Here is a 72,089-nt window from a genome sequence, read left to right as displayed (position 1 = left end):
ATCTCATTGTGATGTAAGGTGTGAAATTCATTTATTTCATTTAAATTGTTTTTACAGTTTGGATTATGACTTGTTTTTGGTATGAAGATTTGATATTGTTGACTGAAGTGGTACAGGCAAGCCCCAATTCCCAAAAATAGGTTCCCAAATCTTCTTTCCACAGCACCAACCCCTCTTGTTTCTGCCTCCCCCATCCCTTTTCCCAGAGTTTTGAGGAAGGACTCAATGGGCTGATGGCAGCCCACCCCATTGAGTAACCCAACAAGACAGCCCCAGAAGAGAAGATGAAGTGGCTGTACATCTCCCTGCTTGGGTTAACCTTACCCTCTAGACTGGCAACTATGGAGCCACAGGACTGATTGCAGCCCATTCCCCGGATTACAGAAACACTGGGCCCCTGACCGAGAACACCCCAACCTGACGTGGGCAATCCCCTGGGTTGGTATTGGAGCCTGTCCTTGATTTACTGTGCCCAGACCCCAAACTGACTGTTGCATCCATGGACTTTGGTGAGGACTTCTCCCCTAAGTCTTCAGGATATGGCTTGTTGTCTGCTGCAAATGTAGCGTGTTTTCCACATTAGCTGCTGGTGTATAGAACATAGAACATGGGACAATACAGCACCGAACATGCCTTTCGGCCCTCGATGATGGGCCGACCGAATTAATCTGAGCCCATCCCCCTACACTACCCCCTACATCATCATTCATATGCTTATCCAAGGACTGTTTAAATGCCTCTAATGTGACTGAGTTAACTACATTGGCAGGCAGGGCATTCCATGCCCTAACTACTCTCTGAGTAAAGAACCTACCTCTGACATCTATTTTAAATCTATGGTGGAGATGAGATTGGTGTAACACATTGCTTTAAACAAAATGAACCACTCCCTTGACTGAGGATTGTCAACCAGCAAGACAAGTTGCCTTGGTGTGTGACTGCACTAATTTGCACAGCAAGGCGACTGTGTGCAGGCAGATAAGTGCTAAGTGATCGAGCACTAAGAGAGCAAGCACGCAGTCCCAAGATGCAGGCTGGTCTAACCCGTGAGCTGAGTGCATGTCTCTGTGTTTAAAGTATCCCTGTAGCAGCCTGCAGTTCTAAGTTCCCTGTTATAGGAAGGATATCATTAAACTGGAGAGGGTTCAGAAAATATTTATCAGGACATAAATAGACAAGGTCTTTTCCCTGCACTGGGGAAGTCCAGAACTAGAGCACATAGGTTTAGGGTGAGAGGGGAAAGATATAAATGAGACCTAAGGGGCAACATTTTCATGCAGAGGTGTATGGAATGAGCTGCCAGAGGAAGTGGTGGAGTCTGGTACAATTACAGCATTTAAAAGGCATCTGGATGGGTATATGATTAGGAAGGGTTTGGAGGGATATGGGCCAAGTGCTGGCAAATGAGACTAGATCAGGTGAGGCTATCTAGTTGGCATGGATGAGTTGGACCAAAGAGTCTGTTTCCGTGCTGTACATCTCTAGGACTCTATGACTACATTACGTTGCTGATAATAGAGGGTTTGAGATATAAAAGTGGAGTGGAAAGGCTGGGGCTTTTTTCACTGGAATTTAGAAAGTTGAATGGCGACCTTATTGAGGTTTATAAAATCATGAGTGGCATAGATAAGATGAATGACAAAGGTCTTTTCCCTCGGGTGTGGGAGTTTAAAACTAGAGGTCATATTTTTAAGGTGAGGGGAGAAAGATTTAAAAAGGATATGAGGGGCAACCTTTTTTCATAGACAGTGATTTGTGTGTGGAATGAACTGCCAGAGAAAGTGGTGGATACAGTTACAATGTTTAAAAAACATTTGGATAAGTTCAGGAATGGGGAAGACCTGCAAGCCGGTGAGACTAATTTACTTTGGGGAGATGGTTGGCATGGACTGGTTGGACTAAAGGGTCTGTTTCCATGCTGTATGACTTCATGACTCCATGACTTTTGAATCTAATTGATGATGCTCCCTGTGCTTCCAGGGTGCCCTGCCGATATATTGGAGAGTTGCCAAAAGGATCATGAGAGTTTGGCTAATATCAGATTCCAGTGTCTGTGGATCTAGGATATGCATAGCCAGTGTCCAACAATCGTGCCCCAAGCTGTTTGGTCCTGAGCACCAGTGAGCTGAAGTCATCAGGTATCTGAAATGATTTCTCTGTGGCACTTGCTCAGTGCATTTGGTGCGTTCGGAAGCTGAATATGAATGAGGAAAGTCGGGGTGTTAATAAGCCATTTAACAAGCAATAATCCCTTTAACTGACAGCTCACCACTGCCTAGTGAGAAACTCACTACACCACTGCTCAGATGCATAAAAGATGCAGTGAGTTGCTCACTACTTTGAGACAGGTCTTGCTGTGCCTCTCACATGGTTCCCATAGCTCATGTGGTCCAGGTCCCTGTAAAATACCACACATGGTGAACTCACTTGTATCAATGGAGTTTTTGGATTGAAAATTTGGCATATAATGGGAAATTTGTATTTTTACTCAATTTGAAACATTTTGACTAAGAAAGAGTAAGTGTCAAAGGTTACCAATCTTTATGACACCACTTGGTTCTTGATTCTATGAAAGTAATGTTTAACTTCTTAACTTTGTTTCTTTTACTACTTTGTACCTAAGTCTGTGGTTCTGAAGTATCTTTGTACTTAAGATGGCAGTGTGTGGTGACATCATACACTTTTCACTAAACTCCTGTACTTTTGTACTTGAATACATGTGACAATAAAATCTAAATCTATCCAAAGCTTTCTCTGGCAAATTTATTTATTTAGTTGATACTTTACAGCATCAAGCAACAATAAAGAATCTTCTTGCTTGTCCCTTAAATGAAAGCAATTTTTAATAGTTGATTTAATGTTTTACAATCAATGGTACTCAAGTAGATGTCTGCACCCTTCTATCAATGAAGAAGGTATTAATTATTCTCTGTCTGTCTTTTAAACTGTCAGTGAATCAGTAAAGACAGATGAGTACACATGAAATTCCATTGCTTTGAATAATGCAATTCCTAATGTGATCATGATTCAATCTACTAAGAGAGAGTGAGGACTGCAGATGCTGGAGATCAGAGTCTAAAAATGTGGCCCTGGAAAAGCACAGACAGTCAGGCAGCATCTGAGGAGCAGGAAAGTCGAAGTTCTGAGCATATGAAGAGTTTATGCTCAGAACTTCGACTGTCATGATTCAATCTGCATCATGAAAGGTATTTGCGCACGCAGGGCAAACCAGATATGTGCAGGGAGCTGTAGGCTGGCATTCCTGTGTTGTGAAAAATAATCCATTGCTCAAAAGCAGCTTTAAATATGCAACTAAGGTAACAAGTAGGATTTCAGTTCCATGGGGTTTTAAACAAAGGGCAATGATGAGTAATATTAATGCCACACAATTGCTCAGCAATTGCAGTCTGCAACAAGAGAGACCCGACCCTTCTCACCTTGACATTAAATGGCATTACTATTGGAACATTCCAGGGACTATCACTAATCAGTAACTTAACTGGAACCATTATTTCAATGCAGTGACTCCAAGAACAGTTCAGAAGTTAGGAAGCAACTCATCTGCTGACTCCTCAAATCTAGCTCAACATCTTCATTGTCCAAGCCAAGAGTGTGATGGAATACTTTACAACTGCATGGGTGAACGCTGCTCCAAAATCAATCAAGGGACTCAGCGCCATATACAAGATGCACTGCAGCAACTCTCCAGGTCTCCTTTGATGACAATTTCCAAATCCACAAACATTATTAATTAGAGGTCAAGGTAAATTGGAAAACTATCATGTATAAATTCCCCTCCAAGTCACACACCATCTGACTTGGAACAATGTCTTCATTAAATCTAGATTGAAATCCTGGAACTCTTCCCTTACAGCAGACTATCCCTGATATATTTAAATGTTGAACAAGTTATTGTAATTGTAGTCCAGATTGAATCTGTATTTTTTTTAGATGTTTATGTTGAAACAATGCTCAGGATTAGATCTGGTTTCTCCCTTAAGTTTTGTGATCACAGTGCTGATTGTACAGATTTCCTGAATGATAGAATTTAGCAACAGTTTATCATTTCAGTAATAAGGACCAATTCTGAAGTGGAACATAAATTTAAGCAAATAATTTCATGCCATTGAAGAAATTTGATGAAGTTTTGATGTGATAAAATTCCCATTGGAGGAAAGACTGCCAGCTGCTAATGCACTGAGCTGTACAAATAAACTTGTCTGAAAATGTTTACTGTTCTTGGCTTCAGCCCTGTAAGTGTTAGTTTGCTCTATTCATTCATGGGAAGTCAGTATTGCTAACTAACCAGCATTTATTACCACCCATAATTGTTCTGGAGAAGGTTGTGATCAGGTGCCTTTATGAACCTCTGCAGTCTTTGAGTTGGAGGTACATCCATTATGCTGCCAAGGAAGGAATTCCAGGATTTTGGCCCTGTGACACTGAAGGGGCAGTGATGTACTTCCAACTCAGGGTAGTGTTGGCTTTAGTGTATTGGTGTTCTTACAAATTGGCTGGGCCAAACGGCCTTTTCCTGTGCTGTAGACCTCCTTGACTCTATGATGCTTGTCATTCTAGGTTTGTAGATGTCACCAGTTTGGAAAGTGCTGTTGAAGGAGCTTAGCTGATTTCTTGCAGTATACACACAGCTGCCATTGTGCATCAATGGTGACAGGAGTGAATGTTGATAGATGGAGTGTGAATCAAATGAGCTGCTTTACCCTGTATGGTCATGAGGTTAGATCATTAGATCATAAGACATAGGAGCAGAAATTAAGCCATCAGCCCACCATTCAATCACAGCTGACACGTTTCTCAATCCCATTTCCCCACTTTCTCCCCATAACCCTTGATTTCCTTACAATTAAGAATATATCTATCTCCATGTTAAGTATACTCAATGTTCTGGCCTCCACAGTCTTCTGTGGCAGTGACTTCCATAGATTCACCACTTTCTAGCTAAAGAAGTTTCTTCTTTCTCCATTCTAAAAGATCTTCCCTTTAGTCTAAGGCTATGTCCCTGGGTCCTAGTCTCTCCCACTAATGGAAAGATCTTCCCAACAACCACTCTGTCTAGATCATTCAGTATTCTGTAGGTCTCGATTTGATGCCCCTTCATCCTTCTAAACTTTACCGTATATAAACCCAATGTCCTGAAGCGGTCCTCATATGTTAAGCTTTTCATTCCTGGGACCATTCTCATGAACCTTCTCTGAACACGTTCTAGGGCCAGTAAATCCTTTCTGAGATATGGGGCCCAAAACTGCACACTCTACTGTAAATGTGGTTTGACCAGAGCCTTATAGAGCCTCAGAAGCACATCCTTCCTCTTATCTTCAAGTCATCTGAAAATGAATGCTAAAATTGCATTTGCTTCCCTAACTACTGACTCACCCTGCAAGTTTATCTTGAGAGAATCCTGGACTAGAACTCACAAGTCCCTTGTACTTCAGACTTCTAAAATTTCTCCCCATTTAGAAAATAGTCCATGTCTCTATTCTTCCTACCAAAGTGCAACACCTCACACTTTTCCATGTTGTACTCCATCTGCCACTTCTTTGCCCACTGTCCTAACCTGTCCAAAGCCTTCTGCAGCCTCCCTACCTCCTCAATACTACCTATACCTTTACCTATCTTTGTATCATTTGCAAACCTAGCCAGAATGCCCTCAGTTCCTTCATCTAGATCGTTAATGTATAAAGTGAGAGGTTGTGGTCCCAACACTGAGCCTTGCAGAACACCACTTGTTACCTGCTGCCATCCTGAGAAAGACCCTTTTATCCCCACTCTGTGTTTTCTGCCAGACAGCCAATCTTCTATCCATGTTAGCACATGGTGTTTGACACCATGGGCCCTTATCTTACTCAGCAGCCTCCTGTGCAATAAAGGCCTGTCAAAGGCCTTCTTCCAGTCCAGGTAGATAACATCTATTGGTTCTCCTTGGTACAACCTGCTTGTTAATTCCTCGAACAATTCTTGCAGATTTATCAGGGTTGTTGAATATTGTTGAAGCTACGCCTATCCTGGTAAGTCAAAAATATTCCATCACATTCCTGACTTGTCCTTGTTGATTGTGGACAGGCTTTGGAAAGACAGGAAGTGAGTTATTTGCCATAAAATTCCCAGTCTCTGGCCCCGTCTTGTTGTTCTGGTTATAGTTACAGTTATCTTAAATATATATTAGCTCCAAGTAAATTAAAGATGAATTTTTCCAAGAAGTTCTGAAAATGCCCAATTAAAATTATATTTTTATAAGGAGTTTATGGCGATAGGGAAGTTCAATGTAAATAAGATCTCATTAGTACCAAACGATGTAAAGATATTCTAGATTATATAGCTCATTTATATTTACCAAAAATGGTAAGTGACAGCAATCACAGGGATAATTTCAACCTGTACCTCAAAGAGCAATGCCACCTCTGACAGCAACCTGGCTTCAGCCCACTAAAGGTGGAACGACTTCACATAGGATAGTGCTTTTGCTTTGTCGGAATAAACAGAATTGTTTGAAATGTTCACAATTATTCCATTAATCAAAAATAGGAAAAGCAGAACACTTAAAAATACACAATGTTAGTTCATTGGCATCAATGCACCACAGAGCAATGAAATTGCAGCTTCCCATGACCCCAATACCACTCCCTACACATACACACACACACACACTCTCCATATGACTATTGATACAAGCACAAGCTAAGATTGAAATCCTTAGTAGCATGACTGAGAAGACCAACGATTTCACAGGAGCAAGGGAAAATAGGACAGTTAATCAAACATACTTTCGGGTTTGGCCCTACTGGATTCAAGAAGGTCATGAAATAGTGTCACTATTTACTTTAAAAAGGTTACCTTTATAAGGCTTTCTATATGATCATCAGACATCTCAGAATAGCAAGTGAGATGTAGTCAATGTTAAGTGGAGAAGCACAACAAACAATTTGTATCACCGGTTTATTTTTTGGCAGGCAGGATTTCCCATCTTGCTATGAGGGGATTCATGAAAACTGATGTTCCGCAGCCAGTTACATTCCCGGGGCAACAATGGTTCAAAGTTGGACTACCACCCCATAGTCAAGAGGAAATCCTACCTCAGAGAACTGCTGGCCAATCAGATTGGTTGACAATACCATAGTCACAATAACGCCACAAGGACAATGGCTAGAACTAGGACCATAAGCGATCTCTAGATACAGACTCAGGGCTAAGTCAGGACAGATAGTTTTGTAATGAGGTAGGGAGATGAGGATCAGCGAGGTGTTACAAGAGAAATGGGAGTCTGGAGGTGAGATATCTCCATTGGGGCAAACCTTGTTGTGGAGGAGTATCCAATGTAGAAAGGAAGCTATTGAAGGAAGCAATCCTCCTTTTTGGCTGAGATCTGTGCAGGGTGCCCCGCTGAGCTCCTGAACTCCTCATCCTAGCTGAAAATAGGGGCCTGGATTGGTCATTATTTGCCTACTGAAGGGTCTCAACTGGGGGAAGGGTGGGCTGGCCAGCCTAGGCCTGATCTGTTGCACTGACAAATTGGAGGCCTTCATGGGTAGTGAACAAGGATAGCAGGGAGGTCAACCAGAGAATTTTAAAGCTCAGCAGATAGGGCCTCAGTTTCAATTCTCATTAGAAAACAGTATCACAGTTAACTTTAAAAAACGTTACATTTACCCAGCTTTCTTCTAAGATGGTACGTCTTGTCAGAATCGTATTCCCTCAGTACTGAAGTGGGACTTTATTGGGAAATCGTGGCTGATTAAAAGCAACCACATCATGCCTTTTCTCTGTCATTAATTTGCACACAGTACAACAATTATATAAAAATAAAGAACCCTCAACTTTTAGCCCCGATATTGGCTTACAAAAGTATGACTTCTGTCAGTCGAAAATCCAGCTTAATAATTCATAAATATTAAACACCATAATTCTGACAGTACTTGACCTGAGGCTGTTAGGGGGAATCCTGGATGGAGTTTTACTAGTGATGACCAACTTAAAACCAAACACCAGGAGTGCCATCCAGTTAAGAACTGTGGTCTGGCCTACTCCCAGAGTTGTGAGCCCAATCAGGGAGGCTGAGAGACCTCAGCAGGGTTGCTGTGGAGACAGCAGAGAAAAGGAGAGCACCTTCATGCTGAAGCACCCTGGAGCTTTTATTTTCTCACTCTTGTAGAGCCAAGTAAGCAAATCCTGACAATCATGAGGGCACTTTCCAGCAGTAGTCTGTCACCTCCAGAAGCTGATAAAATGCCAGCAAATATGGAAATGCCAGGGAAGTGAGCTTTAATTGGCTTGCCCAGTGAGCTGTTGTGCTGCTGAAGTTCCCACCCCTTGGTAATACATTATGTTGTACAATTTAGTAGTTACATTGTTTTTGGAATTCTCGAGACTTTGCCAAAGAAAACTGAGTTGGAAAAAAGCTATTCAAATTAACTTAAGTAATTCACCATGAAGACTTTTACTTTTGGTCACATCTTGACATCAGTATCCATAACAACTGGTTCAGAAACAAACCATTCCCAAAAGACTGGTGAAGGCAGAAATGGTCGAAGATTTCACTGGGCCTCCTCAACTCATGGTGGAACCTAAACTAAAAGAAGCTACTGTGATTACCTATGTTGGCTTAACAGTATTGTTCCATATGTAAACAGGAGAAAAGATAACAGATTTTACAGGACTGGTAGAAATGTTTACCATTCCCATCATCACTGAGGAAAATTCAGAAGATTCGTATTGGCAAAATTTGTCGTAGAAGGTGAAACTGAGAACAATTTATGCAGTTTAATGCCGTGAACCCATTATTGGATCCTTAACTGGAATTGTTGAAAAAACAAACTGACCACTGAGTAAATTTATATAGAAGATTGGATTTCTTTTGTCAGATGATACGCTGATACAAGTTCAAGAATAATATTTCAATCCTTTGTCTTTCAAAAAAGAGTTAACATTACCAGTGACAGGGATAATGCTACATTAGCAGGATGATGTGATATCTCATATACACTGCGTTGGCATCCATGCCGCCAAAGTGCCTTTGATCATTTTATTTCATTCTTTTCCTCCCATTATGTCTTAATGTTGTCCTTGCTTCCGTAGCTGGAGTTGAGGGAGACTGCTCAGCAAAAGAACAAAGTTAAAAATCACACATAGTTTCACTTCACGGTATTCTAACAGAAGAAAGGCTTAACAGACAATCAATTTTTCAATGTATAATTTCAGTTACATCACACTGTAAATTTTTGCTATAAATTCTGTGTGCTAGGATTGAGCCCTTCACTACCACCTGATGAAGGAGCGATGCTCCGAAAGCGAGTGTGCTTCCAATTAAACCTGTTGGACTATAACCTGGTGTTGTGTGATTTTTAACTTTGTACACCCCAGTCCAAATCAGTAAAAGAACAGTAAGGAAAAGCTAGGGAACTATAGACCCGTGAGCCTGACATCGGTGGTGTGCAAGTTGTTGAAGGGAATCCTGAGGGACAGGATTTATATGTAATTTGAAAGGCAAGGGCTGATAAGTGATAGTCAGCATGGCTTTATACGGAGGAAATAATGTCTCACGAACTTGATTGAGTTTTTTGAAGAAGTAACCAAGAGGATTGATGAGGGCAGAGCGGTGAATGTGACCTATATTGACTTCAGTAAGGCATTCCACAAGGTTCTTCATGGGAGATTGGTTAGCAAGGTTAGATCTCATGGAATACAGGGAGAACTAGCCATTTGGATACAGAACTGGCTTGAAGGTAGAAGACAGAGGGTGGTGGTGGAAGGTTGCTTTTCAGACTGGAGGCCTGTGACCAGTGGAGTGCCATAAGGATCGGTGCTGAGTCCACAACTTTTCAATATTTATATAAATGATTTGGATGTGAACATAGGAGGTATAATTAGTAAGTTTGCAGATGACACCAACATTGAGGTGTAATAGACAGTGAATAAATTGCCTCAGAGTACAATGGGATCTTGATTAGGTGTGCCATTGGGCTGAGGAGTGGCAGATGGTGTTTAATTTAGATAAATGCCAGACGCTGCATTTTGGGAAAGCAAATCTTAGCAGGACTTATACTCTGAATGGTAAGGTCCTGAGGTATGTTACTGAACAAAGAGACCTTGGAGTGCAGGTTCATAGCTCCCTGAAAGTAGAGTCGCAAGTAGATAGGTTAGTGAAGAAGATGTTTGGTATGCTTTCCTTTATTGGTTAAAGCACTGCGTATAGGAGTTGGGAAGTCACGTTGCAGCTGTACAAGACATTGGTTGGGCCATTTTTAGAATATTGCATGCAATTCTGGTCTCCTTCCTATTGGAAGGACGTTATGAAATTTGAAAGGGTTCAGAAAAGATTTACAAGGATGTTGCCAGGGTTTGAGGACTTGAGCTATAGGGAAAGGCTGAATAGGCTGGGACTATTTTCCCTGGAGTGTCAGAGGCTGAGGGGAAACCTGATAGAGGTTTTTAACATCATGAGGGGCATGGATATGATAAATAGACAAGGTATTTTCCCTGGAGTAGGTTTAGGGCGAGGGGAAAGATATAAAAGAGACCTAAGGGGCAACTTTTTCACACAGAGGGTGGCATGGCTATGGAATGAGCTGCCACAGGAGGTGATAGAGGCTGGTACAATTATAGCATTTAAAAGGCATCGGGATGGGTATATGAATAAGAAGGGTTTGGAGTGATATGGACCAAATTTTGGCAAATGGGGCTAGATGAATTTAGGATATCTGGTCGGCATGGACAAATTAGACCAAAGGGTCTGTTTCCATCCTGTACATCTCTATGACTATAACCTGTTGGTCCAGGAGGTGTGATGGGATGACCATCGTTGGGAGGTGGTGGGGGGAATCTATATCTGAATGGTCCAAGAATTCTAAAGGCTTTAGCTCGAATTTCCAAGGGTCAGAAGGAGGTGGACAGGCTACAGGTGAAAGGCTGGCCAACTCTAAAGTGCCCTTTGTGTGTCTTCTGGCATTCTCGTGAGTCCTTCTGAGGAAGGGGCACCTGGAGTGCACAGCATGTTCTCAAACCCTCCCATCACTATGTCTTTGGTCCTAAGAACCAAGGGCTAGGGTGATGAAATGCGAGTCTGTGTGTGCTCTCTAACAGAAACTGAGAGGACTGGAGGACCAAGTGGCTGCCGATGTTGGAGTCTGTACTGAAAACTCAAAAATTCTGAAAGTCATAGCGGGTCAGGCAGCAGCTGGGGAGACAGAGCAAGCTGACATTTTGAGTCTAGATGACTCTTCATGTAAAGCTCAGATGAAGAGTTGTCTAAACTTAACATGCTAGCTTGCTCTCTCTGTGATCTCCAGCATTATTTGTTTTCTGAGAGTATAGGACTTGGTTTACCATGGCAACGAGGTAAAAACAATGACTGCAGATGCTGGAAAGCAAATACTGGATTAGTGGTGCTGGAAGAGCACAGCAGTTCAGGCAGCATCCAACGAGCAGCGAAATCGACGTTTCGGGCAAAAGCCCTTCAACAGCCAATTTGCCCCTGGAGGCAGCCAGACAGTTGCATGCCTGAGACCCAGCATGGGGCCCCATAATAAAGCTGAACTCCTTCCACCATGAGCAGGTTGTTTCTGTGCAATGAGGGCTATTGTGTCCCACATCCCTGTCTGCTGCCCCTGTCCTTCCCTGTGTATGTAGATGAAGTCCCTGGTTGCTGACCCCACTGGGTCCTCTCCTACATGGCCATGAGCAGGGGCCTGGTCTCCAGCTGTCCTCACAGAGCCAGCGGCCTGGATAATTTTTTCTTTGGCCAGCTGTTGCATTGAGGGGCTGACCAGCTTCTGCACCCAAACGTTCTAAAGCTGATGTTGCCACAAGGTGTCATTGTCTGAGCTGCTGGGAGCTGCAGGAGGCAACCTGCCAATGTATCTTCGGTGATCCCAATATTCTTGTCCTCAGAAGTCAATGAGAGAGTGTTTGGCTCACCAAGGCATCTCTCCCCAGATGTTGTGGACATCCCACTGGTACCTGCAAGACATGAGAGAGAGAGAGAGAGAGAGAGAGAGAGAAGGCATTGTGGCTAATGGTTAGAAATAATGTGAAATGAATGAGACTGACAGTGGGGTTAAGGTGTGAGTTGCAGTGGGATGGAGAGGACTACTTATTCGTTTGGTGTTACATGGATATCTTGGCATCCCTGTGGGAGTGGTCCCAGTTTCCTCCAGCAAGGGACAGCATTCTCTCCTCATATGGGGTGAGGAGTTTGATGTCAGGTACCTTCCTCTTGTCCAGGCTTTTTTTGCCCTAATGTGCACTGTTTTCTCCTGTAATGAAGAAAGGGAGGGATCAACAGGTCAGGCAGCATCTGAGGAGCAGGAGAATTGATGTTTCATAAGCCTTTCATCAGGAATGTGGGGGTGGGGAAGGGGGCTGAGAGATAAATAGTAGGTTGGGGCTGGAGGGAAGGTAGCTGGGAAGGCAATAGGTAGATGCAGTTGGGGTTGATGGTGATAGGTCGGAGAGAAGGGTGGCGTGTATAGGTGGGAAGGAAGACGGACAGGTGGGACAGTTCAAGACAGCAGTGCCAGGTTGGGGGGTTGGATACTGGATGAAGTGGGGGGAGGGGAGATGAGGAAACTGGTGAAATCGATGTTGATCCTGTGTGCTTGACGGGTCCCAAGGTGAGGAAGATGAGGCATTCCTCCTCCGGGTGTTAGGTGGCTTGGATTTGAAGGTGGAGGAGGCAGGGATCATGTGAGCTGTAAGTGGATCAAACAGCTGTTAGTGTTGATGAGGTATCTTGGGTGAGTGAGGAGGCAGCTCAGCGACTGTGTTGGGTTAGCAGTGGGGGAGGCTGGGGGTCAGGAAAATGAGAGTGAGAAAGGAAGTATGTTGCATTATTGAAAGTGGCAGAGTGTGAATCTTGGTGGTAGATAGGTGCATAACCAGACATAAACCGTGTGTGAGTTAAAGAGAAGAGTGTTACACTTACTGTGGTAGAGGAGAGAAACTTATCAACCTTTTTGTGGCACTGCTGGCCATTCCTTTGTACCATGGAGATGGCACTGACCCAAGTGCTGACCCAAACTGGGCTGCCAGGGTCTGGTATTGCGGTTTCCTCTGCCAATCATCTGGGAAGATGGTGATTTTCTTCTGCACCAACCCCTCCAGCAGGACTTCCAGGTCCCTATCAGAGAATCGCATTGCCATAGGCTCCTTCTCCAATATATATATACTGTGTCTGTCACTGAGCAGGGCAGCTTCAGAATGCTGGTGCACAGTGGCCTTTTATATAGGGGATGGTGCCAGGTCTTTCAGTGAATATCCATTGAGTGGTGAGCTGTTCCAGGAACAGTGTGTGGGAGGATGGGATTAGAATCAGACAAGAGAGATGCCATAGAGGTGGAATAAGTCGTTACTGAGGCACCTTCGGTAAGATTTGGTGAGTAGTCTTGTAGGCCTCATAATAGCAAACTCTCAAGAAATGTGAATCATCTCACACTTAACCAAAAAATGTAAGGTTCAGTCCTTTGACTATTCTGAATGAGTCTGGGCATGCAGCAACCTACTGTATCAGCCACCTAAATATGAAGTGATAGGATTTTTAACATGCCACATCGTGCTCCGCCTACCAGTGGCATTGACCGCAACTGCAGGTTTTAAGCAATTACTTCTAGATTATTGAAGACACCATGAAAAACTAATTGGTACTAATATACAGTGCCATTAGAGTGCTGTAAGTTTATTATGAATGCATAATGCTGTGTGTAAATCTGGTTCTATTAATAGACTATTGCAATTAGTCTATCATTAGAATACAGCTAGTGTACCTTTAAATTACTGTTAGTGTTCCATTCCTTTACGATGACAACTTGCAGGTGTAGGTCTTGCCTCCCATAGCGAACGATAATAATGTGAAGTTACCTTTCCCAGTTGGATCCACATGTACCTTTGGATCTTACTCTTGTTAGAATAAGCTGAAAAATCCAGGAAATGTGCACTAATAGCATCATCAGTGAAAACAAGTGGACAAATCTATTCCTGTGAATTTTAGGACTCAATTGTTCAGCTTCAGCCAGATGTGAAGCTTAAGAAAACAGTTGTCAGTGTTCTAATGTGAAAGTGAATTAAATTTATTATGGTGAGACCTTCAGGCAAATCATTCCTGTTCATGGATGAATAATTAACTTTCTAATGCAGCATTCATGCACCTTTTGATGCCAGGTTCAGCAAGTTTGAGACAAAAAGACTTACTTCTGACTTGCACAAAAATAACAGAAATGTTAACATGTTAAGCATTATATATATGAACTTTGTAGGTAAGTTGTTCTTACTGCTGTAGTATCATAAACTCAGTTGTGTTTCTGTGTTATATACAGATTATTAATTTGTTGAAGTACTTAGATCTTATTACTTAGATTAGAAGTAGTAAAACAGAAATCAATATATTTCAGGTTTTAAAAATTAGAAACAGAATCAAAATCATGTAACCAGCAAAATGTTTAGACAGCAATTAAGGCAAAAGAAAAAGTTAGTATTTCAACTGTAACCCTTTGTCAAATTTGAAAGATACTATGGATAAACAACTGACAGGAAGACATAGAGCATAGTGCAGTGGAAGGGACAGAATTACACACACAAAGGTGTCTGAAAAATAATTAACAAGTTGCTTAAGATAGTAAGCAGGTATTCACTGAATTGATAACAATCCAAGACTAAAGGGATCCAACACGAAAGAAATAGAAGACAAATCCTTATCATTATGAGAGTCAGAATGTTTAAGCATACATATTGAGAAACATCAGAAGAGCCCTAGGCAAGCATTTGGGATCTTTTTTTTATTTCAGCTGTCTTCATAGGACAGTCTATGTAGTTATACTTGCTTGGAAAACCTCCCATTGTATAGACAGCGTTTTCATTGTATTTGGAGCCTCTGGCAATTTGCATGATCTTAATCTCACTCTTTTTTTCAGCAATACATGACTGTTTGAGAGTTGCATAATTTTTCCGAGAATACAGACAAGATATTTCCAAACACTGGGATTCTCAGGAATTATTGTGACACTGCTTCATGAAGAAACAATGAGACCACATTTTCATTTTCAGGGTTGTTATCCCACATACTCTTATTACAGACCCATCTCTCACTGAGTTGCTCCTTACTGTAGATTAGATTAGATTAGATTACTTACAGTGTGGAAACAGGCCCTTCGGCCCAACAAGTCCACACCGCCCCACCGAAGCGTAACACACCCATACCCCCACATCTACATCTACCCCTTACCTAACACTACGGCAATTTAGCATGGCCAATTCACCTGACCTGCACATCTTTGGACTGTGGGAGGAAACCGGAGCACCCGGAGGAAACCCACGCAGACACGGGGAGAATGTGCAAACTCCACATAGTCAGTCGCCTGAGGCAGGAATTGAACCCGGGTCTCTGGCGCTGTGAGGCAGCAGTGCTAACCACTGTGCCTGTAATTGTTTAAATATCCAGGCAACCAATATCAACATACACCCACAAAAGCAGGGGACTTTGAACCTACCAGCTAGTTAATGAAAGCCATTTATGCATAATAAGGTGGACAGTTGGTCCCCTATATTTGTGTGTAATAATGCTTCCACATTAGAGAGAGGAATCCATAATCACGACACAGACCAGGACTGACCTAAAATGTTAAAATCAGAAGAGCAGAACCAGGAGCTGTGAGCTCTTACCTGATTTTATCTTTTTTTTATCATTGTGTTTAGTATTCAGTATTACAGTTAGGTATGCTTGCAGAACCAAACATACCTAATAATAAGGTATTAACCTGGTGATGCTGCAAAGTAGGAATACCTGCATGGTGTTAACCTGGTGATGTTATAAAGCAGGAATATCTGCATGCTAAACAGCATAAGCAGCAAATGACAGAGTTAAGTGATCCCATAATCAACAAACTAGATCTAAGCTCTGCAGTCCTCTCACCATCAGCCATTTATGTTGGTGAAAAATTAAACAACTCACCGGAGGAAGAGACTCTACAAATATCCCCAGCCTCTGTCATGAGGGAGGCCAGCATATCAACGATAAGGCTGAAGTATTTGCAACAATATTTAGCCATAAGTGTTGAGTGGACGATCCAGCTCAGCCTCCTGCAGAGGTCTCCATCATCATAGATGCCTGTCTTTAGCTCAAACAATTCACTCCACATGAGATCAAGAAACAGTTGAAGCTATCGGACATTGCAAAGGGTATGGACCCTGACAACATTCTGGCAATACTGACGACTTGTGGTCCAGGAGCGTTATGTTTACCCAGCCAAGCTGTTCCAGTACTGGCATCTATACTGAAAACAAAATATGCTGGAGATCACAGTGGGCCAGGTAGTATCCATGGTGAGAGAGCAAGCTAATGTTTCGAGTCTAGATTCTTCATCAGCATTTTGTGTTTTCAGTACAGATTCCAGCATCTGCAATAATTTGCTCCTCCAGTACTGGTATCCACTTTATGATGTGCAAAATTACCCAGATTCCTTTAACACACAAAGCAGGACAAATTCACCAATTACTGCCCCATCTATCTACTCTTGATTATCAGTAAAACAATAGAACGTGTCATGTGCATGAAAAGGAAAGGTTTGGAGGGATATGGGCTCAACGCAGGCAAATGGGACTAGTTTGCTTTGGGATTATGGTCAACATGGACTGGTTGGACTAAAGGGTGTATTTCCATGCTGTATGACTCTATGACTCTATGACAGTTTTATCAAGGAGCACTTGGTTAGCAATAATTTGCTCACTGGCACTAAGTTTAATCCCTAAGACCACTCAGCTCCTCACCCCACTACAAACTTGTTTAAGAAGCACAGACAAAAGAGTTGAATTCCAGAGGGGTGCTGAGAGTGACTGTCCTTGATATCACGGCCAATTTGACTGAGTTTAGTATCCAGAAGTCCGAGCAAATCTGGAGTCAATAGGAATGTGGAGAAAATGCTCTGCTGGTCACACTATGCTCAAAAGAAGATGGTAGATGATTACAATTGCTGGAGATCGGTCTTCTCAGTTCCAGGATGCCTTTGCAGGAATTCCTCAGGATAGTACCCTTGGTCAAACCATCTTTAGCTGCTTCATCAATGACTTGTCTCCAACAAAAGGATAGAAGCGGGGATGTTCATTGATGATTATGCAATATTAAGAAACCTTTCACAACTCATCAGAGACCGAAGCAATCTATGTCTAAATGCAGCAAAACCTAAACAATATTCAGGCTGGAGTTGACAAGTAGCAAATAATATTTTCACCACACAAGTAGGTCAATTATGATCCTCAGTAAGAGAGAATCTGACAATCACCCTTTGACAGTCAATGGTGTCATCATTTTTGAATCATGCTTGTGATTACCACTGACCAGAAATTGAACTGGATTAGTCATATGAATACTGTGGTTCCAAGAGCAGGTCAGAGGCTGGGAAGTTTTGCAGCAAGTAACTAATTTCCTGACTCTCACAAGCACGCCTCTTATCTACAAAACACCAAGGCAGAAATATAATAGACTGCTCCCTACTTGCCTGGATGGATGCAGCTCCGACAATGCTCAAGGAGCTTGATATCATCTAGGATAAAGTGGTCTGCTTGCTTGGCACCACATCCAAAACCTTCACTCCCTCCACTGACACTTAGTAGAAGCAGTGTAGATGAACTGACTTGGAAATCCTGTATATGATTGTTTCCTCAATGTGATTGGACCAAAATCCTGGAACTCCATCCTTAACGACAATGTGAGTCTACCTACATCCAATAGACTGGAGTGGTTCAAGAAGGAAGCTCCCAACCATTTCTAAACAGCAACTGGAAAGGACAATAAATGCTAGCCCAGCCAGTGTCACCCATACCCCATGATTTAAAACAAAACCTGCAGTCTGGGAGAATGCAGAGAGCATTAAAAAGGATAATGGGATTAATTTTGTCCAAAAAGATTTTTGAAGGTTCCGTGTAACAGGGTTTGCCAGAAAAAGGTGATGGAATTTAAATTCAGTTAATAAATTGGAATAAAATGCTACTCTCAGTAATTATGATATTAAATTATCATTGATTGCTGTAAGTATCCCCCTGGTTCACTAATGTCATTTAGAGAAGGAAATCTGCAATCTTCACCCAGTCTGGTCTACATGTGACACCATAGCCACAACAAAATAACTGACTTCTAACTACACTCTGAAGTGGCGAAGCAAGCCACTCAATGCAAGGGCTATTTGCGATTTGCTACAAAGATGCCTACACCTGAGGAAAAAGAATTAACAATTTCTACAGGCTGTAGTACAATACCTTTTTTCTTCATATATATTAATAACCCAATGTGTGATCATGATTGACGTCTGTCCATCTGCAAGTGATGCTGGGGATGCAGCCTTAGAACTTCAGTGAGGTCAGCTTACTTCCTCGGTGATGAAGCATCATTGTTTTTTTTGTTCAGCTGCACAGCTTGGGCATGATTTGGAGACACTGATTTGACCAGCAGGCCTCAAGGTGGCGCAAGAAAACCATGTGATGCCCATTTGACGCCTGAGCCACCATTACATTTTGCTAGGCTCAGTGATAATTGGTGGCATTGGCTTATTAATGAGCTTAATCAATATCCCACTGTAAAGGAGTGAATCAGATGTTGTGGTGGAAGATACTTTGAATGTTCTAATAATATGGAGGGAGACAAAAATGGGTACCTATAGGTCAATTAGCCAATCAACTTTGTTGGAAAAGTGTTGGAATAAATTGTTAAGGAAATAACAGCAGAAGATTTGCAAAATCATAATCTAATAAAGCAAAGTCAGCTTGGCTTCATGAACGGGAAATCATATTTGTGATTAATTTATTAGAGTTTTTCAATGAAGTTACAACCCTGAGTGGATAGAAGGGAACCAGAAGATGTCTTGTGTTTAGATTTCCAGAAGGCAAGGTATCTCACAAAAGGTAAAGTTATAAGAGAAGAGCCCATGGTGTTGGAGGTAGATTTTGGCATGGATAGAGAATTGCCTGATGGACAGGAACCAGTGTGTGGGGATAAGAGGTTTGTTTTCAAGTTGGAGACCCATGACCAGTAAGGTTCACCAGGGATCAGTGCTGGGAATGCAACTGTTTACAATATATTAATGACTTAGAAGAAGGAAGTGAATAAAATGTAGCCAGAGGTGCAACGAGTGGAGAGTGCCAAGCTCCTGGGAGTGGTCATCCACAACAGGCTTTCTTGGACACTTCATGTGGATGCACTGGTTACAAAGCTCCAACAACTTCTCTTCTTCCTCAGGCAGCTGAGGAAATTTGGCATGATGGCGAATACCCTTGCCAACTTTTATAGGCGCACCATCGAGAGCATTCTGTCCTGGTGTATCACTACCTGGTATGGCAATGTAACATTCAAGATCAGAGACCATTACAGGGAGTAGTGAACTCGGCTTGGACAATCACAAAGGCCAACCTCCCATCTATAGAATCCATCTACCAGGCCTGCTGTCAAGGAAAGGCCACTGGCATTGTCTAAGATATATCCCACCCTGGCAATGTTTTTCTACCATCGGGGAGAATGTACAGAAGCCTGAACAAATGTACCAGCCAGTTTTGCAACAGTTTCTTCTCTACTATTGTTAGAATACTGAATGGACTCACAAACTCTTAACATTCGCCTATACCTGTGTTTGTTTTTGCTGCTGCTTACCTAATATTTACTTATCCATACTATTTAACTCTGTGATCTGCTTGTATTGCTTGCAAGATAAAGCTTTTCACTGTGCCTTGGTACACGTGACAATAAATTCAATTCAATTCAATAAATAGGCAAAACGTTGGCAGAGTCAAAAAGAATGGGTCTGGAAAAGCACAGCAGGTCAGGCAGCATCTGAGGAGCAGGAGAATCGATATTTCGGGCGTAAGCCATTCATCGAGAATATTGGCAGAAGATAATGTGGGAAAATGTGAAATTGTTCATTTGGAAGGGAGAACAAAAGAGCAGAATATTATTTAAATGCAGAAAAACTGCAGTAAGCTGCTACACAAAGGGATTTGGGGTACTTGTACACAAAACACAGGAAGTTAGAACATAGGTACAGCAAGTAATCAGGAAGGCAATGGAATCTTGACCCTTGTTTCAAAGGGATTGCAATATAAGTGTTGGGAAATCTTGCTGCAACGATCAAGATACTAGTGAGACCACATCTGTGAACAGGTTTCGATCCCTTTTTAAGGAAAGGTGTAATTTCATTGGAAACAGAGAAGGTTCACTAGGATGTTCCCTGGTGTAGAGTGATTATCGTATTAACAAAGCTTAAACAGATTGGGACTGTACTCAGTGGAGTTTAAAAGAATGAGAGGTGATCTCATTGAAACATATAGGATTGTTAAGGGGCTTGGCAGGCTAAGCGCTGAGGGGGCACAGGGCAGAGTTTCAGATAAAGAGATAGGTGAAAGTGGGTACTGCAGATGCTGGAGATTAGAGTCAAGATTAGAGTAGTGCTGGAAAAGACAGCAGGTCAGGCAGCATCCAAGGAGCAGGAAAATCCAAGGTGGAAGATGAGGTGCCTTATCTTCCACCTTGGAACCCTTCAACCCCATGGCTTCAATGTGGACTTCACCAGTTTCCTCATTTGCCCTCCCCCATCTTACCCCAGCTCCAACATTCCAGCACAGCACCATCCTCAGGACCTGTTCCACCTGACAATCTTTCTTCCCACCTATCTGCTCCACCCTCCTCTCCGATCTATCACCATTACTCTCACATAAAAAGATGTCCGACATAAAAGGATGAATGTCTGGGATTTTGAGTGTGAATGCCTGACTCATCAAGAGGCAGTGCTATTGTGAAAGGCTATGCATTGGCAAATAAAGGGTGATTGATGATGGGATGCCAGCTCTGAAGAGTTATTCAAAGATGAAGAGGAATTTCTTCACTCAGAGGATTGTGAAAATCTGGAGGTCTTTGACACCTAGAGTGTGGGAGCAGAGATCTTGTGTATAGTAAAGGCTGAGATAGATAGATTCTTGACCAATTAAGGAATCAAGGGTTACAGGGAAGTAAACTTGATGAATGTCAGCTCAGCGATGATCCTGTTGAATGGCAGTGCAGGCTCAAGGGGCTGAGTGGCTTATTGCTGTGCCTATTTCTTATGGTCTTATGGTCATGTAATGTAATATTAATACAACACAGATAAAGTTACAAGATAATCTAATTTATATCTATGATCTAAAGCTTAATCATTTTTAATCATAATCCCTCTCACACACAGACAGACACAGTTAAGGGTTAAGTTAGAAGGAATATCAAAGAATTATAACTTGTCAGATCAATATACAGTTTTCAGTGATGAATACCAAGCCTTCGCGAAATCATTGGACAGTGGGCTGTTCAAAAGCAGATGAAACTGTATAATTTGTTTGAATCCCAAAGCCAATCAACGCAAACAATTTGAGCAGATTTCTGGAAATATTTTTTCTTATTTCTTATAGAATATGATCCTTTTCTTAGAATATTTAACAATTCGTTAACTGGAAATGTTGAAAGTTTCTGGAAACTGCTATTGTGCCTTACTCTGTCTAGCCTCTAAAATGGCACATCTAGGCACTCCGTTTCAGGGCAATCAGGGATGGACAATAAATGCCAGTTTTGCTAGTAAAGGCCATGTCCCACAAAAGAAATTGCTTGAAAAATATTTGTCCTTAACAAATTATTTGTGGCTTGCTTTGTTTAATCTGTGCTTGTCAAAGTAACTCATAATTTTATTCAGGATTCTTGCTTTTAATATCTTTCCTGTCACTGGCATGAAACTAAAAAACACCCGAAAGAATTGCTGATGCTGTGAGTCAGAAACAAAAACAGACTTTGCTGGAATAGATCAGCAGGTTTGGCAGCATTTGTGGGAAGAAATCATAGTTAACATTTTGGGTCGAGATTCCTTTGCGCAGAACAGTTCTGAGGAAGGGTCACTGATTGGAAACATGCACTCTGATGTCCCCCCACAGATACTGCCAGACCTGCTGAGCTTTTCCAGCAATGTCTGTTTTTGCTACTGGAGTGAAGCTGATTGGTCTGTAGTTGCTAGCTTTATCCTTACACCCTTTTTTGAATAACTCTGTAATAGAATGTTCCACTTCTTTTGCACTATTCTAAAACTTCGATTTTATTGTCACGTGTACTTTACAATAAGAATATAATAAAATACTGTGTAAAGCTTCCTTTTATTGACACAATATGTCGCCAATTTGAATAATTTAAGAATAAGGAAAAAAAAAAGAAAGTTATAGGTTGAAGAGAGTCTTTCAGTCCTGAACCAACTTATCACCCTCAATGATACCTGCACTGCCATCCCCTTTGTCACTGTTTACACTAGACCCAACCAATGTCGAAATCACAAATCTTCAGGTGCCATCTTTGCTGCTGGGCTAATATTCCTCTGTCACTGCTTTGCCACTGCCCACACCGGACCAACCTTCATCAGGATTGCGCCTCTCACCACTGGGCCCAGCTCATCAATGTTGCTGTGATGCCCGTCTGCCACTGCTTTGCCACTGCCAGCACTGAATATAACCAACGATGAAGTTGCCAATCCTCAGGCACCACCTTTTGCCACTGAGCCTACCTCACTGACATCGCCTCTGATGATGTAGCAGCCACCAATTCGAGGCCCTGTGCTTGCTCTGGAAAAGTAAGCAGAGACTCACTGTCCTCCACTCTGGGCCCACTTGAGGTCTGCGTTAGGCCCACCTGAGGTCTGTGTTAGGCCCACCTGAGGTCAGTGTTAGGCCCACCCGAGGTCAGTGTTAGGCCCACCTGAGGTCTGTGTTAGGCCCACCCGAGGTCAGTGTTAGGCCCACCTGAGGTCTGTGTTAGGCCCACCCAAGGTCAGTGTTAGGCCCACCTGAGGCTGTGTTAGGCCCACCCGAGGTCTGTGTTAGGCCCACCTGAGGTCTGTGTTAGGCCCACCTGAGGTCTGTGTTAGGCCCCCCTGAGGTCTGTGTTAGGCCCACCCGAGGTCTGTGTTAGGCCCACCTGAGGTCTGTGTTAGGCCCACCCGAGGTCAGTGTTAGGCCCACCTGAGGTCCGTGTTAGGCCCACCTGAGGTCTGTGTTAGGCCCACCCGAGGTCAGTGTTAGGCCCATCTGAGGTCTGTGTTAGGCCCACCCAAGGTCAGTGTTAGGCCCACCTGAGGTCTGTGCCCTGGGCTCAATTTGAGACCACCCAAGGTTCATGCACCACGTGGTCTGCTAGAAGTCCACATGTTGTGTCTTCTTGAAGTCTGCCGCTGGGCTCTCGTCACTGCCAATGTGTTCAAGCTCAGGGCTATAAGTAGTAAAGAAAGAAAAGAAAGAAGAGAAAGAAAAATAAAAGCAGTCGGAGTAGACAAGCTCCTATTTTGCTGCCATCTTGGACAGAGTATCTTTAATAGCTAAAGAAGATTTGCTGATTAAGGTCTGTACCTCCTTGATATCCTCATAAAATCCTCAGAGCAATCCCATTCAGTCCTGGTGGCTTATTGACTTTACCATCTTCACTAATATTTCAGTCTTATCAACTTTTAACTATTTATTATGACTCCTGCAGCATCCTGTTCCTTGTTAAAAGCAGATGTTACTATTTGATTACATGGCAGTCAATGGTAAACTACTACTGCTAATCAGATGATTCCTTATTGGAAATCCAATCTAAGGCAGTAAGTGCCATATACTAATCTGATTATCTAAAGTGTAGAAAGTAAACCCTCAGCTAAAGCTTCTGAGAAAACATTTTTCCGCTAGCATGTAAGAAAGCAATTGTGATCATTGAACATTCATTGCAATATCTGTTTGACTTTTATTGAGCTGCATGAATTCCTGTTGTGATCTCAGCTTGGCTTAAACAGTGAGCTTCAGAAAGCTTAGAAAACCCATGGTTACATAGGTCAGTTTGATAGTGGGGCGACGTGGAATTTTTACAGTGTGGAAGAAGGCCATTCGGCCATCAAGTCCCCACTGACCCTGTGAAGAGCACCCCACCCAGACCCCCCCCCCTTTATACCTATAACCCTGCATTTCCCATGGCCAATCCACCTAGCCTGCACATCCCAGGATATTATGCGCAATTTAGCATGGCCAGTCGACCTAACCTTTATATCATTGATCTGTGGGAGGAAACCAGAACACTCAGAGGAAACCCACACATACACAGGGAGAATGTACTAACTCCACATTGTACCCAGGCCCCTGGCGCTGTTCGGTTAACATTGCTAACCACTGAGCCACCATGCCACCCATCTTCATACACTCCACATGAGTGATCACAATAATTAAATCATCACCCCACTTTTCCTGAGAGGATTCTGCACCTTCAGTCTGATGTGACCAAGTTAACAGATGTTGAATTGTTGGGGCAATTTCCCAAGCAACTCCTATTTTCAGTCACTCTACCTCTTTACTGACAACTAAATCCAAATGCTGCTCCTTGTTAAAATTCCACATTGAATTTTGAATTGAATTGAATCGAATTGAATTGAATTTATTGTCACATGTACCGAGGCACAGTGAAAAGCTTTGTCTTGCGAGCAGTACAGGCAGATCACAAACTAAAATAGCATAGATTATAAATAATAGGTAAACAGCAGCAAAAACAAAAACAGTTACAGGCGAATGTTAAGAGTTTGAGAGTCCATTCAGTATTCTAGCAACAGTAGGGTAGAAACTGTTACGAAACCAGCTGGTATGTGCGTTCAGGCTTCTGTACCTTCTCCCCAATAGTAAAGGTTGTAGAAAAACATTGCCAGGGTGGTTTGGATTTTTAAGAATGCTGGCGGGCTTTCCTTGACAGCGGGCCTGGTAGATGGATTCTATAGATGGGAGGTTGGCCTTTGTGATTGTCAGGGCCAAATTCACCACTCTCTGTAACCGTCTCCAATCTTGAATGGAACAGTTTTCTCATTTTGTGGATTTAAAACTGATGTAACATATATAAGTTTCTTAATCTGAATGACCATGATTAAATTCTTACGGTTCAAAATCCTATTATGACTTTTACATTTAACTGTGACTGCTCAAAATTAGATTGGATCAAATTAAATCTAGAAATTAACAATTCTGCACTTGCTTCTAGATTCTTCTGCAAAATTGATGAAAAACTTGATGCAGCATGAGATGTGCAGCTTCAACATCTTATTTTGAGCACAATAATCTAAGAAATAAGAGACCATTTATTTTCTTTACCTTTTGTGTATCAGAGCCCTATAATAGCTGCTGCGAACCTGTATTCAGTTCTCCTGAATCTCACTTCTGCATGTTTTATATTTAGAGATGTAAAATCAGGATCTGAAGCTCCCTAGGTGTCGTGATGATCTCAGTCCCTATAAATTGTCCTCTAATTCACCTAACCAGTGAATTTTTCATCAGTGGAAACAATCTCTCATTATGTAGCTGGAATAAAGTCCCAGGTTTCAGTCAAACATTGACTGAATGCTCTCCTCGAGTCACCTCTTTCACACACCATTGCTGTGCCTAAATGACGCCATCCCAACCATTTCCCACTCTCCAATCCTTCAATCCATAGCTTTTCACTTCTCCCCTGAGTTCCAACTTTAAATTTATTCCCTCAGTCTCTAAAGTGCTCTTCAATAACACTCATTCCCTGAGCCTTTACCCTTTATCTGACCTCCCAAATCTCCCATTGTCAACCTCCCTGAGTACCAATTTCTTGACACCCCTCTCTGAGATCATCTCCAGCCAGCTTTTTCTCTTCTTGAGTCAAATCTACTCACCCCAGGCCCTGCCCAGAAACCCTGATATCGTTCCTTATTCTGGCAACTCCTGAACGTCAGGGTGAGGTAACAGTGAAGTGGTGAGGGAAACTGCATCTTGGTGACAGTGGGAAATGGTGTATGTTGTAAAGTGTTGCAAACGTTACAGCCACAAGTGTGTAAGGACTGGTATCCCATGGGAACCAAATAGGATAGCTATATCTGTTTGACACCCTCATGGAAATGAATAGAATAAACATCCTCAAAAGTCTTTTTTTATTATTTCAATTTGCTGAACTTATAAATTATAACTTACTACTATGATTGAGGTTTGTAATACTTAGTATTTGTAGAAATCCCATTGTGGCCTTTTCATCAAGCTTATGAACCACTAAAAAAAATCTGACAACATAGTGAAAGGAAAATAAATCCGAAGGAAATATTATGGATAGGAAGTTCCTCAAGGATGCTACATCTCATTGGCATCACATGGCCAGAAATATGGCAGAAACTGGATTTCAATTAATGTTCCAGCAAAGTAATGCTGAGGGTGTGATGTAACATCAAGACCTTTCTCAGCTTTTGACTTAAAAATATATCTTTCAAATCAAAATTAACTTTGTGAGTAAGAGCTGAAAGCATTTTTGATGAAATGTTGAAGTAGATTTAAAGATTATTCATAGCATTCTGAGTTGTTTAAAGACATTTAATGGAAATATTAAAAGACTAATGGTCAGTTATTTGGTTAAGATGTTCCAGGAAAGGAATGTGAAGGAAATGGACAGTCCAATAAATTTGATTTTTACTATCTTTTCTGGTTTCTCAGTGATTAAGGTTCTACAAATATGATACTGATGGGTAGAAAACATCTTAGAAAGCACTCACACACTCAAACAGTCATCTCTTATTTCAGAGTGGTTCAGTGCCACTTCATGATACTAATGATGGTTGAAACTTTTGGAATGTATCAAGAATATAAATTTTAATTTTGATTTCTGAGGTCTATTGTTCCTAACTATGCAGTTGGTGTGATGCATATTTACCTGGTACAACCACAGATGTAAAGGGACAGTGCACAAATAGAAATTGGAGACATTTAGGATAGATTAGATTAGAATAGATTACTTACAGCGTGGAAACAGGCCCTTCGGCCCAACAAGTCCACACTGCCCCGCCGAAGCGTAACCCACCCATACCCCTACATCTACATCTACCCCTTACCTAACACTACGGGCCAATTTAGCATGGCCAATTCACCTGACCTGCACATCTTTGGAGTGTGGGAGGAAACCGGAGCACCCGGAAGAAACCCACGCAGACACGGGGAGAACGTGCAAACTCCACACAGTCAGTCGCCTGAGGCGGGAATTGAACCCAGGTCTCTGGCGCTGTGAGGCAGCAGTGCTAACCACTGTGCCACCGTGCCGCCCAGATTGTGGACATTGAATAAGGGCAGCATCCCAAGTCAGTGGAATTACTGGCTTTTGATGCAACATAGGAAGTGATTCAGTAGCCTAGCCAAATTATAAAAATGAGTCCGCCTGTTGATTCTGTGCATTAAGTCCCCATTCCCACACTCTCTGTCCCATTACTCCTCACACCAACACAACCTTCAGCATCTCCCATTTTCATTTATACACTTCATTAACCCTATATTCATCCATTCATCATTGCCATTCAGCCCTAATCCTTCTGCAATGTAAGTTATCAGTCTCATTGTCAACGTGCCCAAATGCATGTCCATCTGCTGTGTTCTTGATTTTCATTTATATGTCTGTATTCTCAGCCATTAACGGAGAAGAAGATTAAAAACAGAAGGAAGAGGTAGAGAACTGGAGACTGCCTGCCTGTGACAAATAGTCAAGCAAATTGTCTACTGTTCTCTCATGGGAAAGTTGTATATTTGTTATACTGACAAATAATCTTTGGTGACTTGCCTTAAGCGTTTATGTCCGGCTGACTCTGAGAATCTTAATCTGAACCCAGTAGCATTTTGGAAGGGACTGAAGCCAAAAAAAAATTAAAAGCAGTTGTTACTTTTGTAACTGCTTTAAAAACATGACCAGTAGGCCCAGCAATGAGCTGGCCTTACTCTAGGAGACTGCATGCACTGCTGACATTGCTATTCCGAGAGGTTAAGGAAATAGAGCTTTTGCCTGTAGATCCCATGATTTGGTAGTGCCACCAACTTCAATCCTCCTTCTGTCAACCTTTACCTTGTGCATGACGGATCTCACAGAGAACATCAACATTCCCATAGATGATAATGTTAATCTCCTTTGTTGTGCTATCAATTACATCGAAAGCAACTCTAAGTCAGACCTTGTCAGTTGGAAAGCTTTGAAAGTAGCAAGAAGCTACTTCCAAAAATGTTTTTTTTTGCAAAATATTTACCAAAGGAAACTGCAACTCAAATGCCCTAAATAATCTTTGACCAAGTTGAGACAACAACAAGTTTAACTACCGACTGAATTGCTGCTTAATCTCATCTCATTTGCTATGGTCAGTTTCACAAGCCCCAAGAAATCTGTTAGCACATGTAATTCGGAGTGACATTAAACACAATTTACAGTACCTCCTAAGGGTGTTAATTGCAGAAATAACTATTTAGTGGGAGTGTTCTCTTCTTGCATCACAGATCTGGGGTCAAGGACTGAAATATCCATTGTGATAGCTGCTAGAAGTCTCTTGGCAACCAGGGATCGAATTCTCGGATGAGGTTGCTCCCCTGCTTTGGGCAAAGCACACCTCTCATAATTTCAATTTAGTCATCAGTATCAGAAGCCATCCTGGGCCAGCAATACTGCTGTTTGGTCAGCAATCATCTCTTTCATGACTTGTTGTCCATGCACATCATAAACCATTACCAACAGTTAACACTTGAGACTGTTGGGAAGGATGTGTTGCTTCCGCTCTCTCTCATTGTCATGAACCAGCTGACAGAGGACTCCATCCTCTTCCTGATCATCTTCCAGCACCTCAACAATTTCCATGCTGGTTGGTGGGCCTATTAGTGGTGATGCAATCTATTGATGTCTGCATCAAGTTAAACTGTGTTGAATGCAAGCATTTTAAGGTCCTCTTTTTTGATAATTGGTAACGATGAAATCATACCTGATTCTACCTCTCTGGACCTGTTTTGGATCTCACACATTGATGCACTGGTGACACATCTCTGAATCTTAGTCTGAATATGAGGAAACTAATCTTTCCCCATGATATGGATAATGTGACCAAAGAAAGACAATTGAGGTTTGCCATTATTAAATCTCCTCAATTCATTCTGAACATTCCCATCCCTCACTGCTTCAGCTGTGTGTACCTGGTCAATTTGAAGGGTGGATGCAGGAAGGTGGTGTAGTCAAATAACTTCTCCAACTCCCAGAACCAGAGACCAGATTCTCTCTATTGGCTTGCCTGTCCTCATAAAATTTCAGCTGTAGCTATGACAAACCACTGCTGACCCCAAAATCTTTGTCAGTACCTAGATCCACTGCAGACCCTCTTTGAATATGTGTACATTTTCCCTGTATTTCCTCATGAGATTCTCTGCACAAATGTTCACCTGCATGCTTATGTTGAGATTCCTACATACTATAACCCGCTGTGCATCCACAATCCGAGCTTCAGACCTTGATCACCAGCTATTTTCCGTCTTCCCTAGAATCTATCCAGCTTTCTATATTGGCAAGTAAAAGAACTGGCCAGAAACTCTGCTTTCCTTCCTCCGTAGCAGCACAGGAACACAGATGGGGAATCTCTGGCTAGCTTTGACTGAGAGGCCTGATTTGCTTCACAAATACATGTGCTGCCAATGACACCTAAGCAGTTTTGGCCTCCCTCATGGATATTGCGAGTTTCATCTCAAGATCAGTTCCATCCTGGCCAGGGGTTTTTCAATCTCGACCACCATAACTTCCTTGGTGGGCTCTGGAATCCTGTCAACTGTACCAAAGATGGAAAAGGCTTGGATGGCTAAAGATCATGAAATGAGGATTCTTTATTCAACTGACATCAGGTCTTTATAAACAATGGGGTTAAAATGAGGAAAATAAAATATTTGCATGGGATTGAGTGTGTTATAGCTTGGTTGAATAATCCGTTGTCTGCCACCATATTTTCCCTCAGAGAAGGTCTACCTAATTCACATGCTTGGTGTCTTCCCTCACCTTCACCACCTGCTGAAAGCTTCATTACACTATCTATAGATGTGATCTGGAGGTGCCAGTGTTGGACAAAAGTTAAAAATCACACAACACCAGGTTATAGTCCCAACTGGTTTATTTGGAACTACTAGTTTTCAGGACACTGCTCCTACATCTGGTATCTATGGGGCAGGATCATAAGATCACAGTGTTATGCAATTAAAAAGATAGATTCAGCTAGATTGCTGTTAAGTCTTCTATCTTTTAGAATGGGTTGCAGGCTTCAGTTCACTAATATATAAATCCCAGAACTTTTTAAAGTTACATTCTCAAGATAAGTTAAGGTTTTATAAAAAATAGTGACATCTCAGCTCAGACAATGTATTAAAGGTGTGCGGTTAGAATCTGTCTGTATCCCAATCTTGAGTCAGACTGGTTCTATCTCCAAAGCAGGAATTTATAAAATATAGATTGACTGTCTGCATTGACTGCCTGCAGGTTGTGTGCTTTTTGAGCAAAAATAGAATGTATCTGCAAATACAGCTCTGCAAATGCAAATTCACCCCAACGCCTTGTGTGTGTGTGTAGTCGTGTGCACATGAGTGTGAGTGTGAGTGTGCATGAGAGAGTGTGTGTTTGTGTGTGTGTGTGTGTGTGTGTGTGTGTATGCTTAGCAGAGTGTGTGCGTGAGTGTGACGGAGTATAAACTTGTGCGTGGGTGTGAGTGTGGGGGTGTGTATATGTGTGTGTTTGAGAGCGCGAGTGTACAAGAGAGGGTCTGCATGAGTGAGTGAGTATGTAAGAATGTGTATGCGTACGTCTGCTTGTGTGTGTGTGAGAAAGTGTACAGATTAGTGGGGTCAACTATAGTGTGACATAAACCCAAAGTCCCAGTTGCGGCCGTCCTCATGGGTACTGAACTTGGCTATCAGCCTCTTCTTGGCCACTTTACATTGTTGCCTGTCCCCCAAAGATCTGAGGTCAAATGTCCCTGACTGCTGAAGTGTTCACCGATTGGGAGGGAACATCCCTGTCTGGCGATTGTTGTATGGTGTCCATTCATCCATTATTGTGGCCTCTGCATGGTCTCGCCAATATATCATACCTTGGGCATCCTTTCCTATAGTGTATGAGATAGACAACGTTGGCCGAGTCATATGAGTACCTGCCATTTGCATGGTGGGTAATATCCCCACATGTAATGATGGATACCACCGTTACACTATAGGTTACCTCACTACATTGTATACACACACACAGACACATACACTCTTACATACTCGCACACTCACGCAGACCCTCCCTCATACGCATGCTCTCTCAGACACACATATACACGCCCCACACCCATGCAAACACACAATCTCTCATGTGCACTCACACTCACAAGCACACACTCACACTCTCTCTCCCTCACATGAACACACTCACACACAATTCTATAGGGTGAATTTATATTTGCAGATCCATTCTATTTTTGCTCAAAAAGCACACAACCTGCAAGCTGCCAATACAGGCAGTTAATCCATGTGATTTTTTATAAACTTCCAATTTGGAGTTGAGTCTGATTCAAGACTCCTACTTGAGTCTGACTCAAGATTGGGATACAGACAGATTCTAACCTCACACCTTTAATACATTGTCCAAGCTGAGATGTCACTTTTTTTTAATATAAAACCTTAAGTTATCTCAAGAATATGACTTAGAAGAAGTTCTGGGATTTACATATTAATGAACTGAAACCTGCAACCATTCTAAAAGATGGAAGACTTAACAGCAATATAGGTTTGCTTAATATATCATTTTAATTGCATGACATTGATCTTTTGCTATAAATCCTGTGTCTTATGATCCTGCCCCTCTAGTTACCTGATGAAGGAGCAGTGCTCTGAAAGCTAGTACTTACAAATAAACCTGTTGGACCTTGTGTTGTGATTTTTACCACTATCTATAGAGATCACAGAGACATAGTTCTTTGGGAAAAGATGAACACATTCCTTCTTTTGTGGTGCAAGTTGAAATGGAATGAGTCATTCATGGGTTTTTTTATAATTATAAGTAAAATAAAAATCAGTGCCAATAAAATGGTAAAAGTAATCAATGCGATTTTTTTTTCTGAGTTTTAAAATAAGAACATAAGATATGGACATAGAAGTCAGTTGTGTTTTCCCCTCATGCCTTCTCAGATGTTTAATAAGATCATGGCTGGACATCAATTTTCTGGCATTAAACATTGGTTCCTTTTGATCTGAGTCTTCAATATACTCATCAACTGAGTATCAAGGGCCCTCGGGAGTAGATAATTCTTAACATTTACAATCAACTGAGCAAATAATTCTTCCACACCTCATTCCTAACAGGGCTGAATCCTTATTCCAACACTACAACTCTGAGTTCTAAACTGTCCAGGCAGGGAGAATAGTCTCTCATCATTTACTCTGACAAATCCACCAAGAATTTTCTATGTATCAGTTAGGTCACATTTAGTTCTTTCAAGGTAGAGAGACACGCGTGAAAGAAGTGATTGCCTCGTGGTATTTTAATTGGATTATTCATCTAGACACCTTGGTAATATTCTGGGGACCTGGATTCAAATTCTGCCATGGCAGATCATGGAATTTGAATTCAATAAATATTTGGAATTAGAAATCTATTGATTCATAATTGGGAGGCACGGTGACTCAGTGGTTAGCACTGCTGCCCCACAGCACCAGGGTCCCAGGTTCGATTTCAGCCTTGGGTGACTGTCTGTGTGGAGTTTGCACATTCTTCCTGTGTCTGAGTGGGTTTCATCTGGGTGCTCAGGTTTCCTCCCACAGTCCAAAAAAGATGTGCAGATTAGGTGAATCGGCCATGCTAAGTTGTCCATAGTGTTAGATGCATTAATCAGAGGGAAATGGGTGTGGGTGGGTTACTCTTCGGAGGGTCGGTGTGGATTTGTTGGGCTGAAGGGCCTGTTTCCACACTGCAGGGAACCTAATCTAATCTAATAATCGAAATTACGAAAACATTGTCGATTGTCAGAAAAATACATTTGGTTCACTAATGTCCTTTAAGGAAGGAAACAGCTGTTCTTACCTGTGACTCAAGACCCACAGCAATGTGGTTGACCCTTAACTAACCTGTGGACAACTAGGAATGGGTAATAAATGCTGGCCTGGCTAGGGATGCCCATAATCCATGAAGGAATAAATTAAAGCATTCTACTCAATTCCTCCTTCCTGATAAGAAAACCCTCTCTATCCAGGAATAAATTTAATGAATGCTTGCCTGTCACTGCCTGTTCCCACCAGAATAGCAGGATCCTGCCATCAGAAGTCATTCAGATGTGGTTTCACCAAAACCCAACATAGCTTCAGCGAAACTTCTTTATTCCAACCCTCTTGCAAGAAAAACTAACATTAGCCTTCAAAATTTCTGAGTACATTTAAATGTTACCTTTCTGTGATCTGTTTACAAGGACCACAAATCCTAAATGATACTATCATTCACTCAAGATATCCTACTTTTCAATATTTATGCCAGTGTTTAACACTTCTCCACTCTTTTTCTATCTTCTTGCCCAATCACTTAAACAATCTCTTTATATCTCATGCACACAAGTTCTTTTATATTAGATTTGTATTATCAGCAAGCTTGTTCCCTCTTTGAAGCTGTTGATATGAATTATAGATAGCTGAGACCAAAGTTGATCCTTGAAGGGCTGCAAATTTGAAGTTCTAACCCTTAATTGGCCTTGACTATTATAGAGTATCATCTCTCCCAGAAAATGAAATAGTTGTTGGTGTTGCAATCCTTCCAGAATTTTCTGCTCCTCTCAGGCTGCTTCTGTGTTTGTGTTCAGATGTACATATGTGAAGAAAATACAATTGCACTATATTTGTATAGTCAAATTCAAAATATGTGAAAAAAAGTGAAAAATTCACTTGAGACACTGATAGATTGGAAATAGGCTCCTTACTTTGAATTCAAATACAAAGTGAATTGAAGTGGTTAAATTTGGATCAAGTCAGAATACTTGCGTTCAAAGCAACTTGATGTGGTGGGAAGCACAAATGCAGAATAGATGGACTTGTCTTGCCATTTTTGTGCAGTTGCATTCTATGATTCTGAGCACAGTGTGTTGGTTAAAAAGTCAGTTGAACATTAAATTGAGAAGCATTCAGCTCATAACATTTTAGCCACGAGTGAGCTCTGGGAATTCTGGTGAATCTTGTTATTTTATTCTGCAGGGACAAAGCTAATTACAGTTTGGCTACAATCAGCTCTGCAGAAACTGGGAGATTAAAGCAAGGCCACTGCCGCTATTTTGGGTTCAGTCATTCTTGCTTACTGGTTCCCACCGCCACAGCAAATTATTTACAAACAGTATCTAGGCATGTGTGACATTAAAAAAAAGAGAAATGGCAAAAGAAATATAATTCAGTGATTTAACAATTATTTCATAAAAAGATCCTTAAAAATAAAATAGAAGAATGTCTGTTAGAAAAAACTGAAACATGTTTGGAAATCATGTCGAACAATTTGATAACGAGCCAACTAGTTACTTTCTAAACCAATAAATGAGGTTATTAATTTTGTTTATAATGAAATAATAAGATGAGAGCTGAAACAGTAAAGCCATATTCCCACTATAGTTTTGGAAAATGAACCACAAATTGACCTGAGTCCCACTGCTTTGAATTCTGCATTCCCTCAGAGTGATTACAAAGACTTACAAGACATAAAGGATGAGGGCTTATACCCCTTTGGGGGTGAGAACAGAGGCCAATGAGGAAATCCCAGCACCAGTTGGAATATTGATTTCCCATAGGTGTTCCTGACATCAAAACTTTTACCACAGTTGGCAGGGCTGCCTGCCTCCACCAAATGGGTGGCTGATCACACCCATTATTAACATTGTTTCCTACATTAAATGAAGTGAAATTGAATTTTCTAGTGATTCTTCAGTTGCCTGTACCATCAGGGGCTAGTTTGGATGTCAGAAGGCAACCACCTTCACGAGGCCAGGGTGCCAAGATTCCATCCGGGTCTACAGGCTCACAATAGTATGAGAGCAGGCACATGTCACTGTGCTCCTCCATTCACTCCACCTACTGTGATGGCTGGGTGTAAGACTGCTTGAATTAATGTTGTGAGAAAATACCTCCATATTGAAGAAACAATCTGTCATCACAGGTTGCAGCTTCTCTCAAGCTGGACACCTTTTGATTAGTTCTCGAGCACTTCCCTTAACTGGGCGATGAACCTGTCTTCAGGCCAATTAAGTGGGGGGTCCTGTGAAGACTGTTTTGCCTAGAGACAATTTCTGGCTCCAAAACCATTCACGATTCCTATTTCCCTCCCTCAGGAAGAAACTCTAGCCCAAAGTCTCGAACAACTCTAAACCAACACACAATAGTACAATGAGACACACCTGTCACAGAAGTGTTTGTTTGGAGCACTGTAATTTCTCAGCCTTCATGAGCCTATCTTGGAGTTTAGGCATGAATTTCAGCATTGACTGCAAACATGCCAGGTAATTTGTTTTCTCATCTCTTTGTTTCTTTCAAACCAGGTAAGCCATGCAATTTAGTCATACAGAGTCCAGCACTTTGCCTTACAACAGGTTCTGCTCCCTTGCCTGACTATGTCACATTTAATGGCTTTCTGGAACAGGCAGGTTATTCAGATACACTCTTAGAAGACTTTGCATTCACCTTAGATATTTAACTTGAAAAACCTCTCAGAAAACTCATAAAAGAGATGCAGGGGGAAATATCTGACACTTACACTTTGGGAATGCAGGTACTTTGGATTTTTAGCTTCTTTGAGTATTTGTATCAAAGGAAATTCATACTGATCTCAATATAGCTTTAACTGCACTGGCTGAGGAGGTCTGTGATTGTTCTAATACTAAAATATTCCCAGAGCCGCACAAAATTTGATTTTATGATGTATTTTGATTGAAGAGGTTGCCTGCATGAATCATTTTGAATGCTATCAGCCAGAGAAAATATTGAAAGCAGACAATTATATAATGCTGAGTAAGGAGATCTTGAGAACATTATTCTCCCACACCCTCTAGAGGCCAAGACAAGCATAAGGAACTTGTTTGTGGAATAACGAAAAACACCAATTTGGACACACTTGTAGATTTTCAATCTTTGTCAACCAAAGCCCATTTTTTCAATACATTTTTCATTGTAGAGTACACTAACTTTCTTTTGTTTTCCATTTTGATTCTGGGAATTATTTCAAATTATGAAATGTTCCCATATTATCTAAGAAAGACATTTGTGGAGTTACTGTTAAGAGTCCGCAATTGTTTTTTGTTCAAACTCAGTCCAATAATTTGAGTTTTGCAATATTGCCTTGTAGTCTGAAAATTTTCCTCAAATCCAATAAAATTGAACCTCTATTGTTGCTGGATTCTCACTTCTACTGACGCATGATCACTCTTGTCCTATCCAGCACCAACCTAGATGAGCTATGATTACACATTGTTAAACATTGGGAACAACTAACAATTATGTTTTCCAATTTGATACACTATCATAGTTTCAACACATTCAAGTGACATTTTAAAACATCTATTTCATTATCATTTTAATGTTGGATTTGACATCTGAACATGTGGATACACAAATATATGAATTAGGAGCAGGAGTAGAGAGTCACCCTTAACTATGCTTTGTCATTCAATAAAATAATGGCTGATCTGATTGTATCTTAATCTCCCTATTCCTGCATACAACTATTGACTTGTTGCTCAAGAAGCTACCTCTGCTTTAAGAATATTTAAAGACCTTGTTTCCACCACTCTTTGGTGAAAAGAGTTCCACAGGCACATAAACTTCTAAGAGGAAATAAATGTCTCCTTGTCTCCACCTTAAGTGGGATACATTTACTTTTAAACTGTGTCCTCTAGTTCTAGTCTCTCCAACAAGTGGCAATATATATTCAGTATACAGCTACTCAAGTCCTCTCAAGATCTTACATTTCAATAAGACCATATCTAATTCTTCTAAATTCCGATGGATACAGACTCAACCTATCCAACCTTTCCTTTGAAGACACTATGTCAGCATTGATCCCTGTGGGATTCCACTTGTTACATCTTGCTAAACTGAAAATGACTCATTTATGCATACTCTGTTTCATGTCACCTCCCTAACTTTCTATACAGGCCACGTGTTACCGTTACACCACGGGCTTTTATTTTGTGTCGTAGCCTTTGAGGTATTACTGCGTCTTTTGCAAATCCAATTACATCACAACCACTGGTTCTGTTTTATCCAAATTGCTTGTTACTTCCTCAGATGAACTCTAATAAATTAATGAAACATTATTCCCCTTTCACTAAACATGGACATGATGTCAGTAGACATGGACAGCGAAGCGGGGACATTTGATACATGAGAGGAAGCCAGTAGTGCATAGAAGAACATTGGATTCTGCAGGGTGGGGTGGAGAGGTAGGATTTTGGTGGTGATACATGGTCACCATCAGTATTGCCTAAGAACCTGTTCTGTTTCATCTGCTTCCTATTTAGGGTCATTGCAGACATGATGGATGGATCCAGTCATAACAGATGTGATCATCACTGTTGTTGCAATGCAACAACATGCAGAGCAATGTGAGAAGAACAATTGATGTGCCATCAAGTCCATGAGCAGCAGCAATCTCCAGCTAAACCCAAACAGCCTCCGGTGAACAGGTTGCAGCTGAAGGGCCCCTCAGGATATAATAAGTCCCTAGTCTTTCATCCTTGAAACCATTTGCTCCATATGAGTGAGGTACAGTGTCGGCACAGGCAAAGGATACTGTGGACTGACTTCTGCCATTTCTGGAGTAGGACTTGCAACATTAAGGAGTGAATACAGCTTTTGCCTATGTGCAGGGCAGGGACTTCTGTCAGTGCTGCTGACACTGATCATTGTGTACAGAACATTGGAGCAGCTGCATGTACAGCCGTGCAGTATAGAGGGAACATTAGGTGGCTAGTATGGATATTAACTTAAAATTTACTGGGTTAGCCAAAATGAAATTAAGTGAAATCAGAAGACGAAGCATATGGAGACTGCTCTGTTGAAAAGTTAATGGCTAGATGATTACTGCTTTTAATCTATTTCTGTGTCTGTGTTTAATTATCATAGAATCCCCACAGTGTGGAAAGAAGTCATTTGGCCCATTGATTCTGCACTGATCCTCCAAACATCATCTTACCCAAACCCACCCCATCCCTTAACCCTGCGTTTACCATTGCCAATCCATCTAACCTGCACATCCCTGGACATTATAGAACACTTTAGCATGGCAAATCCACCTAACCTGCACATCTTAGACTAAGGGGTAAAACCAGAGCATGCAGACATGAGGCAAACATGCAAACTTCACACAGACAATCACCCAGGCTGGAATCAAACCCAGGTCCCTGCTGCTGTTAGGCAACAGTACTCATCACTGTGCTGCCCATAATGATGTACTGTAACTCGACAGTAAAGAACTAAATTGTCACAGTGATGCTAAGAGGCTGGGGGTTGTTAAAACAGGCCAGGACATCAGATATGATAATGTAAGCTATTTATCAGAGAGTGCTTAATTACAGCATTGTTCTGTGTAACTATCAAATGGGAAGTTGATTGGATGACATAAAGATGACAACAGCCTGAACAAGCTAAGCCTAAACTCAAAGTTAATTGAAATTTAAATCAAGAGGTAAGCCTTTTTTCTGAGAAATTAAGCAAATGATAAGTAATTGATCAAATCAGCTGTTTTCTAATGATCAAATTGATCAAATTGCTGGAGACTGGGCAGTATCAATACACATAGCCTTGCTTATGTGGAGAAAGGGCATGAGAAAGTGTATCTCAGAGCAATGGTTAACTAGTTCAGGGCAGCGCTGTCTTATCAGTGACTGGATGTTGAGCCAGAGCAGGTTGATCAACTTGTTCAGTCTGATCCTCAGACAGGTCCAGAGTCATTTTGTTGTCAGCATTGCATGGGCAAAGTTAAAAATCACACAACACCAGTTTATAGTCCAACAGGTTTAATTGGAAGCACACTAGCTTTCGGAGCGACGCTCCTTCATCAGGTGATGAAGGTTATTATGCATTGTCGTTTTACTTTATTTTTGTATTGTACTTTGCTTTAATAAAGAGCATTAGGTATATTCTGTTGTTAGAATTGTTTTGGGTTATCAATATCCACAGTAAACCCAATGGACCAGGAAAGGTGGGAGTAAAAATCTAGAATGATCATCGTATCCCAGTGACCATAAAAGTAACAGTGACTTTGAATTTTTATGTGACTGACTGTTTCAGGGGGCCAGTGGGGACGTGTGTGGGATAACTCAGGCACTACTCTCAATATATCAAGACTATGACCAGGATCATTTGTGCTAGACCACACCACTATATTTCAATCTCCATGACAAGGTCAGTGCTGTGGCCTAGACAATGGGTTTTGGCAAAAAGGCTAGCTTTCCCTGGGTGCAGTGTGCCATCCAATGCTCAAACATCTCTCTGAGAGGGCCATGTTATAATACAGTTGAGTTCATCAATGGAAAGGGGTTCCATTTCATCAATCTGTAATCGTTGGTACCAATTCCGGCTATCTCCTTTTCCACCTATCCACTCCACCCTCCTCCCTGACCTATCACCTTCATCCCTTCCCCCACTCACCCATTGTACTCTATGCTACTTTCTCCTCACCCCCACCCTCTCTCACTTATCTCTCCACCCTTCAGGCACTCTGCCTGTATTCCTGATAAAGGGCTTTTGGCCGAAACATCAATTTTACTGCTCCTTGGATGCTGCCTGAACTGCTGTGCTTTTCCAGCCCCACTAATCCAGAATCTGGTTTCCAGCATCTGCAGTCATTGTTCTCACCTACCAATTCTTAGCACCCTGGGAACTATCACAAATCCTACATCCCTGAGAGTTCTCATGTTCCTGCTGTGTGTGAGGGTTCAAAGTCTTACAAGGATAGTTACTGGGAGACAAGACATACCCTCTGCGGCCATGACTCCATTGTACAATATCCTGACTGAGGCAGGGGGTCGTTACTATGCAGCGTGTTCTTCCATCAGGACGATGGTGGAGCAGACAATAGGCCTGCTGAAGACAAGCTTCATATTGTTTGAAACACTCTGGTGGTGTCTGGCAGTATACTCCAGAGAGGATTAAATAATCCCAGTTTGCTGTACTCTGCACTCCTCATTTCCCGTCTGCCCACATTATCCCAATCCCAAACCACCAACTTGGCACCACCCTCCTGACCTGTCCCATCTACCTGCTCCACCGTCCTCTCCGACTTATCATCTTCTCCCTCACTCTTATCTACCTATCACTTTCTCAACTACCTTCCCCCAGCCCCATCCCCACCCCCACCCCCTCCCCCTCCCATTTATCTCACCACCCTTTCGGCTCCCAGTCTCATTCCTGATGAAGGGCTTCCTGCTCCTCAGATGCTGCCTGACCTGCTGTGCTTTTCCAGCACCACACTTTCGACTCATTGTACCTGCACTAAGCAGGCAGCCAACAGTTAAAATGTTTCTTGTATTTCATCTCAATGTTACACACAAGATGTTATTTAAACATGCATATGTATTTATTCACATTCACAATTATATATAAACTTATTCACCAAATCTGGATTGCTATATTCAAAACCATTCAATTCTGGATCACAGATCAGTTTCAGTAACCTGTTGGACAACATTCATGGATATATACAGGACACATGCATTTCATTTACTTATTTTTTTTAAATGACAATGAAGCCTTAAAGAGAGTGCTGTCTCTGAAACATTTTCAAAAGCTGGGAACTATGTATCTCCTGCAGAGTCAGGTGACATGTTTAGATTCCAACATTTTTTCCTAACAAATGTTGTAGCACGATATAAATGATTAGATTTCACATTTCATTTCACATTATACGTTTTTATATAACATCTTTGATGCCAATGATAACATGCTAGTTAGCTTTTATTTTTACAACTGGCAGCTGAGCAGACTCTCAAGTGACTTAATATATTTATTTACAATTCATAGCCATGTGGTTCAGTCCAGTTAGCTAACCCAGCTAGAGTGATAATGGGGGATCTCTAATACTCTTCACTGTACCTAGGCCCAGGAAGGAGAATAGACTATCCCCTATTCCTTCAAATGTTCACAAAAATAGTGGTCTGTGTTGGAAAATAATGATATTTGTCAAGGACAGAGACTGGGATATCACAGCAATTATAGAGACGTGGCTCAAGGATGGACAGGACTGGCAGCTTAATGTTCCAGGATACAAATGCTACAGGAAAGATACAAAGGGGGACAAGAGAGAGTGGGGAGTGCCATTTTTGATAAGGGATAACATTACGGCTGTACTTAGAGAGGATATTCCTAGGAATGTGTTCAGAGAAGTTATTTGGGTGGAACTGAGAAATAAGAAAGGGATGATTACCTTATTTGGATTGTGCTATAGACACCCTCCAATAGTCAGCCGGAAATTGAGAAACAAATTTGTAAGGAGATGTCAGTTATGTGTAAGAATAACAGGCTGGTTCTGGTCAGGGATTTCAACTTTCCAAACATGGACTAGGATCGTCATAGTGTTAAGGGTTTAAATGGAGAGGAATTTGTTAAGTGTGTACAGGGCATTTTCTGATTTAGTATGTGGATGTACCTACTACAGAAGGTGCAAAACTTGACCTACTTTGGGAAATAAAGTAGGGCAAGTGACTGAGGTGTCAGTGAGGGAGCACTTTGGGGCCAGCAACCATAATTCTATTAGTTTTAAAATAGTGATGAAAAAGGATCTGAAAGTTGAAGTTCTAAATTGGAGGAAGGCCAATTTTGACGGTATTAGGCAAGAACTTTCAAAAGTTGATTGGGTGTGGATATTTGTGGGTAAAGGGAAGGCTGAAAATCGGGAAGCTATCAAAAATTAGATAACGAGAGTCCAGAGACAATATGTTCCTGCTGGTGTGAAAGGTAAGACTGGTAGGTTTAGGGAAAGCTGAACAACCAGACAGATTGAGGTTTTGGTCAAGAGAAAGAAGGAAGCATATGTCAGGTATAGACAGCAGAGATCGAGTAAATCCTTAGAAGAGTGTAAAGTCTGTAGGAAAATACTTAAGAGGGAAATCAGGAGGGCAAAAATGGAATATGAGATATATTACCTTAAGGATAAAAGAGTAACTAGGGAGAGAATAGGACCCCTCAAAGATCAGCAAGGCAGCCTACGTGTGGGACTGCAGGAGATGGGGGAGATACTAAACAGGTATTTTGCATTTGTGTTTACTGTGCAGAAGGAGATGGAAGACATAGAATGTGGGGCAATAGGTGGTGACAACTTGAAAAATGTCCATATTACAGAAGAGAAGGTGGTGGATGTCTTAAAATGCATAAAGTTGGATAAATCCCCAGTACCTGATGAGATGTAGGAGAAAGTGAGGACTGGAGATGCTGGAGATCAGAGTCATGAATGAGGTGTTGGAAGTGCACAGCAGGTCAGGCAGCATCCAAGGAGCAAGAGAATCGCCATTTCAGACAAGAGCTCTTCATCAGGAAAGCACCCCACTCTCGACCATGATCAGATGTACCCTAAAACTCTGTGGGAAGCTAGGGAAGTGATTGATGGGCCTCTTGCTGTGATATTTGGATCATCAATTATCACAGGTGAGGTGGTTGAATACTAGAGGTTGGCTAATGTGGTGCCACTATGTGGTAAGGAAAAGCGAGGGAACTTTGGACCAGTGCGTCTGACATCAGTGGTGGACAAGTTGTTGGAGGGAATCCTGAGGGACAGGATTTCCATGTATTTGGAAAGGTAAGGTCTGATTAGGGATAGTCAACATGGCTTTGTGTGTGGGAAATCATGTCTCACAAACTTGATTGAGTTTTTTGAAGAAGTAACAAAGAGACTTGATGGGGGTGGAGTAGTGGATGTGATCTATATGGGCTTCAGTAAGGCTTTCGACCAGGTTCCTATTCATAGACTGGTAAGCAAAGTTAGATCACATGGAATACTGGAAGAACCAGCCACAGAGAGTGGTGGAGGGTTGTTTTCAGGCTGGAGGCCTGTCACCAGTGGAGCGCCACAATGATTGGTGCTGGATCCAATGATTTTTGGCATTTATATAAATAATTTGGATGTGAACCTAGGAAGTATAATTAGTTAGTTTGCAGATGACACCAAAATTGGAGGTGTAGTGGACAGAGAAGAAGGTTACCTCAGAGTACGACAAAATCTTTATCAGATGGGCCAATGGGCCAAGGAGTGGCAGATGGAGTTTAATTTAGATAAATGTGAGGTTCTACATTTGGGAAAGGCAAATCACACTTAATGATAAGTTAATAGGAAGTGTTGCTGAACAAAGAGACCTGGGAGTGCAGCTTCATAGTTCCTTGAAAGTAGAGTCAAAGGTAGATAGGAAAGTGAAGAAAGTGTTTAATATGCTTGCCTTCATTGGTCACGACATTGAGTATAGGAGTTGGGAGGTCATGTTGCAGCTGTACAGGATATTGATTAGGCCACTTTTGAAATATTGCTTGCAATTCTGCACTCCCTCCTATAGGAAGGATGTTGTGAAACTTGAAAGGGTTCAGAAAAGATTTACAAGGATGTTGCCAGTGCTGGAGGGTTTGATCTATAGGGAGAGGCTGAAGATGCTGGGGCTGTTTTCCCTGCAGCATAAGAGGCTGAGGGGTGACCTTACAGAGGTTTATAAAATTGTGAGAGGCATGATAGAGTAAATAGACAAGGTCTTTTCCCTGGGGTGGGGGAGTCCAGAACTAGAGGGCATAAGTTTAGGTTGAGAGGGGAAAGATTTGAAAGGGACCTAAGGGGCAACTTTTTCGTGCAAATGTTGGTGCATGTATGGAATGAGCTGCCAGAGGAACTGATGGAGGCTGGTATAATTACAACATTTAAAAGACATCTGGTTGGATATATGAATAGGAAGGGTTTAGAGGGATATGGGCCACGTGCTGGCAAATGGAATCAGATTCATTTAGAATATCTGGTCAGCATGGACGAGTTGCATTGAAGGGTTTGTTTCCGTACTGTACATCTGTATAATTCTATGACACTAAGACAGATTTCCCTTCTGCTATAATCCCTCCCTCAGAACCTATTGATGAGGGCACACGAAGACTGGCCACTTTGTTAAAATATTGGAGAGTTATTGACACACAAGTTTACCCTTGTATGACACAAAGCCTTCAGAAAGGAAAAATAAAGGCATGGAAATTGGAGAAAGAAACAAATATGTAAATATAGTGCCTACATAATAACAACAAATATTCTCTAGAATTACGTATGTAAGTAGAAGATATAACAAGGACTTTAAACCATATGTAAAGAGCGCACTTACTATTTCACAGAATGTCAAGCGCATAGATTCGTCAAAATGAATAATTAAAATATTCATCTATATTATGTGGATGCAATAGTAACATCACTAGTGTAACTATTTGAACATTGAGAAGATTTAAGATTTCCAAATGTCTCTCTGTGACCCGTAAAAATTGAAGCTCTTTGACAGAACAACCCCATACTGAATTTTACCCTCTTTGTAGCCAGAATCAAGCCTTGCTAGGGCAGTAAAGGGCTGAGATATTTTGCAGAAATTTTGGTTTTCTGGATTAGCATTGCTTTTAGTCCCCAGTAAAACTGCATATGAAACGATTATCTCTTAGACAGTCCCTCATAATTCAGGATGACTTGCTTCCATTCCAGTTTGATGCGTTCTGAGATGATTCAAAAGTTTAATACACAATCTGCAGATTTCGCATTTGCAGGACAGGTGGTTCATGAAGGGTTGGGTTATTGGGAGATCTGTGCACCATGTTGAGTGTCTCGACTTTGCCTACCTATGATCTTGATGTAGTCTTTCAAAGTGCACGGTGCCTTCTCAAATGAATTACATTTTGATAGGTTTGTGGAATTTTTGACCTCTTTAGGGATGCTTTCAGGGCATATACCTAAAATTTTCCATTGTCCTCCTGTGAGTCTCCCGTCATTACAGAGTTCCAAGTACAGTAGCTGCTTTTAGAATTGAAAGCAGGCTAGAGCTTCAATTTTGTCTACAGATGAATCATTGTGAGAAGGAGCTTAGTCCAGAGTGCCATTTATATTTGAAATTCAGACTGACCTAAAAAATATCAATCAACTTAGAATGACTCTATGTATTAAAGACAAATGTAGGCCCTCAACAGTGCATTCTGGACAGCAGTTAGATGCACTTGATGGTAACAAACATACATGCGTTAGGCATGTAAACCTATCAGAAAACATATCTTGCAATTTCCAAGTGATGTGCAACAAGGATATAATTTAATTGCCATATTAGGTTTCTCTCCTCCAGTTCCAATAGGAAAAGTTCCATTCAGAACATTAAAGGTTTTTTTGTTAGGCTATTGGATTTTGTCACTCATGTCTTACTTGATAGGCTTTTCTGTAATTGGACAAATCAAAGGAAGGACAAGACAATAAAAAAATTAGATTAAAGCAGTCTTTAGTGATTTATACTCCAAGATTCCACACGCAGGGTTGGAGGAGAAAACTTGCAACACATGAGAAGTAACTTTCGAAATAAAGAGGTCCTGAATATGATGAAAACCCATGGGTCAACGATTGAATTCACAGATGCAAGCCTTAGAGCAATCAGATCTCCTTCTTCGCTTTCATCAGGAGCAAAAGCACCAATATATGCCCGGACCTATGAAGATGAAAGAAGGTATGATTTAAGAAACTTTCATTATATGAAGCATCAAATTTAAATGTGCTTGACAATAGGAAATACATTAAATGATGCTGTCTTTTAGGTCTTAAGTAATAAAGAAAAGCTGGATTCTAAAATTAATTTATAGAAATAACTGAACAAATTGTGACTTGTTGATCCAGAGAAAGGTTATAGATTCAGAACAAGTTTGCAGTGTTTTAGGCAGTAACCAGATTCCATGTTTTACTTTTAAACCAAAATGGATTTGAAACAACTCATCATTCTACAAGTGTGATTGGGTGATTAGGCACATTCTAAAACTTTTTAGAATTCTGACTTTCTAAAACCGTTCTAGAATTTATCTTTACTCCTCTTTAATAGGAAACATGAGAAAGAACTTCAAACGGACTCATCATAAAAGCCAGAGATTTTTCCCCAGGGCAGGATTGACTGGCACGAGGGGTCATAGTTTTAAGGTGTTAGGAGGAAGGCATAGAGGAGACATCAGAGGTAGGTTATTTACACAGAGAGTAGTGAATGCATGGAATGCGTTGCCAGCAGTGGTGGTGGAAGCAGAGTCATTAGGGACATTTAGGTGACTGTTGGACATATACATGGACAGCAGTGAATTGAGGGATGCATAGGTTAGGTTATTTTATTATAGATTAGGAATATTCCTCGGCTCAATGTTATGGGCCAAAGAGCCTGTTCTGTGCTGTACTTTCCTTTGTTCTATGTTCTATAAATGATTTTGTTTTGCTTTGTGGAAGCCTCGATTCCTCAAAATTAATAGACTGGCATTTTGAGCTAGGAACTACATAGAGAAACCCAGTGAAAAACAGACATTTTGAAGGCACCTTTGAGAACCACCCTCCTTTGTTAAAGGATGACAAAGGGAAATCCCATCTTGAAGAAAGTATCTCATCAGTCAGAAAGTAAGTGAAGGAGAGAGAGAAAAAAAGAGAGACATCTGAAAACAGCTCTTGGTTTGGTGTAAAGAAACTGAGCTGCTAAAAATTCCACATCTGCAGAACTAAAAACCAGGTATTTTCTCTCTTCCAAAATCTTCTGAATTTCTGCTCGATATACACAACAAAACAGCAATTATGCAATAACAGAAAACATTGCAGCTCCTGGATCTGACTTTAAATATTCATCTTTGCATTTCAACAATAAAGAACTCATCCAACAGGCCCTAACAGAAATGTAGTGGGACTGTCTCTTATCTTATAGGTGCATGTTTTAATCACAATATCAAACATTTCTGTTAATATCTTTTTATCCCTAAGTAAACCTTCAGTAATAACTTGTAATAAATTAACCTTAACCCTATTTAAACCAAAAGCTTGAGAGTTGGTCTTCTTTAACTTGAGTCCTTACAAATAAGAGGGGTTTATATTAGTCTACAGTTCATTGACCACATGGTGGATGCACCCGTTGGGCATAAAAGGCTAGGGCTAGCTTAGAGACAGAATACAGAGTAAATCATTTCAGATTGAGCTGAGGAGAAATTTCTTCATTCATAGGGTGGTGAACCTATGAAATTCTTTACCACAAAAGGCTGCTTAGGGTAACACACTGAATATGTTTCAGAAAGAGATCAATTTCTAGGAGCTAAAGGGGTCGAGCAGTAATGGCAAAGGAAAGACATATGGCATTGACAAAAAGGATCAGACATGTTCATGTTGATGGGTGGAGTAGGCACAACAAGCCAAATAAGTTACTTCTGCTGCTATTCATTAAGTATACTGGCATGCTTAAAAAAAAACAAAGACTTTGATTTTGCAGCTTTTATGACCTCATATGTCTTAAAGCATTTCATAGCTGAAAGAATTACTTCAGAGTGTAAAAAGTGACATCACCTATTTTCCTATAAGTTGGTGGTGGTTAAACCTGAAAGTCAGCACATTTTAGGTGGAACTGCATGGGAGAGGTTGAGAAGCTGGGACTTTTAAGGTGACTTCAGGAGGTGCAGGAATTGAACCCATATGGTTGGCATAACCTTATAGTGGAAGGCATCTGTCTAGCCAACCATGCGAACCAGTCACTTTTTGGAATGCAATCACAGTTCTAATAGTAAGAGTTACTGAGACTAATTTGCTGACAGCAGATTACCAAACAAGAATATGATAATAGGAGAAAATAAGTCATCCATCTTGTGTTAGTTGAGGGATAAATGAACAGAAGGGAGACAACATGCATGACTCCCTCTTTCAGCTACCTCCTGAATGATCAAAGTCTCTAGAATAAGCCCAGACAACGTGGCCATGACTGACTTCCTACCGTCTTTAATATTTATGTGGATGCCTGGGTGTGTGTGGTGAGTGTGCAAAGTGTAAACTGTGATGCTTGAAGCCTTCCATGACTGATGGGCACCACAGGCACTGGAATGTGGTATCTCCCCTCAAAATGTTATTTTAATTTCAATTTAAGTTTTCTTTGAACTTTTGTTTTTGTTATGATGGACTTAAAGAGCTAGTTCCTCAGTTAATATAAAGAAAAACTGAAATGGGACTTGAACCCACCAATTTTTGACATGGCCTGATTTTCCTTGTTACTCAGGAAATCAAGGTTCAAGATGATTTCCATGTTCCATTTGCTGCTAGAGAGGGGGTAAAGGTCATAGCCCCTGATTTTCTATTGGGGACAGATGGTTAAGGGTAGGCTTGGCAGCCAATTAATGGCTGTGGGGCTAGAAACAGAGGCAGCCTAAAAGAGAGATGGTCCAATTTAAATAGAACATGTCAGCCATTACTACAGCTACCAGCTTACCAATTGAAATGCTGCATACCTTGAAGCTCATCATCAGGAACCTGGGCCACAGTTGCCCTTCAATTTGATGGTGCCAACCTAGAAAATCACTACACAACAGTGAGGAAGAGGAGGACAGTCCTTTGCTCCAAAAATTGGCACAGAGTAAAGCCACCCCCCCTACCATCAAAACAGTATTGATTCAAGGTGACAGAGACAGTGAGCAGATAGTGGTGAGAAGGAACTGGGTCCAGTGCAACAAAGGGCTCAATGATCTTACTTGTTCAGTTGAGGGGAATGCAATAGACCCACAAGACAGGCCTCTGAACATTCAATCTCCAGCAGGCACACCTGAGGCTGCATGATACTCCTAAACAGGAGCGAAGTGCTGATGACCTGTCAGTACTGGCACAAGCAGCCTCGAATGAGGCACTGATCACTTAGACCAACAGTTCTTTGTGTCTGCCTATTTTTGCCTTGCAGGAGAACTGGTTTGCAATGCCTATTAAAGTCCCCAATGGTTGGAATAAGTCCATCCTTGTACACCATCACCACCATGGAGGAGGCAGTCAAGGAGATTGCTAGCCAACCATGAGCATGTTAGGGAAGGTGAAATGAGCATCCTTGATGGTGAGCACAAATAGTTAGTGGAATTCTTAGATGGAAGGAATGCCCTGAAACAGGGCAGGCCCATTGAGCTGGCAAGTCAGCAGGGTTCAGGGCTTTGAGTGCATGAATCCCTCCATTGAGAAAGTAGCTAACCTCATGAAAAGCTATACGGGAATGCAAAATGGCCTGGATTGACAGAGGAGGATGACACACGCATGCTTTGTGAAAGCTGTTGTGGCCACATACCATCTGAACACAGAGAGTGGATGGTCTTTCTGTTGATGGATCCAACTGGCTTCTCACTGGGTTCTTTAACAGGCACTTTGGTGCAAGCAATGATACCTCTCACTTTGCCTGAGATGATCCAGTTGTATGAGATTGAATATCTTGCCCAGCTTTAGCAAACAGGTCATCAGTGGGCTGCAAGATGCATCAGTGTGCAGCTGTTTGTCAGATACCGCTAGGATCTGCAGATAATTCTTTGATGAAGCCAGGGATAAAAATGTTCACGGTTACACTGATTCTGACAGCTACTGGCAATGCACGGTGAGAAGAATTGTAAGATGTGAGGTCACCAGTTCTGCCCTTCTTGCAAAGAATGTTGCTCCTCATCACTGGATCCAAATTCTGAGAATCACAATCCAGCTATTGAGGTGGTCTCCCAGTTGTGTTTGGCAGTTGTGCCCCATTCTTTTATGCCCCCTTGATGACAGGCCTTTAGTTGAGGGTCTGGTTGACAACCCTTTTGTTTCCTGACCACAGAAAGAGGCTCCTCAGTGACCAGCCCAACTGCTGTGCTCTTCTTGACTGTCCCCCCGTTCATGTGTTCACCTCATTTGTTGGGGTGGTCTTGACTGGTTCACACATGGATTCACCTCCATGCTTCTGAGCAATCCAACCCAGAGTGCAACTTGTGCATCTCAACCAAAATCTCAACATTCCTTCAATGAGCTCTTTAACAATCTTAAATACACTGGGTAGTGGATTGAACAAGTTTTCATGGCTGGCTACCTGCAAGTCCTCTGCCTTCATAAAACAGACCCATATTAAATGGATAGGGAGCAGTAGATGGTACTTTCAGTTTGTTTATGATTCTAGGTGCTGAGAAAGTAAGTTATTACCTGCATCATCATCATCTACCAAATCCACCTTTTGGAAGTTATAGAAAACTAGGTCTGAACTTTGTTGTCCCTATTCACCCCCCAGGGTGTCCTGGAAGCAGATTTGTTATCCTGGTACAGCACTAGTACATTATTGTACTTGGTCACTTAGTTGTTTTACCTGGTTACATAAACACCTTGAGAATCTCTGAATATTTACACAGGTAAATGCTTTTAATCAGTTTAAAAAGCACATCTTTCATTGAACAAAAGTGACCAATTTTGCAGATTTGATTCAATAGTAGTTAGTAAGTTTGCAGATGAGTCAAAATGGGAGGTGTAGCGGACAGCGAAGAACGTTATCTCAGAGTACAACAGGATCAGATGGACCAATGGGCTGAGGAGTGGCAGAGGGAGTTTAATTTAGATAAATGTGAGGTGCTGCATTTGGGAAAGGGAAATCAGGGCAGGACTTATACACTTAATGGTAAGGTTCTGGGGAGTGTTGCTGAACAATGAATTCTTGGAGTGCAGGTTCATAGTTCCTTGAAAGAAGAGTAGCAGGTAGATAGGATAGTGATGAAAGTGTTTAGTATGCTTGACTTTATTGGTCAGAGCATTGAGTATAGGAGCTGGAAGGTCATGTTGCAGCTGTACAGTTCATTGATTGGGCCACTTTTGGAATATTGTGTGCAATTTCAGTCTCCCTTCTATATGAAGGATTTTGTGAAACCTGAAAGGGTTCAGAAAAGATTTACAAGGATGCTGCCAAGGTTAGAGGAGTTGAGCTCTAGGGAAAGGCTGAAGAGGCTGAGGCTGTTTTCCATTGAGTATCAGAGGCTGAGGGGTGACCTTATAGATGTTTATAAAATCAGGAGGAGCATGGATAGGATAAATAGACAAGGTCCTTTCCCTGGGGTAGGGGAGTCCAGAACTTGAAGGCATAGATTTAGGGTGAGAGGGGAAAAGGGACCTAAGAGGCAACTTTTTCACACAAAGATTGGTGCATATGTGGAATCAGTTGCCAGAGGAAGTGGTGGAGGCTGGTACAATTACAGCTTTTAAAAAGGCATCAGGATGTGTATATGAATAGGAAAAGCTTAGAGGGATATAGGCAAAATGCTGACAAATGGGACTAGATTAGGTTATCTGGTCGGCATGGACAAGTGGACCAAAGAGTCTGCTTCTGTGCTGTACATCTCTATGACTCCAGTTTAAGATATACACATACATTGAATGTTCCCCAAAACCTGCAATTTCATGGTATTGAGTTTGATCGGGATTGGTACAGAAACTGACTTTGTATCTGAGGGGCCTTTAGCTTATGGTTTCTACAGTGATATGCTCACTGATTACAGATTACAGTACCTCTTCTGATGCATACATCAGAAAATCACACAATTGTAATTCAAAAAATAATGGACTGAAGTTCAAGGGCTGCATATTTGCAATTTCCAGCTTTACATTTCCAGAAATTTCCTATCATGTGACAGAGGCAGAAAAGGAGAATATGTCCAATTTAGTTCCTTGAATTGTTTGTCATTAGGCACACTTTCAGGTCCCTATATCGAGCTGTAAGCCCTTGGTCAAAATTAATCAAGTTTGATGTAAAGAATTTTATACATGGTGCTTTTCCAGTCTTTGTTTGCATTTTCTCTTCCCACACTTCAGCAACCTTATCCTTTTCAAAATGACCTGATTGCTACAGAAAATGAAAGGAAGGGACCAAATGTATAAATATTATTTTGCACCAAGGAATCAAACAACAGTAGGGAAATTTGCTAACAGAAAACAATCTTAAAGTCTTTTTATCTGAATGCACAAAGCATTTTGAATAAAATTAATGAGTGTAAATATCGACAAATGAGTATGGTTTGGTAGTGATGACTGAGATATAGTTGCAGGGAGACCAGATTTGGAAACTGAATATCTAAGGGTACTCAGTGTTTTGGCTGGATAAGCAGGAAGGAAAAGGAGGTGATGGAACTTTACAAAAGTAGTAAAGGAAAAAAATCAGTCTGTAGTGAGAAATGATATCAGCACTGGAGATCAAGATCTAAAAAATTTCTTCTTCCCTTCTTTAAGCCAATTTTCCTATATCTATGTTCTCTGGTTATTGACTGTCCAGCCAGTGAAAAATGCATCTCTTTTTTTCCTCTTATCAACAGGCCTCATAAGTTTGAGCATCTTTATTACATCTCCCTTTAGCTTTACTTGCTTCAAAAAAATGATTCCAGCTTTTCTAGTCTTTTCATGTCACAAAAAGTTAGCATCCAATTTACTACAATTCAAGGTGGTGGTGGTGTAGCAGGGCTGAGCCCAGAGCTCATCCACTCCTCCCTGTTTTCTTTCTTCTCATCTCTTCACTTTTGCTCTCCTTTTTCCTCTGTTTTCTTTAAAGCTCAGAGTGTGGCAGGTTAGGAGGAAGTATCTGGCAGGACAAGCCAGCTGTGGCTCCACCTCAGCCATGTCTCCTGGTGAGCAAGGCTGTGTTTGGGCTGAGCCCATCCACTCCAGGCCCTTTTTTTCTTTTCATCTTCCTCACATTGGAGGGAGACCAGAGTGGTGTCAGTGGGGACTCCTGGTGTGGCTGCAGCAGTAGCAGATTGGGGATGCCTAACTGTGCTAGGCCCAGAGTGGGCACACAGTAGACGTCCTGGAGCCATGTTTGAGACCCCAGCTGATGAAGATGAACTCTACTTAAGTATTTTCTTTTATTCTTTATTTGTACCTCAACATGGCACTGGATTTTGGCAACAGAACATTTTTCACTGTATCTCCCTGGATATATGTGACAATAAATAAATCATTCATGATTCATCAAATTCAGTGGGTAATAGAGAAGGTGAATTGAGTGTTGGCCTTTATTTCAAAGGGAATGGAGTATAAAAATAAGCAAGTCTTGCTCTACAAAGTCCGAATTAAACCATACCTAGATTATTGTGAACAGTTTTAGGCCCCTTATCGAAGAAAAGATTTGCTGGCTTTGGGGGGTAGTCCAGAAAAGGTTCACCAGACTGATTCCAGGTATGGAAGGACTGTCTTATGAGGAGAGGTCGAACAGGTTGAGTCGAACAGGTTGACTCGAACATTAGAGTCAAGAAAAATGAGAGGCAGCTTTATTAAAACATTCACAATTCTTTGGGGACTGGTCAGGGTAGATGTGGGAAGTTCCCCTAGTGGTAGAGTCTGGAGATAATCTCAGAATAAGGGGTCACCCATTTTTGACGGAGGAATTTCCATCATATCTCTGTCAGAGGGCAGTTAGCCTGAGGCATTCTTTACCATAGAGGATTGTAGAGACTGGGTCTAAGATAGACAGATTTTTGAATAGTAAGGGAATTAATGGTTTATAGAGAAAAAGCAGGAAAGTGGAGTTGAGGATTATCAGATTAGCCAGGCTATCATTGAATCGCAGAGCAGACTAGATGGGCTGAATGACCTACTTCTGCCCACATAACTTATGGTCTTATCACTGAAATGATCATTACCCAAAACAGTATCCAGGATCTGAAACCGGATGAAAGTAGCACTCACCCAATCAATAAGTAATGTTGAATTTAGAATTTGACACGTCAATTTGTTGGACATAATAAATTTGCTGCCATTTAGTCTACACTGGAAAAACCAGTTCCAAGCTGAATGAATTCCACTTGTTATTTTGTATTCACTGTTTAGTTTGTAACATAACAATAACTTACTGTTTTATATTCACAGAAGCAGAACCAAAGACGACAAAAAAATCAACTCCATGTCTCAAAGTACTCTAAATCAATGAAGTATTATTTCTGTTGTAATATGAAACTATGTAGCCAATTTGCACACAGCAGATTCCCATGAATAGTTAATGTTATGATGGCTAGGTTGTTTGTTTTTATTATGTTGATTTAGGAATGAGTATGGTGGAAACACTAGGAACATTCCTCTGCTTTTCTCCAAAACAACTCCATGTGATCGTTTCTGTGTACCTGAGAAGGAGGGTATAGTACTCATTTAACATATCATCTGAAAGCAACAGTATAGCACTCCGTCAGTTCTATCTGGAATGTCACCCCAGATATTTCTACTCAAGTTGTACAATGAGACTCAAACCCCAAACGTTTGATTCAAATGTGAGAATGTTCACAATTAAGTTACAACTGATATTTAAAAATTGTGAATGGCAAAAGAACAGACAAATTAATTTCTCATGAAGGCAGTAGAGTCATAGAGTCATTGAGATGTACAGCACGGAAACAGACCCTTCGGTCCATGCCGACCAGATATCCCAACCCAATCTCGTTCCATCTGCCTGCACGCGGCTCACATTCCTCCAAACCCTTCCTTTTCATATACCCAGCCAGAATTGCACTTGTATCAGCCTCCACTACTTCTTCTGGCAGCTCATTCCATACACGTACCACCCTCTGCATGAAGACGTTGCCTCTAAAGTCTCTTATATCTTTCCCCGCTCACTCTAAACCTATGCCTCTAGTTCTGGACTTCCCCACCCCAGGGAAAAGACTTTATCCATTTATCCTATCCATGCCCCTCATGTTTTTATAAACCTCCATAAGGTCACCCCTTAGCCTCAAATCTCCAGAGAAAACAGCGACAGCCTCTTCAGCCTCTTCCTATAGCTCAAATCCTCCAGCCCTGGCAACATCCTTGTAAATATTTTCTAAAACTTTTCAAATTTCACAATATCTTTCCGATAGGAAGGAGACCAGAATTGCATGCAATATTCCATCAGTGGCCTAACCAATATCCTGTACAGCCGCAACATGACCTCCCAACTCCTGTACTCAATACTCTGACCAATAAAGGAAAGCATACCAAACGCCTTCACTATCCTATCTACCTGCATTCCAAGGTCTCTTTGTTTAGCAACACACCCGAGGACCTTACCACTAAGAGCATAAGTCCTGCTAAGATTTGCTTTCCCAAAATGCAACACCTTGCATTTATCTGAATTAGACTCCATCTGCCACTTCTCAGCCCATTGGCCCATCTGATCAAGATCCTGTTGCACTCTGAGGTAATCTTCTTCGCTGTCCACTACACCTCCAATTTTGGTGTCATCTGCAAACTTACTAACTATACCTTTTATGCTCACATCCAAAGCATTTATATAAATGATGAAAAGTAGTGGACCTAGCACCAATCCTTGTGTCACTCCACTGGTCACAGGCCTCCAATCTGAAAAACAACCCTCTACCACCATCCTCTATCTTCTTCCTTTGAGCCAGTTCTGTATCCAAATGGCTAGTTCTCCCTGTATTCTATGAGATCTAACCTTGCTGACCAGTCTCCCATGGGGAACCTTGTCGAACGCCTTACTGAAGTCCATATAGATCACATCTACTGCTCTGCCCTCATCAATCCTCTTTGTTACTTCTTCAAAAAACTCAATCACGTTTGTGAGACATGCTTTTCCACACACAAAAGGCATGTTGACTATTCCTATTCAGTCCTTGCCTTTCCAAATACATGTATATCCGGTCCCCCAGGATTCCCTCCAACAACTTGCCCACCACCGACGTCAGGCTCACTGGTCTATAGTTCCCTGGTTTGTCTTTACCGCCCTTCTTAAACAGTGGCACCATGTTTGCCAACCTCCAGTCTTCTGGCACCTCACTTGTGACTATTAATGATACAAATATTTCAGTTAGAGGTCTAGCAATCACTTCTCTAGCTAGGGAACACCTGATCAGGTCCTGGGGATTTATTCACTTTTATGCATTTCAAGACATCCAGCACATCCTCCTCTGTAATATGGACATTTTTCAAGGTGTCACCATCTATTTCCCACACTCTATATCTTCCATGTTCTTTTCCACAGTAAATACTGGTACAAAATATTCATTTAGTATGTCCCCCATTTTCTGCGGCTCCACACAAAGGCCACCTTGCGATCTTTGAGGGACCCTATTCTCTCCCTAGTTTCGCTTTTGTCCTTCGGATTCTCCTTAACTCCATTTGCCAAAACTATCTAATGTCCCCTTTTTTGCCCTCCTGATTTTAGCTACTTTAATTATACGCCTTAATTTCAAGAGTTTACAGTTTTAACTTCATGATCAAATTCTACCCAAACTATCTAATTTTTTTCATTGTATGGATATTCCATGCAATCCCATATAAAACCCTATATAACAAGATCACTAGATATTGATGAATATGAAAGGTCTTTCAGGTTCTAACAGCTCACCTATTCTGGAAAATGATACTGTACTTTCATTGCTGTATCTAATTATTTCTTGGTGATTCTTGGGACTCCATTTGCCTTCCCTATTACCTGCTGAACTTGGATGTTAACTTTTATGCTGGCAAGAGACAAAAGAAACTGGAACTATTTTCTTCACAGCAAAGAAAGCTAAAGGGAGATTTAATAAAGATGCTCAAAATGATGGGGCCTTTTGATAAGAGGCAAAAAAAGAAATGCATTTTTCATTGGCAGGAGCGTCAATAGCTAGAGAATACAGATTTAGGCAAATTGACTAAAGAACTAAAGGGGTGGTGAAGAACTTTTCTTTGTGCAGCAATCTGTTACGATCCTGCCTTTTCCCCATCATCCTTAATTCCCTTACTGATCAAAAAACTGCCGCTACCTCTGTCAATTGTTGATCCCTCAACTTAAAGAATCTTCCATTAAGAATCTTCCATTAAGAATCTTTTTTTTATATAGATATTTTTATTAGAAATTTAACATTTTTACAAGTTTACATAAATAAACAAAACTCTCAAATCCAAACATTGATATACAATTAAATCAAATATACAATAGCCAAAATTTAACAAAAGAAAAAAACTGAAAAAGAAAAAAAAACAAAACTCAACTTTCTACTAATCTAACCTACAACAAACCAGAGTGTATATTGAAGTCTCTTACATGCTCGGAATGTGTTAACATCAAATGTAATAAAACCCATATTCGTGCGGGATTCCTCTCCTAAGGGGCCCCGGACCAGCCAGGTTTGTAATCTCAATTAAATAAAAGCCCTTGTTAGGATAGCCGAAATATCTGTATTTATGTAATTCAAGAAGGGCTGCCATATTTTATAAAATAATTCGGTCTTTCAGTGCACCATATTTGTAAGGAAGTCAAGGGGAATACATTCCATAATTAATCTGTGCCAATTTGAAAGTCCAGGGGGGCCCTCAGCCACCCAGTTCACCAAAATATTTTTCCTTGCACAGAAAAAGAGAGAATAGAAAATAGTCTCTTCCTGTACATGTCCAGGGAGGGAAAGTTTGAAAAGCCCAAAAAGGAGAAATACAGGGTCCACTTTAATTTCCGTTCCGAAAATTTCTGTCAGGGTACTTCCTATTTTAGTCCAATATCTACGGATCTTATGACACGTCCATAGGCAATGTACAAGAGTGCCCACCTCTATTTTGCATTTGGGACACATTGGAGATGCTCCTGCTTTAAATTTTGCCAATCGAACCGGTGCTATATGGGCCCTATCGTCAGTTGGATAGCCTGGGTTCTGTTACAGATAGTAATTCTTCTAGCATTTTCCCAAATATCATTCCACGTTTCTATAGAGATTTCTAGTCCCAAATCCTGATCATGTTTTAAGCAGATTGTCCATATCTCACGATACTTCATCACATAGTAAATGATAAATAGTACTGATGGAAGATACCCCCACTGGTCGTAGCACTCTACATTCTCTAACTGATTTATAAAGACTATCTAATAACGTAGTCTTCTTCTGTATATAATCTCGAATTTGGAAGTATTGAAAGAGGACTCCATTAGGTAATCCGAATTTCTGACGCAGCTGTTCAAAAGACATCAGGACCCCATCTTTAAATAGGTCCCCTAGACATGAGATACCCCTGGATCTCCAGAGTTTAAAAGTGGCAAGTGTAAACCCCGGTTGGAATCCCCATGCTCCCATTATCGGTGCATAGGGGGATGTTTTATGTGAATTACCCTCATTTTGCCGCATTATATTCCATGCCTTAATTGTGTTTAGTATTATCGGGTTTTTACAGTGATCTGTAATGATTTTCCTCTTGTCTGAAAATAAGAGGTTAATAAGTGGGTATTTTACTTGAGAAGCCTCGATGTCCAACCAGATTGATTGTGGATTAGAAAAGATCCAATCAGCTATGTAACTTAATAGGGAACTTAACTGATATTTCCTAAAATCTGGGAAGTCCAGTCCTCCCCTTGTCTGTGGAAGCTGTAGCTTCTTCAGCTTAATGAGGGGCCGTCTATGATTCCAGATAAAGGAACCCAGCCAGCCAAATAATTTATGTAGAGCCATCCTCGGCAGCATCACCGGAAGCATTCTCATAGGATATAGGAGACGGGGTAGGACATTCATTTTAATTAGTGCTATTCTACCCAGCCAGGAAATTGTAAGGTCTCCCCATCGCTGGAGGTCCTGCCTTATCCTTTCCAGTAAATGCACAAAATTAGCCTTGTATAACTGACCAAATACTGGAGTAATAAAAATACCTAAATATAAGAAACCCTCCAGGGACCAACAAAAGGGAAAAAGGGATCCATCCACTAAATGGGGTGTCATAGCAAGGCCACCCATTGGCATAGCCTCCGATTTTGAAAAATTAATTTTATAGCCTGAGAAAGCACTAAATAACTTGGATTAGGCGAGGTACGGACATCAGAGGATTACTGAGGAATTAAAGAACATCATCTGCATAAAGGGTAATTTTACGTTTACCTGTACCAATCCTCGAGGCCGTTATATTAGGATCAGCTCGTATAGCCTCTGCTAGTGGTTCAATTATTAGCGTAAATAACAATGGCGAGAGAGGACATCCCTGACGGCAGCCCCTATCCACACTGAAGCTGTCTGAACCTAATCCATTGGTAACCACAACTGCTTTGGAATCACTATACAATGTTGAGACCCATTTGGTAAACTCCTGTCCAACGCCAAACCTTTCCAATATGTAAAACAAATATGACCATTCAACCCTATCGAGTGCCTTTTCCAAGTCTAATGAAACTACTACTCCTGGTGTCTTTCCCTGATGGCAGGCTTGAATCATATTCAAAACCTTTCTAATATTATTGGATGAACTACGGCCCTTAATAAACTCCGTCTGATCTTCCTTTATGATATGTGGCAGTACCCTTTCTAGTCTCAGTGCTAACGTTTTAGAAAGGATTTTAAAATCTACATTTAGCAAGGATATTGGTCTGTATGATGTACAATCTTCTGGATCCTTTCCTTTTTTAAGGATAAGAGAGATATTTGCCTCTTTCAGCGAAGGCGGGAGACAGCCCTGACTATATGCATAGTTATACATGTTCATAAGTGGACCAGCCAATATTTCTGTAAATTCTTTATAGAAGTCAGCTTGAAAACCATCTGGGCCCGGTGCCTTACCGCTCTGAAGTTGCCTAATTGCATCAAGTATTTCTTGGACTGTTAGAGGAGCATTTAGGACCGATACCTGTTCCGAAGTTAGGCCCAGAAAGGTCAATTTTTTTAAAAATGACTGCATCCTCCTAGTCCTATCTTCACAATCTTGCAATTTATATAACTCAGAATAAAATTCTCTAAAGATCGCATTAATCTGTTTATGATCATAAGTCAAAATACCCCTATTTTCCTTGATAGACGTAATAGTCTGAGGGGCCTTTTTTTTCTTTGCAAGAAATGCTAAGTATCTACATGTTTTGTCGCCATATTCACATAACTTTGTTTTGCAAATAATATTTCCCTCTTAGCCGTTTGAGTAAGCGTAGTGTTTAGAGCTGTCCTAAGAGTCATAATCCTTTGCAATTTAATAATAGAAGGCCTATCAGCGTATGCTGTTTCAGCTGCTTTTAAGCGAGCTTCGAGCAGACGCTGTTGATCTCCCTTCAATTTTTTCTGGGTCGCTGAATAGGAGATGATCAAACCTCGCGTGTAAGCTTTGATGGTCTCCCACATCATTGATGGGTTGCTAGCCGTACCTGAATTAATTTCTAAAAAAGTTTTAAATTCGTGAGAGAAGTACTTTACAAATTTACTATCTTTCATTAGGAAGGGGTCCATACGCCAATGCCGAGGGGCCATTAAGAATCTTAAACCTACCTTTTGCAAATTCAGAGCTTGATTTCCACAGTTTAAAGAATTATTCCATATCGACATCTTGCATATAGTTTACAATCTTACATACCTCTCCAAAGACAGACCCCACTATTTCATTATCCTCTTTTAGTCTGCCTCTGGGATGGAGTCATTTAATCAGAGGCAATTTCATGAATATTGATAAGGTCATTCTTTAGCAAGTCACAAACATAAGAGGATGCTAAAGTTGTTTTTCCTCTGCTGTTCATGACTCATAAAATGTATCACTTGAGAGAAAAAATATCACTACCAGCTAAGACAGGAAACCAAAATCATATTTCTGAATCCACAGATAAATGCCATACATCACTTAGTAATCTCTGTATAATAAGAAACAGTTTAACATTGGTTTCAAATCAGGCGATCATTTAATCTGGTCTTCAGGATTTTATTCCATGAAATATGACAAACAAGAAAAATGTAAATGTCGTCATTTATTCCAACAATGTACAACCACGTAATTATTTTATTCTTCATCATGTCTATGCTGGCTCTCACCCTTTCTGCCCTGGATATACTGATTTATCCTGAGATAATGTCCTTTGCACACAGAATACATTCCACTAAGTCAGCCAAATGTCCACTGTTCTTTGTGTAAACCTAAGTAGTGAATGTCATCAGGCTCTTCAACTACAGAAGGACTTCATTGCTCAGTATTCACAAATTCCCTTTCAGAAGGCACACTGAATCACAATCAAGAGTAAACAAACTTTTGTTCTCCAGGCTACCAAGTCCAATTGTCATGTCTGTCATTGAAATTATCGAATTGAGCACAGACCAAAAGTCAAAATTCTCTGGACTGTGTAACCAATAGTAATGCTTATGCCAAAATTTCTGACTGTTGTAGTGCTCCAGCAAAGCTCAATGCAATCAGGAGGAACAACACCTCATCTTCCAACTAGGCACCTTTCAGCCCTCAGAACTGAACATTTGTGTTTAGCAACTTCAGAGCACGAACACCTTCCTCCAGGTCTTGCTCTGTATGGATTACTCCCAACACAGCCAACCCATTTTCAACTATTCATTAGCAGCCATTCCCATTCCCATGCTAACTTCCCATTAGCAGCCATTCAGCACTTGTCTCTCTCCTAGCTTATCAGTAACTCAATTTCTGTTTGCTCCCTCTTCCTGGGCATCATCTCCATATGTTCGACTCATGCCCTTCCCCATGCCGCTCAATACCAGCAACCCCAGGCTCCACCAACCACCGTCATCAGAATAAATGCCACCATTCCCCGTCTTCTTCAGTTCTGATGAAGATTCACTGGACTCGAAATGTAAACTGTTTTTCTCTCCACAGATGCTGCCAAACTTAAGTTTCTCCAGCATGCTCTGTTTTTATTTCAGATCTCCAGCAACCTCAGTTTTTATTTTAAACTAATTGTAATAGCAATTTTTCTCCTCAAGTTTTGTTTGTAAAAAGGGAATGGGTTTATATCTGCCAGAAGTTTTTAACAAAAGTTAATGGAATGAGCTGCCAAAGGAAGTGGTGGGAGACTAGTACAATTGCAACAATTAAACGGCATCTGGATGGGATATACGAATAGGAACGATTTGGGGGGGGAGGGGGGATATGTGGGCTGGGTGCTGGCAGGTGGGACTACATTGGGTTGGGATATCTGGTCAGCATAGACGGGTTGGACCGAAGGGTCTGCTTCTGTGCTGTACATCTCTATGACTCTATGACTGTTAAAGTAAGTAGTGTATTACATACAAAGGTAACACCAATGTTGCATGGTCTACATTCTGTATGCAGCAGGATATGTAATGAACATGAATGTAGGAACATAGGATCAGGAGTAGGCTATTCAGCTCTTTGAGCCTGCTCATTCATTCAGTTTGATTACAGTGATTCCATTTATTAACTCTATTTAACTGGCTTCCTAGCACAACTCTGATGTATTGGCCTATCACATTCCATCAACCTCAGAATCAGTTTTCAATTGATCTGGCTTCAACAGATTTTTAAGGAGGTGTGTTTCAAATTCCCATTACCCTTTGTGTGAAGAACTAATATCACCCCAAATCAATTTTAAGGTTATGCTCACATGTTCTAGAGACCCCCACCAGAGAAGATACTGTCTATTTATCCTGTCAACTAATTGATCATCTTAGGCATGACAATTAGATCATTCCTTAATGTTCAATATTCAAGTAATTACAATCTTAGTTTAAGCAACTTTTCCCCACAATATAATCCTTTAGCTCCTGTATCATTCTGATGAATCTGCGCTGCAATCCTTCCAAGGCTGATATATCCAATCTGGCATGCAATGGCTGTAAGTGATAACAGTACTCAAGATGGAGTCTAGTTCTGCTGTTCAAACATGAAATAATGTACACCTCGCCATATTCTAGTCTTCGAGATTAAGGCTGAACTCATCAATCTTTTCATTGTTTTTGTCATTGTCCACTAGCTTTCAGATAACTTCTTAACCTGAACCCTAAATTCATTTGCTCATCAATAGTTTCTAGCTTCCTGCCATTTGGAAATATTTTATCATTTCTTAGATCCAAAATGAATTGACTGACATCTTCAAATGCTGAAAATGATTTGCCACAGTTCTGCACACTTAATCTATCAATGTTCCCTTGCAACATTCTGCTCCTACCTAGACAATTTACTCTGCCACTTAGTGTTCTCAATAAACCAAGATAAAAAAAAAATCTCTACTCCTTCACATTATTTCTAAATATAGTCAACAATTGATACCCTAGGATTGATTCTTGGTTGATATCGCTAACCATAACTATCAATTTAATGCATACCCATTAGGACTCTCTGACTCCTACCTTCTACCCAATTTTCTATCAAAACTAATGTGTTTCCTCATATTCAAGTGCGCTCATAATTTTGTTAACTATTTCCTATGTTGAATCTCAAGTATCTTTTGGAAATCCACACATTATATCCATTGGCACTCCCTTACTTACTATGTTTATTACTGCATTAAAGTTAAATCCAATAGATTCATTAACCATGGTTTACTCAATTCAAAGCTGTGCTGGGTCTTCTAGTCAGTTGATAGTCACTGAATTGCCAGTTACTCTGTCTCTAATAACAAATTCTAGAAACTTCGCTATAACAAACCTCAAACAAATTGGCCTGGAAGCTCCTGTCTAACTGTTCCTGCCATGAGTGGGAAAAAGATTCAGGAATATCAATAAGCCGAATTTCTGAAAGCTCATAACTAGTGGCATGAGGCAATGCATAAGGCAAGTAAAGTAGCTAATATAAAGCTAAAAGAGCAATAGTTTTGTACAAAAAACTGACTAAGATACATTTGGAATGCTGAGCTAACTTTGGTCCTGTGATGGGTGATCTGCAAAAGGTACAATGGATGCTAGGAGAATGATTGCCAAAGTAAAAAATCAGAACTGGCATTTAGTTTATCTGTACTGATGGCAATTTAAATAATTCATGTGCAAACATTTAACAAATATATCAATAGATTTGACAGCCTGGCAGATTGTTCACACACAAATCTGCCAGAAAAAAAATCAATGTTCTGGGATGCATTCCCATGATTGACATCATCGTCAGTTTGCTTAACGATAATAAGGGACACATGATCTAGAAATATTTGATGTCAAAAGGAAAGGCTAAATTCCTCCTGCCAAAGATTTAGCGAAGAGGTTCATATGAGTAGTAAACAAGCAATCTCATTTTCAGTCATTCCATTTTTTTTCAGTTAACCACAACAACGAAATGAACCATCTCACGGCTATGACAGTTGCCGCAAAACTGCTGCGAGTCCGTTCGTTTTGTTTAAAGTCGTGGAACCCAGCAATTCTTCTGCGAGAAAAGGAAATGTTTGGGTTTTTTTGTCTTTTTTCCCCTTCTATATCCAGAAATGTTTTTATGCACCACTGAACGGTCTTTTCCACTGCCAAATCATCCGGATTTTTTTTTAATTGTTTAACCTCTATCGGTCCCGTTTCTGAAGCATAAGCGAAACTTGTTTTGGAACAATCTCCCAGGATAACACCTGTGACCGTGTGGCGCTGGAAAAGCACAGACTGAGACGAGCTCGGATGCCTCCTGACCGGCTGTGCTTTTTCAGCGCCACACTTTTAGACTCTGATCTCCAGCATCTGCAGTCCTCACTCTCTCCTAATACCTGTGACATCCGAGGAGTCGTTAATCTAAAGATGTAACTCACCTTGCTGCATTAAGTACATTTATTAACCTGCCCGCACACTTTCAATGTTACCTTCCGAACAGATACCAGGAAAAATGCAGATTGCCACAATTTTCCAGCCATTGTTATGTAAAACTGCTTCGATTTTTTTTAAACTTTGTCTCCATCTCCGCTCCTGAAGCTAGTTCTTCCAAATAAACCTGTTGGACGATAACCTGGGCATTGTGTCATTTTTAACTTTGTCCACCCCATTCCAACACCGGCACCTGCTCGTCATGTCCATCGACAAAGCCACGGATGCAAGTTGAATGATCTTGTCACCTTCAAAATACCTTTTTTCTTGCAGACAATGTTACATTCTACTACATAATTTATCTACCAACATGAGCATGAACCTCTAAAATCTGCATGGAGTCCGAGACTTCGCCCGTGTATATTCTCCCGAAGTCTGTTACAATCGCCCTCGCTTATTTCCAAGTTTCGCGCCTTTTGAAATTGCGAATATGTTGCGTTTATGAAAACGTGCGCTCCGCTGTGTAGCTCGCTCGTTAAGTGTTTTGTTCGCTTGACGGAGTTTTATTTTAGAAGTAAACCGGACTAAAACAAAACAGAAAAGGAGGTGAACTTACCGTGAGAGGCAGGGAGCAAATGAGAAAGATGATACTCATGAGAACCAAGAGGATGAGATTCTCCATCTCCTCAGAGTGACTGAACTGACGGCGGGAGCGATTAGCCACGCTCAGGTTGGGATTGCTCATCCGCCTTTGTCTCCGGTACATTTTGGTCAAGTTAATAGCAACGGAACTGTTACAGAGTATCACAGCGACGATGAGAACGGCCATGAGGGTGGCGTACAGCACTGAAAAAGACGAGCTCGGTTTACTCATGTTAAAGAAGCACCAAGTACCCGGGCAGTACTGCTTTGTGCTCCCAACTCCCAGCAGGGGCATTGAGCAGAACAGTAGGCAGCAAACGTAAACCACCGGCAAAATGAGGACTGCCAGGCGCTTGGTGAAATGTTCCTGATAAAAGAACGGGTGGCTTATGGACAGCCAACACTCCAGGGCCATGGCGAACAGGATAAACATTGAGGATAAGCCGAAGAAGGACATGGAGAAGGAGAAGTAGTTACACAGGGTGTTGTTACTCCCCATAGCTTTTAAGGTGAGGTTTGAGGCGTAAGAAGCGAACACCACTGGACTAATGAGGCACTTTCCGAAGAGGTCAGTCAACACCAGGCCAGTGACGAGGATGTAAAAGACGGACACCTTTTTGCTGTTCCACTTGTGTTTGCCCAGAATGGCCAGGGCGATGGTGTTACCGAGCAGTCCGGTGCTGAACAGCAAGATGCTGGTCACTACTTTGCTGTCCTTTTGGACATTGTGGATATTTTCACAAGATCCCATCGCTTTAGTCTTTGTCCGGGGGCGCTGAAGTCGGGAAATGTCTTTGTAAAGAACTTTAAGATAAATAATTAGGTTCACCCAGCGGTTTGGAGAGACTTCTGGTGAGGTCCGGCTTTGGTTTCCGCAGAGCTTCAGATGTTTAGTGTTAGAGGGCGAAAGTCAGACCCAGCTCAGCCTCGTCTCTCCCAACCTAATCCAGCCCGTCCTAACCTAGTCTACCCTTGGTAAAAACAATGACTGCAGATGCTGGAAACCAGATTCTGGATTGGAGTGGTGCTGGAAAAGCACAGCAGTTCAGACAGCATCCGAGGAGCAGGAAAATCGACGTTTCGGTCAAAAGCCCTAGTCTACCCTTACCCAGCTCAGCACAGTCTACCTTAACCCAGCTCAGCCCAGTCTCTCTTAACCCAATCTCCCCCGACCCAGCTCTGCCCAGACACTCCTAACCAAGTCTACCCTGACCCAGCTCAGCCCAGTCTCCTTCTCTCTCCTAACCTAACCCAGCCTGTCCTAACCCAGCTCACCAGGTCAGCACAGTTTGTCCCAGCTTCGGCTATTGCGACCCAACCTAGCCTCACCCAGCTCAGCTCAGCCCGTCCCGTCCCAGTCCAGTATGCCCAGCTCTGCTCACGAGATAAGCTTCTCAGCTGTGACAATTTCATTCAGCGGGACCATTGTTTTCCACGTTTAGCAGCCTAACACATCGCGTCAACTCCGTCAGGCAGACCCAACCCAAAGAGAATGAGTTGCGGAGACGTCTCAAGTTTGAGCCGAGAGAGCGCTGCCCTTAATGGGAAAGCATCCTTGCCATGAGTCGCAGTTCAGAGCAACACACGCTGGTGCCTTGTGTTGTCCTACTCCATGGTGTTATATAAAGTCCTCTTCCTCGGAGGTTCCGCGCTATAGTGTTTTTTATTCATTTACGGGAATGTGGGTGTGGTTACAGCGCTGACTGGTCGCTGGCCTAAACAGTTTCAGATAGTTGTGGTTCTAACCAGAGGCAGTGAATACCGCAGATTTCCTTCCCTTGTGAACCGCGCGAGGTTTCACAACTATCTGGTAGTAACATGGACACCGCCACCAATAGTTACTATTTATTCCAGTTAACTGAAGTAAAATTCCACAGGTGATGTTTGAAATCAGGACACCTAATAAGGAATTCATGCATGGGCCCTGAATGTTCCTCAGATCTCCAAACCCAATCCTGTACAAGAAGAGTTCTGTCTGATTGCAGAATTTGTATCAATTATGTTACTTGATTTAGTTTGACTAAGTTTGGGAGAAGATTTGTAGCTCGGGTGCTCGTTGTTGTAGTTGTGTTCGCCGAGCTGGGAATTTGTGTTGCAGACGTTTCATCCCCTGTCTAGGTGACATCCTCAGTGCTTGGGAGCCTTCTGTGATGTTTCCTCCGGCATTTATAGTGACTTGTATCTGCCGCTTCTGGCTGTCCACTGCAGTGGCCAGTATATTGGGTCCAGGTTGATGTGCTTATTGATTGAATCTGTGAATGAGTGCCATGCCTCTAGGAATTCCCTGGCTGTTCTCTGTTTGGCTTGTCCTAGAATAGTAGTGTTGTCCCAGTCGAACTCATGTTGCTTGTCATCTGCGTGTGTCGCTACTAAGGATAGCTGGTCGTGTCGGTTCGTGGCTAGTTGGTGTTCATGGATGCGGATGGTTAACTGTCTTCCTGCTTGCCCTACGTAGTGTTTTGTGCAATCCTTGCATGGGATTTTGTACACTACATTGGTTTTGCTCATGCTGGGTATCCGGTCCTTCGTTCTGGTGAGTTGTTGTCTGAGAGTGGCTGTTGGTTTGTGTGCTGTTATGAGTCCTATTGGTCGCAGTAGTCTGGCTGTCAGTTCAGAAATGTGTTTGATGTATGGTAGTGTGGCTAGTTCTTTGGGTTGTGGCATGTCCTCATTCCATTGTCTTTCCCTTAGGCATCTGTTGATGAAATTGCAGGGGTATCTGTTTTTGGCGAATATGTTGTATATGTGTTCTTCTTCCTCTTTTTGCAGTTCTGGTGTACTGCAGTGTGTTGTGGCCCTTTTGAACAGTGTCTTGATGCAACAGTTTGACTAAATTCCAACAATACCATTCTATTAAATCAACATATTCATACTCACCCTCCTAAATAGTTTTCTCTATCCAAAAACGATTTCCAATCCTGCCAATTTAGAATTTCAATGCAAGTTACAGAATTCCTAAATTTCATTTTCATCCACCAAGTTACTATATCACAAACAAAATCAGAAATTGCTGGAGAAACTCATCAACATTTCAAGTCATATGACTTCTTCAGAATTTCTTTAGGACAAGTCACTGGGTTTGAAACATTAACTCTGTTCTCTCTCCCTCCACAGATACATCTGGACCTACAGAGTTTCTCCAGCAATTTCTGTTTTTGTTTCAGATTTCTGGCATCTGTAGTTCTTTGTTTCATCATTTTAGAATATCACAAGTTGTACATCCTAAGTTACATTCTCATACCTCCCAGGTACATCCTCACTCTAAGCTACATTCTTACCCCATGGTCATTTTCATACTCTTGGGAAGGCAGGTGTTTAAGTGGAGTGGTGGGGTGGAAGGGGGTAAACTATAAAATGCTATGGACAATCATCTCAGCACTCACCTGCTTGCTCACAATTTTAAGAATGGCAGGGGTAATATTGGACAATCTTCCTGCCCTAGTCTCCTTTGAAGCTGTTAAGTGGCCACTCCCTGCTGCTGCTGGTGTTTCCTTAGGCAGTCGGAGGTTACCAATGGGTCAAAAACCTGGTAGGTAACACTGCCTGGGCTTCAGCTAGGGAAAAGGAAAGGATGCCTTTTTGCTTTGATCAGAAACACCCTCGCCCCCAAGTTCTCTCTTCCCCTGCTGCACTGCCTGCTTAGCCCCAACCTTGCTGAAGTATTGCAACCTCAGTGGTTGGAAGATGCAGAAAGAAGTCTTGCCTCAAAGTAACTAACATCACAGAAGATGTCAAATTCTCTTAGGCCATAGAATGTAATGGCGATGAATGTGCAGCTGCTTCCTCATCTACCCATGGCTTGCACATGCAGAACATTAAACCCAGCCTTATAAGTTACTTACTTCCAACTGTTATCATTCAACTGTTACATTGTCATAGCAGAGGAGATCAACAAGGACAACACAACATTTCAGTCTTAGCATCTGCACATCTTGTGCCATCTGGTAACTCTACAATGCTCACTGCTTATGTCAGGGGCTACTGAGTACAGAAATATGAGAGTGTGAAGTATTCTTGCAGCATTCTGTTAGCTGGAGATCTTGAACGTTTAGACATGATTCTTACTAACAACAACTATTAGAAGGTTTATGCACAAAACAATTAAGTATATTAGAACTTTATCACAGATATTCAATGTGGTCTGGGCTCTCCAATTCAACAGATGTATTGACCATCAAAGCTTCCTGATGGAGTTAAAAGTATTATGGCAATCAGTCACAGTGAGATTAGTATCTTTATATGAGAATGTCATTTGACACGATGTCAGGTTTAACTCTGTTGAAGTTACACCCTTGCTTGATCCTAGATATTTGTAGTATTACAACAACTATAATAGAGTCATAGAGTCATAGAGATGTACAGCATAGAAACAGACCCTTCGGTCCAACCCATCTATGCCGACCAGATATCCCAACCCAAACTAGTTCCACCTGCCAGCACTCAGCCCATATCCCTCCAAACCCTTCCTATTCATACACCCATCTGAATGCCTCTTAAATGTTGCAATTGTTCCAGCCTCCACTACATCCTCTGGCAGCTCATTCCATACACGTACCACCCTCTGCGTGAAAAAGTTGCCTCTTAGGTCACTTTTATATCTTTCCCCTCTCACCCTAAACCTATGCCCTCTAGTTCTGGACTCCCCGACCCCAGGGAAAAGACTTTGTCTATTTATCCTATCCATGCCCCTCATAATTTTGTAAACCTCGATAAGGTCACCCCTCAGCCTCCAACGCTCCAGGGAAAACAGCCCCAGCCTGTTCAGCCTCTCCCTATAGCTCAGATCCTCCAACCCTGGCAACATCCTTGTAAATCTTTTCTGAACCCTTTCAAGTTGCACAACATCTTTCCAATAAGAAGGAGACCAGAATTGCATGCAATATTCCAACAGTGGTCTAACCAATGTCCTGTACAGCCGCAACATGATCTCCCAACTTTTGTACTCAATACTCTGACCAATAAAGGAAAGCATACCAAATGCCTTCTTCACTATCCTATCTACCTGCGACCCCACTTTCAAGGAGCTATGAACCTGCACTCCAAGGTCTCTTTGTTTAGCAACACTCCCTAGGACCTTACCATTAAATGTATAAGTCCTGTAATCTGGACATTTTGCAAGATGTCACCATCTATTTTCCTACATTCTATATCTTCCATATCCTTTTCCACAGTAAATACTGATGGAAAATACTCATTTAGTATCTCCCCCATTTTCTGCGGCTCCACACAAAGGCCTCCGTGCTAATCTTTGAGGGGCCATATTCTCTCCGTAGTTACCCTTTTGTCCTTAATATATTTGTAAAAACCCTTTGGATCCTCCTTAATTCTATTTGCCAAAGCTATCTCATGTCCCCGTTTTGCCCTCCTGATTTCCCTCTTATGTATACTCCTACCTTCTTTATACTCTTCTAAGGATTCACTCGATCTATCCTGTCTATACCTGACATAGGCTTCCTTCTTTTTCTTAACCAAACCCTCAATTTCTTTAGTCATCCAGCATTCCCTATACCTACCAGACTTCCCTTTCACCCTGACAGGAATATACTTTCTCTGGATTCTTGTTATCTCATTTCTGAAGGCTTCCCATTTTCCAGCCATCCCTTTACCTGCAAACATCTGCCTCCAATCAGCTTTCAAATGTTCTTGCCTAATACCATCAAAATTGGCCTTTCTCCAATTTAGAACTTCAACTTTTAGATCCAGTCTATCCTTTTCTATCACTATTTTAAAACGAATAGAATTATGGTCACTGGCCCCAAAATGCTCCTCCACTGACACCTCAGTCACCTGCCCTGCCTTATTTCCCAAGAGTGGGTCAAGTTTTGCACCTTCTCTAGTAGGTACATACACATACTGAATCAGAAAACTGTCTTGTACACACTTAAGAAATTCCTCTCCATCTAAACCTTTAACACTATGGCAGTCCCAGTCAATGTTTGGAAAGTTAAAATCCCCTACCATAACTACCCTATTATTCTTACAGATAGCTGAGATCTCCTTACAAGTTTGTTTCCCTCTGACTATTGGGAGGTCTATAATACAATCCCAGTAAGGTGATCACCCCTTTCTTATTTCTCAGTTCCACGCAAATAACTTCCCTGGATGTATTTCCAGGAATATCCTCCTCAGCACAGCTGTAATGCTATCCCTTATCAAAAATGCCACTCCCCCTCCCCTCTTGCCTCCCTTTCTATCCTTCCTGTAGCATTTGTATCCTGCAACATTAAGCTGCCAGTCCTGCCCATCCCTGAGCCATGTTTCCGTAATTGCTATGATATCCCAGTCCCATGTTCCTAACCATGCCCTGAGTTCATTTGCCTTCCCTGTTAGGCCCCTTGCATTGAAATAAATGCAGTTTAATTTATTAGTCCTACCTTGTCCCTGCCTGCCCTATTTGACTCACTTGTGTTCCCAGCTGCACCCATCTCAGATCGATCTCTTTCCTCACTATCTCCCTGGGTTCCCCCCCCCCCCCTTGAAAGTGATGGTCCTCACTAGGGTTAACCAGTTAAGCTATCTCTGGCAATGTGACCATTCATCACTCAAGAGCTAAGCGCATTGTTTGACTTCGGGTGACATCACAGCTGACCCAGTCCTTATTGCCATTAGAAATTGAGAACAATACCTCTTCAGCTTTTAACCCCATTCCTCCCTGGGGATGCCCTAATTGATCTTAAAACTCTTAACCCTCTACTCCCTCTTCTCTTCCCCCTGCCCCGAGAAAGCCGATAGGAACAACCAGTAGACCCCACCTGCAGGAAGTGGAGTTAAGAATCTTCTAATGCAAATGATCCAATGACAGCCAGGTGTTTCAAGTTGTATTTGTGAAACAGAATAGGCATTTACACCCTTGAATCTGAGACTACATGCTCTGTGTACTGTATGTTACCACTCTGTGGTTGTGAGGAAACTAGTGAGATATGATAACAGCCTATAAATGAGAGTACAGTAAATAACAGCTCCCTTAGGAGCATTGATACACAGGAGGATCTTGGGATGCATGTCCATAGCTCTCTGAAAATGGCAACACAAGTCAATAAAGAGGGTGTATGGCAAGCTTACCTTCATCAGTTGAAGCATTGAGTATAAAGTTGGCAAATCATGTTGCAGCTGTATAAATTTTGGTTAGATCATGTTTGTAGCATTGTGTGCAGCTCTGGTTGTCACATTACAGGAAGGATATGGAGGATTTGGTGAGGATGCAAAACTGGTTTACCAATACGTTGCCTAGATTG

At 41.5% G+C, this 72,089-nt stretch overlaps 1 protein-coding gene across 1 annotated transcript; it reads right to left on the bottom strand.

Moving 5' to 3' along the window:
* Nucleotides 1-40,449: 40,449 nt before the first annotated feature.
* Nucleotides 40,450-66,416, bottom strand: LOC140476309 (prostaglandin D2 receptor-like). The gene is made up of 2 exons (XM_072568712.1): nt 64,829-66,416; nt 40,450-45,515 (listed from the first exon to the last, which is right to left on the bottom strand). Exons 1-2 carry the CDS (start codon nt 65,603-65,605, stop codon nt 45,312-45,314), a joined length of 981 nt encoding a protein of 326 aa, XP_072424813.1. The 5' UTR covers nt 65,606-66,416; the 3' UTR covers nt 40,450-45,311.
* Between the last annotated feature and the right edge of the window lie 5,673 nt (nt 66,417-72,089).

Source organism: Chiloscyllium punctatum, chromosome 4 (assembly GCF_047496795.1).
Source record: "Chiloscyllium punctatum isolate Juve2018m chromosome 4, sChiPun1.3, whole genome shotgun sequence".
Classification (NCBI taxonomy): domain Eukaryota; kingdom Metazoa; phylum Chordata; class Chondrichthyes; order Orectolobiformes; family Hemiscylliidae; genus Chiloscyllium; species Chiloscyllium punctatum.
Note: the sequence above shows the minus strand (reverse complement) of the source record. Positions and strands in the feature narration are given on the sequence as shown.

What these genes read in the sequence shown, in the direction of transcription:
- LOC140476309 (XM_072568712.1), bottom strand. Translation starts at nt 65,605, where the DNA reads ATGGGATCTTGTGAAAATATCCACAATGTCCAAAAGGACAGCAAAGTA. An exon ending in TTTGCTCCCTGCCTCTCACG is followed by an intron (nt 45,516 to 64,828) that starts GTAAGTTCACCT and finishes TCATCTTCATAG; the next exon opens with GTCCGGGCATATATTGGTGC.